Source organism: Rutidosis leptorrhynchoides, chromosome 3, assembly GCF_046630445.1.
Source record: "Rutidosis leptorrhynchoides isolate AG116_Rl617_1_P2 chromosome 3, CSIRO_AGI_Rlap_v1, whole genome shotgun sequence".
In the NCBI taxonomy this organism is placed as follows: domain Eukaryota; kingdom Viridiplantae; phylum Streptophyta; class Magnoliopsida; order Asterales; family Asteraceae; genus Rutidosis; species Rutidosis leptorrhynchoides.
The window spans coordinates 179,159,018-179,231,106 of NC_092335.1; the positions used below are offsets into that span (position 1 = coordinate 179,159,018).

The 72,089-nt window shown below is 33.9% G+C and overlaps 1 protein-coding gene across 1 annotated transcript; it reads right to left on the minus strand.

Moving 5' to 3' along the window:
* Positions 1-38,360: 38,360 nt before the first annotated feature.
* LOC139900662 (trans-resveratrol di-O-methyltransferase-like) lies at positions 38,361-39,542 on the minus strand. Its single transcript, XM_071883424.1, has 2 exons — positions 38,793-39,542; positions 38,361-38,666 (listed from the first exon to the last, which is right to left on the minus strand). The coding sequence occupies exons 1-2, from the start codon at positions 39,540-39,542 to the stop codon at positions 38,361-38,363; spliced, it is 1,056 nt and encodes a 351-aa protein (XP_071739525.1).
* Positions 39,543-72,089: the final 32,547 nt, after the last annotated feature.

The following is a 72,089-nucleotide window of genomic DNA, read 5'->3' on the forward strand; positions in this document are numbered from 1 at the left end:
GATTTGTGTGCTTCATCAAGTATCAGGTTTCGTAGATCTCCATAATAAGGTACCCAAATTCTCCCGGCATAACATCGGAGTCCAGACTCCCTAACCTCGAATCGAGAGACAAGTATGTTCAAATATTCGTGAGATGTATTCTCCTCATTGAGAGCCTCATCTTGGGCTACTCTGATCTGGCTGTTGAGGTTCGAATGGATGGTGATGTTCAGAGCCCTAAAACGAAGAGGTGCCGTCCTCTCCTTTCGGCTTAAAGCGTCAGCTACAACATTGGCCTTGCCAGGGTGATAACGGAGTTCACAATCGTAGTCATTGAGCGTCTCGATCCATCAACGCTGTCTCATATTCAGTTGCTTTTGATCAAAGATGTGCTGGAGACTCTTGTGATCGGTGAAAATAGTGCTCTTAGTTTCATACAAATAATGTCTCCACAATTTAAGCGCAAAGACAACGGCTCCAAGATCAAGATCATGTGTAGTGTAGTTCCGCTCGTGAATCTTCAATTGGCGGGAGGTATAGGCAATAACCTTTGATCGTTGCATCAGTACACAGCCAAAACCACTCTTCGATGCATCACAATAAACAACAAAGTCGTCACTGCCTTCTGGAAGTGATAAGATAGGTGCGGTGGTTAACTTCTTCTTCAAAGTTTGAAATGCTGATTCGTGTGCGGGTTCCCAAATGAACTTCTTGCCCTTGTGAGTCAGTGCGGTCAAAGGACGCGCAATCAGAGAAAATCCTTCGATGAATCTTCGGTAATAACCGGCGAGACCTAGGAATTAGCGAATATGCGTTGGAGTAGTGGGGGTCTCCCACTTGCTGATGGCTTCAATCTTGGCGGGATCAACTTTGATACCCTGGTCGCTCACAACATGACCCAGAAACTGTACTTCCTTCAACCAAAATTCGCACTTGGAGAATTTGGCGTAAAGTTGCTCTTGTCTTAAGAGTTCAAGCACTAATCGGAGGTGTTGCTCATGTTCTTCTTCGCTCTTAGAGTAGATGAGGATATCATCTATGAAGACGATAACAAACTTATCCAAGTAAGGCTTGCAGACACAATTCATGAGGTCCATGAACACGGCAGGTACATTTGTCAAAACGAATGGCATCACGAGAAACTCATAATGACCATAACGGGTCCTAAATGCAGTTTTCATCACGTCACTTTCCTTCACCCTTAACTGGTGATAACCGGATCACAAATCGATCTTTGAGTAGACACTCGATCCTTGTAGTTGATCAAAGAGATCGTCAATTCTGGGAAGAGGATATCGATTCTTGATAGTCAATTTGTTGAGCTCACGGTAGTCGATACACATACGAAAGGATCCATCCTTCTTCTTCACAAACAGAACAGGTGCTCCCCAAGGCGAGAAACTTGGTTGGATAAATCAACGATCAAGCAGTTCTTGTAGTTGACTCTGTAATTCTTGCATCTCGGAAGGTGCGAGTCTATAAGGTGCACGAGCTACAGGTGCAGCTCCTGGCACTAAATCAATCTGAAACTCTACGGCTCTCTGCAGCGGCAATCCAGGAAATTCCTCTGGGAAGACATCGGGAAATTCGTTCACAATTCGAACGTCGTTCATGCTTTTCACCTCAGTTTCTGCCGCTTTCACATGTGCTAGGACAGCAAAACGTCCCTTCTTCATAATCTTTTGCGCTTTTACGCAACTAATGAGGTTCAACTTCGAGGTGCATCTCTCTCCATAGATAACCAGTGGTTCACCATCTCCTTGTGGTATGCGAAGTGCTTTATCTCCACAGATAATATCGGCCTTTATCTTGCTCAACCAATCTATACCGACGATCACGTCAAAACTTCCCAGTTTGATAGGTATCAAATCAATTTCGAAATCTGCATCAGCTATGTTGATAATAGCTCCACGACTAATATGATCAACCTTTTCAAGTTTTCCATTGGCGACCTCGACAAGCATACTTTCTTTTAACGGGACTAATGACCAATTAATCTTATCGCAGAAATGTCTACATACATAACTTCTATCCGCACCAGTATCAAACAAGACAGAAGCTAAAAGATTGTTGATTTTGAATATACCTGTCACCAAGTCGGGGTTATCGCGTGCATCCCTTGCATTAACATTAAAAGCTCGTCCACGGGGTGGTCCGCCATCTTTTCGCTTGTTGGGGCATGCGTTTCTGAAATGGCCCGTCTGCCCACATTCGTAGCACTTCTTCGGCCCATTGGTGTTTGGCTTCCCATTCAAAGTAGTGACCTTGCAGTCCTTCCCGATGTGCCCAGCCCGTTGGCACTTCTCACAGACAACATTGCAATACCCAGTGTGGTGTTTGTAACATCGCTTGCATTGAGGTAAGTGAAAGGACCCGTCTTAATCCATCCGGACAAAGTCCATATCGATTACAAACGATTCACAATAGTGGGTTACATCGCGAGGTACTTGACCTCTATATGATACATTTTACAAACATTGCATTCGTTTTGAAAAGACAAACTTCCTTACATCGAAAATTGACGATATACATACCATTTCATAATATATCTAACTATAATTATCTTAATAATAATCTTGATGAACTCGACGACTTGAATGCAACGTCTTTTGAAATATGTCATGAATGACTCCAAGTAATATCTTTAAAGTGAGCAAATGCACAGCGGAAGATTTCTTTCATACCTGAGAATAAACATGCTTTAAAGTGTCAACCAAAAGGTTGGTGAGTTCATTAGTTTAACATAAATAATCATTTCATAATTTTTAATAGACCCCAAGATTTCATATTTCCATTTCTCATAAACATACGTCCCATGCATAGAGACAAAAATATCATTCATATGGATTGAACACCTGGTAACCGACATTCACAATATACATATAAGAATATCCCCATCATTCTGGGATCCTCCATCGGACATGATATAAATTTCGAAGTACTAAAGCATCCGGTACTTTGGATGGGGCTTGTTGGGCTCGATAGATCTATCTTTAGAGTTCGCGTCAATTAGGGTGTCTGTTCCCTAATTCTTAGATTACCAGACTTAATAAAAAGGGGCATATTTGATTTAATAATTCAACCATAGAATGTAGTTTCCATTACTTGTGTCTATTTCGTAAAACAGTTATAAAAACAGCGCATGTATTCTCAGTCCCAAAAATATATATTGCAAAAAGCATTTAAAAAGGGAGCAAATGAAACTCACGCATATAAATATTGTAAAACAGTTAATAAAGCATTTGCATGTATTCTCAGCCCAAAAACGTAAAGAGGAAAAGGGAATCAAATGAAACTCATCCAATGTATTTTATAGTAAAAATACATATGACTATATCGAACAATGCAGGATTGGCCTCGGATTCACGAACCTATATCATTCATATATTTATTAATATTCATAGTTGTAATTGAATACAAATATATATAAATGTATTAGTTATATTATTTTTATGTTAATAATATATATATATATATATATATATATATATATATATATATATATATATATATATATATATATATATATATATAAAGATATTAAATTTTTTTTGTTATGTTATATGTGTTAAATATGTATATTTATGTATGTAATTAGTTTGTTTATCAAACAGTAATTTTATTATACTAAGCTAATATTAGTAAAGATAAATGATGATAATATCATTAATAATATATATATGTTAATAATAACCCTATTAGTGATAAGACAATTATATTAATAATAGTACTTGTAACAATATTAATTTTACTGTTTATGGTGATTATAATATTAATGATTTACTAATAATAATGATAACAACTTTGTTAAAAATGCTAATATTAATAAAGATATTGTTAAAAATGATACATTTGTTTGATAATAATAGTAATAGTAATAATAATACTAAGAGTTACCAAAAGTGATACTAGTACTAATATTAATGAGAAAAATGATAACTTGTATTATATTCCATAATAATAATAACCTTAATCATAATAATATTAACACATATACTAGTAACAATATCTATATCTCGTAAATGATACAATTTAACAATAATCAACCTATTAATAATACTTTTAGCAATCATAATAATAATACTAATAATAATAACAATGATAATAATAATAATAAGAATAATAATAATACTAATACTAATACTTATTACATTCATAATAGCTAAGTTAATAATAATGATAATAATATTACTAATAACTATAAAGATGGCACTAATACTAGTATTTAAGGAAAATAATAATACATTTTATTATTTTCAAACTACCCACAATAATAACAATAACATTCCTAATTATGTTAATAATAATAATAGTTATATTTTGTAACAACCATAATGATATTACTTTTAATTATCTTAAAAAAAAACATATTACTAGTATTAATAATAATAACAACTAATAATAACAATAATTGGTAATAATAATAATAATACAAATAACAATAATAGTAAATATAAAGGGTAACAACCTTTGATGGGAAGTCTAAAAAAATTTCGCAGCTGCTGGGACTCGAACCTCGGACCTCTCGATAACCCGAACACACAATAAACCACTCCTCTGTTTTAACTGTTTTGGAATTAGACCCAACTTATAACATATAATTCGTATTCGTTTCAGTCTCTTTCTCTTCTTCTGCTTCATCATCTATATCGACCAGAGGTGTTGTATAATCAAAACAACAACTTAAATTAAGACTCGTATTTGAAACAGAAAACAAACGGCTGAGTGATCTTGATCAACAGACAAGAAGAAGAAAAAAAATATATAAAAAAAAACGCTGCAGCAGTTTCTGGTCACGGGTTTAAAAAAAAATGATTATGATATTTAGAACGTTTTGAAAAAAAAATTATAACACAAAGTAAGTTTCAAATCACTCATAAAACCTATTGGAATTATAAATTTAACTAAAATCATAACAGAGAACACGAATTTGATCAAGGAAAATTTGTTTGACTTTTTGAAAATAAACTTTGACTCATTAATTCGGGCTCGATAGAACGAATTGGAACCCGAGATTTTGGAGATAGTTTGAATGGAACATTCCTAAGGTAACTGAATTATTAGTTTTTAAGAATTGATTTGAATTTGGTTAATGGGTGAAAAGTTCTCACGGCAGAGAAAAGAAAAAAATAAAAAATATATTGTGTTCTTGTTCTTCTGTTGTGCTTCGATTTGTAGCCAAATACAGCAATATATAAATGATAACTAAGACTGTAATCGAATTATTGGAGCAGTGAATTTCCTTGTTGTTTGTTGATGGTGGTCGACACCATATACTAAACCAAGAAGAAGAAGACAGAATAAAAAAATAAAAAAATATAAACCTGATAGGGATAGGTACGAATTTGATTCTACATATATTAATTAATCCAGCAGAAAAATTAGATGGATTTAGATAATGATGCTAGGAATTCTGTATTAATAGATATATGTGTGTATTAATACTAATATTACTTATATTAGCTATACATATAATGATAATTAATAATAAGGATAATAATATCACTATTTAATAATTACATATCTTAATAATGATGCTCATAATATTAAAAAATAAATTTTATTAATAATAATAACAAATAATAATAATAATAATAATAATAATAATAATAATAATAATAATAATAATAATAATAATAATAATAATAATAATAATAATAATAATAATAATAATAATATATATCAAAGATCATGATTCTTTTTAATAATAATACTAGTAATATCAAGTTACATATTTCAGTTATATATATATTAACAATACAAATAATATTTATAACAATAATGAGAGTAGTACTAACTATATTAATATAATCAATCAATTATGTCAAATTTCCTATCTACATATATATATTAACATGAAATAATAATGAGAGTAAAAATAATGGTATTGATATAATACTATATCCAAACTTATATTATTAGTTGTGGAAAAATTTAATATTCATATCATATATTTTATCATGACTTTTGTAGGATAGTTATTATTTATAAATTTCATATATTATAATATACATAATAATAATAATAATAATGATACATGTACATTATATTATATATAGATTCATTTTTAATTACATCTAATTATTTTATATCTTATTTTATATTTTATATTTTATCATTTCAAGTTAATATACATATACTTACATTTATATATACATATTTATTTATAAACAATTGTTTGTGAATCATCGGAATTAGTCGAGGGTTAAATGATTACATGAACGCAGTTCAAAGTTTTTGAGACTCAATATTACAGGCTTTGCTTATCGTATCGAAATCAAATAAGATTCAGGTTTAAATTTGGTCGGAAATTCCCGGGTCATCACAGTACCTACCTGTTAAAGAAATTTCGTCCCGAAATTTGAGTGAGGTGGTCATGGCTAACAATAAAAATGTTTTCATGACGAAATATGAGTTGGTAAATAGAGTTTATTACTATTGAGTAATATGGATAAGATAATTCAATTACCCGAAGAGTACGAGTGAAGTTATCACAAAAGAGCGAAATAAAGAAGTAAAGATTCGTCATAGCTTTTGACGTAGTCAGGGTTGAACTCCGAAATTCAAGGAATTTAAAGAAAATCTTCAAAATCTGAGAGATTTGATTCTTTAGCGAGTAAGGAAATTAAGATCTCTATAATTAAATACGATGATCAGCCTCGATTACTGAAATGTCCCGTTCTTATTGATTAAAAACGTTCCATATTAATTGATTTCGTTGCGAGGTTTTGACCTCTATATGAGACGTTTTTCAAAGACTGCATTCATTTTTAAACAAACCATAACCTTTATTTCATCAATAAAGGTTTAAAAAGCTTTACGTAGATCATCAAATAATGATAATCTAAAATATCCTGTTTACACACGACCATTACATAATGGTTTACAATACAAATATGTTACAACAAAATAAGTTTCTTGAATGCAGTTTTTACACAATATCATACAAGCATGGACTCCAAATCTTGTCCTTATTTAAGTATGCGACAGCGGAAGCTCTTAATAATCACCTGAGAATAAACATGCTTAAACGTCAACAAAAATGTTGGTGAGTTATAGGTTTAACCTATATATATCAAATCGTAACAATAGACCACAAGATTTCATATTTCAATACACATCCCATACATAGAGATAAAAATCATTCATATGGTGAACACCTGGTAACCGACAATAACAAGATGCATATATAAGAATATCCCCATCATTCCGGGACACCCTTCGGATATGATATAAATTTCGAAGTACTAAAGCATCCGGTACTTTGGATGGGGTTTGTTAGGCCCAATAGATCTATCTTTAGGATTCGCGTCAATTAGGGTGTCTGTTCCCTAATTCTTAGATTACCAGACTTAATAAAAAAAGGGCATATTCGATTTCGATAATTCAACCATAGAATGTAGTTTCACGTACTTGTGTCTATTTTGTAAATCATTTATAAAACCTGCATGTATTCTCATCCCAAAAATATTAGATTTTAAAAGTGGGACTATAACTCACTTTCACAGATTTTTACTTCGTCGGGAAGTAAGACTTGACCACTGGTTGATTCACGAACCTATAACAATATATACATATATATCAAAGTATGTTCAAAATATATTTACAACACTTTTAATATATTTTGATGTTTAAAGTTTATTAAGTCAGCTGTCCTCGTTAGTAACCTACAACTAGTTGTCCACAGTTAGATGTACAGAAATAAATCGATAAATATTATCTTGAATCAATCCACGACCCAGTGTATACGTATCTCAGTATTGATCACAACTCAAACTATATATATTTTGGAATCAACCTCAACCCTGTATAGCTAACTCCAACATTCACATATAGAGTGTCTATGGTTGTTCCGAAATATATATAGATGTGTCGACATGATAGGTCGAAACATTGTATACGTGTCTATGGTATCTCAAGATTACATAATATATAATACAAGTTGATTAAGTTATGGTTGGAATAGATTTGTTACCAATTTTCACGTAGCTAAAATGAGAAAAATTATCCAATCTTGTTTTACCCATAACTTCTTCATTTTAAATCCGTTTTGAGTGAATCAAATTGCTATGGTTTCATATTGAACTCTATTTTATGAATCTAAACAAAAAAAGTATAGGTTTCTAGTCGGAAAAATAAGTTACAAGTCGTTTTTGTAAAGGTAGTCATTTCAGTCGAAAGAACGACGTCTAGATGACCATTTTAGAAAACATACTTCCACTTTGAGTTTAACCATAATTTTTGGATATAGTTTCATGTTCATAATAAAAATCATTTTCTCAGAATAAAAACTTTTAAATCAAAGTTTATCATAGTTTTTAATTAACTAACCCAAAACAGCCCGCGGTGTTACTACGACGGCGTAAATCCGGTTTTACGGTGTTTTTCGTGTTTCCAGGTTTTAAATCATTAAGTTAGCATATCATATAGATATAGAACATGTGTTTAGTTGATTTTAAAAGTCAAGTTAGAAGGATTAACTTTTGTTTGCGAACAAGTTTAGAATTAACTAAACTATGTTCTAGTGATTACAAGTTTAAACCTTCGAATAAGATAGCTTTATATGTATGAATCGAATGATGTTATGAACATCATTACTACCTTAAGTTCCTTGGATGAACCTACTGGAAAAGAGAGAAATGGATCTAGCTTCAATGGATCCTTGGATGGCTCAAAGTTCTTGAAGCAAAATCATGACACGAAAACAAGTTCAAGTAAGATCATCACTTGAAATAAGATTGTTATAGTTATAGAAATTGAACCAAAGTTTGAATATGATTATTACCTTGTATTAGAATGATAACCTACTGTAAGAAACAAAGATTTCTTGAGGTTGGATGATCACCTTACAAGATTGGAAGTGAGCTAGCAAACTTGAAAGTATTCTTGATTTTATGAAACTAGAACTTTTGGAATTTATGAAGAACACTTAGAACTTGAAGATAGAACTTGAGAGAGTTCAATTAGATGAAGAAAATTGAAGAATGAAAGTGTTTGTAGGTGTTTTTGGTCGTTGGTGTATGGATTAGATATAAAGGATATGTAATTTTGTTTTCATGTAAATAAGTCATGAATGATTACTCATATTTTTTGTAATCTTATGAGATATTTCATGCTAGTTGCCAAATGATGGTTCCCACATGTGTTAGGTGACTCACATGGGCTGCTAAGAGCTGATCATTGGAGTGTATATACCAATAGTACATACATCTAAAAGCTGTGTATTGTACGAGTACGAATACGGGTGCATACGAGTAGAATTGTTGATGAAACTGAACGAGAATGTAATTGTAAGCATTTTTGTTAAGTAGAAGTATTTTGATAAGTGTATTGAAGTCTTTTAAAAGTGTATAAATACATATTAAAACACTACATGTATATACATTTTAACTGAGTCGTTAAGTCATCGTTAGTCGTTACATGTAAGTGTTGTTTTGAAACCTTTAGGTTAACGATCTTGTTAAATGTTGTTAACCCAATGTTTATAATAACAAAAGAGATTTTAAATTATTATATTATCATGATATTATGATGTACGAATATCTCTTAATATGATATATATACATTAAATGTCGTTACAACGATAAACGTTACATATATGTCTCGTTTCAAAATCATTAAGTTAGTAGTCTTGTTTTTACATATGTAGTTCATTGTTAATATAATTAATGATATGTTTACTTATCATAATATCATGTTAACTATATATATAACCATATATATGTCATCATATAGTTTTTTTTTACAAGTTTTAACGTTCATGAATCACCGGTCAACTTGGGTGGTCAATTGTCTATATGAAACCTATTTCAATTAATCAAGTCTTAACAAGTTTGATTGCTTAACATGTTGGAAACATTTAATCATGTAAACATCAATCTCAATTAATATATATAAACATGGAAAAGTTCGGGTCACTACAGTACCTACCCGTTAAATAAATTTCGTCCCGAAATTTTAAGCTGTTGAAGGTGTTGACGAATCTTCTGGAAATAGATGCGGGTATTTCTTCTTCATCTGATCTTCACGCTCCCAGGTGAACTCGGGTCCTCTGCGAGCATTCCATCGAACCTTAACAATTGGTATCTTGTTTTGCTTAAGTCTTTTAACCTCACGATCCATTATTTCGACGGGTTCTTCGATGAATTGGAGTTTTTCGTTGATTTGGATTTCATCTAACGGAATAGTGAGATCTTCTTTAGCAAAACATTTCTTCAAATTCGAGACGTGGAAAGTGTTATGTACAGCCGCGAGTTGTTGAGGTAACTCAAGTCGGTAAGCTACTGGTCCGACACGATCAATAATCTTGAATGGTCCAATATACCTTGGATTTAATTTCCCTCGTTTACCAAATCGAACAACGCCTTTCCAAGGTGAAACTTTAAGCATGACCATCTCTCCAATTTCAAATTCTATATCTTTTCTTTTAATGTCAGCGTAGCTCTTTTGTCGACTTTGGGCGGTTTTCAACCGTTGTTGAATTTGGATGATCTTCTCGGTAGTTTCTTGTATAATCTCCGGACCCGTAATCTGTCTATCCCCCACCTCACTCCAACAAATCGGAGACCTGCACTTTCTACCATAAAGTGCTTCAAACGGCGCCATCTCAATACTTGAATGGTAGCTGTTGTTGTAGGAAAATTCTGCTAACGGTAGATGTCGATCCCAACTGTTTCCGAAATCAATAACACATGCTCGTAGCATGTCTTCAAGCGTTTGTATCGTCCTTTCGCTCTGCCCATCAGTTTGTGGATGATAGGCAGTACTCATGTCTAGACGAGTTCCTAATGCTTGCTGTAATGTCTGCCAGAATCTTGAAATAAATCTGCCATCCCTATCAGAGATAATAGAGATTGGTATTCCATGTCTGGAGATGACTTCCTTCAAATACAGTCGTGCTAACTTCTCCATCTTGTCATCTTCTCTTATTGGCAAGAAGTGTGCTGATTTGGTGAGACGATCAACTATTACCCAAATAGTATCAAAACCACTTGCAGTCCTTGGCAATTTAGTGATGAAATCCATGGTAATGTTTTCCCATTTCCATTCCGGGATTTCGGGTTGTTGAAGTAGACCTGATGGTTTCTGATGCTCAGCTTTGACCTTAGAACACGTCAAACATTCTCCTACGTATTTAGCAACATCGGCTTTCATACCCGGCCACCAAAAATGTTTCTTGAGATCCTTGTACATCTTCCCCGTTCCAGGATGTATTGAGTATCTGGTTTTATGAGCTTCTCTAAGTACCATTTCTCTCATATCTCCAAATTTTGGTACCCAAATCCTTTCAGCCCTATACCGGGTTCCGTCTTCCCGAATATTAAGATGCTTCTCCGATCCTTTGGGTATTTCATCCTTTAAATTTCCCTCTTTTAAAACTCCTTGTTGCGCCTCCTTTATTTGAGTAGTAATGTTATTATGAATCATTATATTCATAGATTTTACTCGAATGGGTTCTCTATCCTTCCTGCTCAAGGCATCGGCTACCACATTTGCCTTCCCCGGGTGGTAACGAATCTCAAAATCGTAATCATTCAATAATTCAATCCACCTACGCTGCCTCATATTCAGTTGTTTCTGATTAAATATGTGTTGAAGACTTTTGTGGTCGGTATATATAATACTTTTGACCCCATATAAGTAGTGCCTCCAAGTCTTTAATGCAAAAACAACCGCGCCTAATTCCAAATCATGCGTCGTATAATTTTGTTCGTGAATCTTCAATTGTCTAGACGCATAAGCAATCACCTTCGTTCGTTGCATTAATACACAACCGAGACCTTGCTTTGATGCGTCACAATAAATCACAAAATCATCATTCCCTTCAGGTAATGACAATATAGGTGCCGTAGTTAGCTTTTTCTTCAATAACTGAAACGCTTTCTCTTGTTCATCATTCCATTCAAATTTCTTCCCTTTATGCGTTAATGCAGTCAAGGGTTTTGCTATTCTGGAAAAGTCTTGGATGAACCTTCTGTAGTAACCAGCTAGTCCTAAAAACTGGCGTATGTGTTTCGGAGTTTTCGGGGTTTCCCACTTTTCAACAGTTTCTATCTTTGCCGGATCCACCTTAATACCTTCTTTGTTCACTATGTGACCGAGGAATTGAACTTCTTCCAACCAAAATGCACACTTTGAAAACTTAGCGTACAATTCTTCCTTCCTCAATACTTCTAACACCTTTCTCAAATGTTCACCGTGTTCTTGGTCATTCTTTGAGTAAATAAGTATGTCATCAATGAAAACAATGACAAACTTGTCAAGGTATGGTCCACACACTCGGTTCATAAGGTCCATGAACACAGCTGGTGCATTAGTTAAACCAAACGGCATGACCATAAACTCGTAATGACCGTAACGTGTTCTGAAAGCAGTCTTTGGAATATCATCTTCTTTCACCCGCATTTGATGATACCCGGAACGTAAGTCAATCTTTGAATAAACAGACGAGCCTTGTAGTTGATCAAATAAGTCGTCGATTCTCGGTAGTGGGTAGCGGTTCTTGATGGTAAGTTTGTTCAACTCTCGGTAGTCGATACACAACCTGAATGTACCATCTTTCTTCTTGACAAACAAAACAGGAGCTCCCCACGGTGATGTGCTTGGTCGAATGAAACCACGCTCTAAAAGTTCTTGTAATTGGCTTTGCAGTTCTTTCATCTCACTGGGTGCGAGTCTGTAAGGAGCACGAGCTATTGGTGCAGCTCCTGGTACAAGATCTATTTGAAATTCAACGGATCGATGTGGGGGTAATCCCGGTAATTCTTTCGGAAATACATCGGGAAATTCTTTTGCAATGGGAACATCATTGATGCTCTTTTCTTCAGTTTGTACTTTCTCGACGTGTGCTAGAACAGCATAGCAACCTTTTCTTATTAGTTTTTGTGCCTTCAAATTACTAATAAGATGTAGCTTCGTGTTGCCCTTTTCTCCGTACACCATTAAGGGTTTTCCTTTTTCTCGTATAATGCGAATTGCATTTTTGTAACAAACGATCTCCGCTTTCACTTCTTTCAACCAGTCCATACCGATTATCACATCAAAACTCCCTAACTCTACTGGTATCAAATCAATCTTAAATGTTTCGCTAACCAGTTTAATTTCTCGATTCCGACATATATTATCTGCTGAAATTAATTTACCATTTGCTAATTCGAGTAAAAATTTACTATCCAAAGGCGTCAATGGACAACTTAATTTAGCACAAAAATCTCTACTCATATAGCTTCTATCCGCACCCGAATCAAATAAAACGTAAGCAGATTTATTGTCAATAAGAAACGTACCCGTAACAAGCTCCGGGTCTTCCTGTGCCTCTACCGCATTAATATTGAAAACTCTTCCACGGCCTTGTCCATTTGTGTTTTCCTGGTTCGGGCAATTTCTAATAATGTGGCCTGGTTTTCCACATTTATAACAAACTACATTGGCATAACTTGCTCCGACACTACTTGCTCCGCCATTACTCGTTCCGACACCATTTGTTCCTTTCGTTCTATTAACCCCTGGTCCGTAGACCTCACACTTCGCCGCGCTATGACCATTTCTTTTACACTTGTTGCAAAATTTGGTGCAGAACCCCGAGTGATTCTTTTCACACCTTTGGCATAGTTGCTTCTGATTGTTGTTGTTGTTGCGGTTATTATTGTTGTTGGGATGATTGTTGTAGTTGCTGTTGTTGTTGTTGTTGTTGTTGTTGTTGGGCCGTTTGTTGTAGTTGCGATTGATGTTGCGATTGTTGGGATAATTGTTGCGATTATTGTTGTAATTGCTGTTGTTGTTGTATTGGTGATTCTTATCACCGTTTTCCTCCCACTTTCTTTTGACTTGCTTCACATTGGCCTCTTCAGCAGTCTGTTCTTTAATTCTTTCTTCAATCTGGTTCACTAGTTTGTGAGCCATTCTACATGCCTGTTGTATGGAGGCGGGCTCGTGTGAACTTATATCTTCTTGGATTCTTTCCGGTAATCCTTTCACAAACGCGTCGATCTTCTCTTCCTCATCTTCGAATGCTCCCGGACACAATAGGCACAATTCTGTGAATCGTCTTTCGTACGTGGTAATATCAAATCCTTGGGTTCGTAACCCTCTAAGTTCTGTCTTGAGCTTATTGACCTCGGTTCTGGGACGGTACTTCTCGTTCATCAAGTGCTTGAATGCTGACCACGGTAGTGCGTACGCATCATCTTGTCCCACTTGCTCTAGATAGGTATTCCACCATGTTAACGCAGAACCTGTGAAGGTATGCGTAGCGTACTTCACTTTGTCCTCTTCAGTACACTTACTTATGGCAAACACCGATTCAACCTTCTCGGTCCACCGTTTCAATCCGATCGGTCCTTCGGTTCCATCAAATTCCAAAGGTTTGCAGGCAGTGAATTCTTTGTAGGTGCATCCTACACGATTTCCTGTACTGCTAGATCCAAGGTTATTGTTGGTATGTAGCGCAGCCTGTACTGCGGCTATGTTTGAAGCTAGAAAAGTACGGAATTCCTCTTCATTCATATTCACGGTGTGTCGAGTAGTCGGTGCCATTTCCTTCAAAATAGTTAAATGGAACAAGTTAATCATACAGAATATTAAGAGTAGTTAATAGTATTTCGTAGCATAATATGAACTCATTTATAAAAGCTTTTTCTTCATATTAGCGTTTTATAAGTTTAAATTCGGGTAGTACCTACCCGTTAAGTTCATACTTAGTAGCTAATATACAATTCAACTACTACAATTCTATATGAAAAACTGATTATAATAATATTTCGCGTTCAAACTTTTATACAATATTTTACAAACTTACAATACCGCTTATTTTACATAAAGCATGAAATATAGCACACAATAACTTTGATACAAGATAGTTGTGAAGACAATTCTAGCTAGTACACAAGTCGTTCAGCAAAGGCAATAAAGACACGTAATTCATACGTCCAGAAACAAGTCATGCATTCTGGTTTTACTAGGACTACTTCCCATCCTTGGTCTTGTGCAACATAACCGTTATGGCCGTTGATAAGACAGCGTGTTGTAACGTCATCAAAGGGATGAGGGTTACGTAATGTCCAACAGTCCCGTAATAATCTAAAAACCTCATTTCTTACCCCAATTACCGACTCCGTCACTTGTGGAAACGTTTTGTTTAATAGTTGTAGCCCGATGTTCTTGTTCTCACTTTGGTGAGAAGCGAACATTACTAATCCGTAAGCATAACATGCTTCTTTATGTTGCATGTTAGCCGCTTTTTCTAAATCACGAAGTCCAATATTCGGATATATTGAGTCAAAATAATTTCTTAACCCGTTGCGTAAAATAGCATTTGGGTTCCCCGCAATATATGCGTCAAAGTAAACACATCGTAACTTATGGGTTTCCCAATGTGATATCCCCCATCTTTCAAACGAAAGTCTCTTATAAACCAAGACATTCTTGGAACGTTCTTCAAATGTCTTACAAACTGATCTCGCCTTAAATAGTTGTGCCGAAGAATTCTGGCCGACTCTAGACAAGATTTCATCAATCATGTCTCCGGGTAGGTCTCTTAAAATATTGGGTTGTCTATCCATTTTGTGTTTTTAAACTGTAAAATAGACAAGAGTTAGATTCATAAAAAAAATACTTATTAATACAAGCAATTTTTACATATATCATAAAGCATAAGAACACTATATTCCATATATTACACCACACGAATACAACTATCTTATTCCGACTCGCTCGTTTCTTCTTCTTCGGTTTTGGTTCGTTTTGCCAAGTTTCTAGGGATATATGATGTTCCCCTAATACGAGCCGTCGTTGTCCACATTGGTTTAGAAAAACCTGGTGGTTTAGAGGTTCCCGGGTCATTGTTACAACTTAAGGACTTCGGGGGTTGACGATACATATAAAGTTCATCGGGGTTGGAATTAGATTTCTCTATTTTTATGCCCTTTCCCTTATTATTTTCTTTTGCCTTTTTAAATTCAGTTGGGGTAATTTCTATAACATCATCGGAATTCTCGTCGGAATCCGATTCATCGGAGAATTGGTAATCCTCCCAATATTTTGCTTCCTTGGCGGAAACACCATTGACCATAATTAACTTTGGTCGGTTGGTTGAGGTTTTTCTTTTACTTAACCGTTTTATTATTTCCCCCACCGGTTCTATTTCTTCATCCGGTTCCGATTCTTCTTCCGGTTCCGATTCTTCTTCCGGTTCCGACTCTTCTTCCGGTTCCTCTTCGGGAACTTGTGAATCAGTCCACAAATCATTCCAATTTACATTTGACTCTTCATTATTATTAGGTGAGTCAATGGGACTTGTTCTAGAGGTAGACATCTATCACATAATATCAAACACGTTAAGAGATTAATATATCACATAATATTCATATGTTAAAAATATATAGTTTCCAACAAAAATGTTAAGCAATCATTTTTAAAGAAAACACGGTCGAAGTCCAGACTCACTAATGCATCCTAACAAACTCGATAAGACACACTAATGCAAATTTTCTGGTTCTCTAAGACCAACGCTCGGATACCAACTGAAATGTCCCGTTCTTATTGATTAAAAACGTTCTATATTAATTGATTTCGTTGCGAGGTTTTGACCTCTATATGAGACGTTTTTCAAAGACTGCATTCATTTTTAAACAAACCATAACCTTTATTTCATCAATAAAGGTTTAAAAAGCTTTACGTAGATCATCAAATAATGATAATCTAAAATATCCTGTTTACACACGACCATTACATAATGGTTTACAATACAAATATGTTACAACAAAATAAGTTTCTTGAATGCAGTTTTTACACAATATCATACAAGCATGGACTCCAAATCTTGTCCTTATTTAAGTATGCGACAGCGGAAGCTCTTAATAATCACCTGAGAATAAACATGCTTAAACGTCAACAAAAATGTTGGTGAGTTATAGGTTTAACCTATATATATCAAATCGTAACAATAGACCACAAGATTTCATATTTCAATACACATCCCATACATAGAGATAAAAATCATTCATATGGTGAACACCTGGTAACCGACAATAACAAGATGCATATATAAGAATATCCCCATCATTCCGGGACACCCTTCGGATATGATATAAATTTCGAAGTACTAAAGCATCCGGTACTTTGGATGGGGTTTGTTAGGCCCAATAGATCTATCTTTAGGATTCGCGTCAATTAGGGTGTCTGTTCCCTAATTCTTAGATTACCAGACTTAATAAAAAAAGGGCATATTCGATTTCGATAATTCAACCATAGAATGTAGTTTCACGTACTTGTGTCTATTTTGTAAATCATTTATAAAACCTGCATGTATTCTCATCCCAAAAATATTAGATTTTAAAAGTGGGACTATAACTCACTTTCACAGATTTTTACTTCGTCGGGAAGTAAGACTTGACCACTGGTTGATTCACGAACCTATAACAATATATACATATATATCAAAGTATGTTCAAAATATATTTACAACACTTTTAATATATTTTGATGTTTAAAGTTTATTAAGTCAGCTGTCCTCGTTAGTAACCTACAACTAGTTGTCCACAGTTAGATGTACAGAAATAAATCGATAAATATTATCTTGAATCAATCCACGACCCAGTGTATACGTATCTCAGTATTGATCACAACTCAAACTATATATATTTTGGAATCAACCTCAACCCTGTATAGCTAACTCCAACATTCACATATAGAGTGTCTATGGTTGTTCCGAAATATATATAGATGTGTCGACATGATAGGTCGAAACATTGTATACGTGTCTATGGTATCTCAAGATTACATAATATATAATACAAGTTGATTAAGTTATGGTTGGAATAGATTTGTTACCAATTTTCACGTAGCTAAAATGAGAAAAATTATCCAATCTTGTTTTACCCATAACTTCTTCATTTTAAATCCGTTTTGAGTGAATCAAATTGCTATGGTTTCATATTGAACTCTATTTTATGAATCTAAACAAAAAAAGTATAGGTTTCTAGTCGGAAAAATAAGTTACAAGTCGTTTTTGTAAAGGTAGTCATTTCAGTCGAAAGAACGACGTCTAGATGACCATTTTAGAAAACATACTTCCACTTTGAGTTTAACCATAATTTTTGGATATAGTTTCATGTTCATAATAAAAATCATTTTCTCAGAATAAAAACTTTTAAATCAAAGTTTATCATAGTTTTTAATTAACTAACCCAAAACAGCCCGCGGTGTTACTACGACGGCGTAAATCCGGTTTTACGGTGTTTTTCGTGTTTCCAGGTTTTAAATCATTAAGTTAGCATATCATATAGATATAGAACATGTGTTTAGTTGATTTTAAAAGTCAAGTTAGAAGGATTAACTTTTGTTTGCGAACAAGTTTAGAATTAACTAAACTATGTTCTAGTGATTACAAGTTTAAACCTTCGAATAAGATAGCTTTATATGTATGAATCGAATGATGTTATGAACATCATTACTACCTTAAGTTCCTTGGATGAACCTACTGGAAAAGAGAGAAATGGATCTAGCTTCAATGGATCCTTGGATGGCTCAAAGTTCTTGAAGCAAAATCATGACACGAAAACAAGTTCAAGTAAGATCATCACTTGAAATAAGATTGTTATAGTTATAGAAATTGAACCAAAGTTTGAATATGATTATTACCTTGTATTAGAATGATAACCTACTGTAAGAAACAAAGATTTCTTGAGGTTGGATGATCACCTTACAAGATTGGAAGTGAGCTAGCAAACTTGAAAGTATTCTTGATTTTATGAAACTAGAACTTTTGGAATTTATGAAGAACACTTAGAACTTGAAGATAGAACTTGAGAGAGTTCAATTAGATGAAGAAAATTGAAGAATGAAAGTGTTTGTAGGTGTTTTTGGTCGTTGGTGTATGGATTAGATATAAAGGATATGTAATTTTGTTTTCATGTAAATAAGTCATGAATGATTACTCATATTTTTTGTAATCTTATGAGATATTTCATGCTAGTTGCCAAATGATGGTTCCCACATGTGTTAGGTGACTCACATGGGCTGCTAAGAGCTGATCATTGGAGTGTATATACCAATAGTACATACATCTAAAAGCTGTGTATTGTACGAGTACGAATACGGGTGCATACGAGTAGAATTGTTGATGAAACTGAACGAGAATGTAATTGTAAGCATTTTTGTTAAGTAGAAGTATTTTGATAAGTGTATTGAAGTCTTTTAAAAGTGTATAAATACATATTAAAACACTACATGTATATACATTTTAACTGAGTCGTTAAGTCATCGTTAGTCGTTACATGTAAGTGTTGTTTTGAAACCTTTAGGTTAACGATCTTGTTAAATGTTGTTAACCCAATGTTTATAATAACAAAAGAGATTTTAAATTATTATATTATCATGATATTATGATGTACGAATATCTCTTAATATGATATATATACATTAAATGTCGTTACAACGATAAACGTTACATATATGTCTCGTTTCAAAATCATTAAGTTAGTAGTCTTGTTTTTACATATGTAGTTCATTGTTAATATAATTAATGATATGTTTACTTATCATAATATCATGTTAACTATATATATAACCATATATATGTCATCATATAGTTTTTTTTTACAAGTTTTAACGTTCATGAATCACCGGTCAACTTGGGTGGTCAATTGTCTATATGAAACCTATTTCAATTAATCAAGTCTTAACAAGTTTGATTGCTTAACATGTTGGAAACATTTAATCATGTAAACATCAATCTCAATTAATATATATAAACATGGAAAAGTTCGGGTCACTACAATTACTCTGTCTGATATTTCCATTATAAATTAAACTCTTCCGTTCCATTATTCTCACCATTCCTATACTTTATTTCTTAGTTCATACATCCAAAAGATTATAAAAATGCTTAATCCAGTTCTGATCCTTGTCATTATCCTTACTTTTGCAACAATCATTCTCCTTTTCCAACTTCCACCAGAGGAATATGCTTTCTTCTACTTCGCACTTGGGGTTATAGTGTTTTTAATTCTCCCGTGTCTTTATGTTGCGATAAACATTGATATACACGGTTTGTAGTTTCTACGTTGTTGTTGAATTTTATAATTTCCCTTATTTTTTAATGTCCCTGCTTCTGTCTCCTATAATTATTGTCATCCACAGTTAATGCACTCTCTTATTTGCTGCGATTCATACCCCCTTTCTATTTCGAAGCTTCATGCTTTTATTTACTTTTCGCAAGTAATGGTCCAGAATTCATAGGTATGGATTTTCGAATTATCATATTATATAAGGTAGAAAGGAAAGGTAGTAGCACGATTTGTTTTGTCAAATTACCTGAATCACTGAGAATAGAACTATCAAGAATATATTTTCTTGATATGTTCAGAGGTGAAGTAGAATGAACGTGTCGTGTAACATGGCACATGATGATGTTATGATCTGTGAATCATCTCGTTCCATTAGAAACTCAGCATGACTTACTGTAATATAATCACGTTGATCAAGTGTCATTATATTATACTAACTCATGCATCATTTCCCAACACTACTTCAGAACATTCGTATTTTAAACTCGAAAGTTTACAGAATGTAGAAACTAACAGTTTCTATATGATGTAACACTGATAGTATGAAGAGATTAATGATTTCAGATAAGAATAGTTATAAAATATCTCCAGAAATATGGAGGATATTTATAATGAAAGATACGATAATATCTCGGAATATCTAAGATCAGAGGATGATAGAAACTATTGTCTGCAAGGGTTTAGAGTAAGGAGCAAGATATTCACTAAAGACTTTAGCAGACATTGAATCATTTGGATTTTTTTTTTTGAAGTCAAACTTATTCTTTGTGATTTGTCCACGGCTTTCTTCATAGTTTCGCATAATCTACTTTTCGGTACTAAATTTTCTATTGAATGTTTCCAATATAATGATACACAGGAAGCACGAAGAGATATATAGTTTCGGACGAGAATATTTATGAAAATATCCTCAGAAATATCGAAGATATTGATGATGATATTTTGGAATTTCTAAGTTCAATGGTTGATGAGGAAGATTTTCCCGCAAGATTTTAACATGAGTACGGAGCAAAATATTCGTTGAAGGTTTCATCGGATCCAGAATTATCTGGATTCTTTGAATATATGGTATGGTCCTTGTATTTGTCCTTGGTCTCCTTTGTGGTTAGCTCAATCCGTTTTCTAGCTCCAACCTTTCTGAGCTTTTCCAACATACTATTCTTTATCATCAAACTTCCGATGATTAAGGGCGTTTATAGTTGTCTATGGTTTCTGCTGCTTCATTCAGTTTTTTCAACATTCAGAGTGTTGATTTGTGACAGAGTGCTTTTCAGAATTTCAGAATGAGAGATCATAATTCTAAGCGATAAATGTCATACATATAACTGTTGATGTAGATATGTTGTGAGTTTTCAAAGTACTGATTGCTGATTCCCGGTAATTGGTATGGCAATTCTCGTTACAAGATGTGGATGAGTATATGATAGGGTTTCAATGAATAAATATAATGATTTATCAGAGAGATTTAAGTCAAGAAGCAAAGAGGTTACTGGTACGTCTGCTGGTAATATGGTAGAACATAAAAGAATTCTCCGGTATCAAAAGGGTAATCGTATATATCAGGATTATAGTATGGCTACTTCGAATGACAAGTAAAAGTTGACTTGCTGGAGCTGTGACAAAATTGGCTACTTTGAAAAGGAATCGCAAAGTTATTTTTGCTAATAAATTCCAAAGGATCTGATGTGGCTACGTGTTAAACTTTTACTCAATTATCGAGAGTTTCTCAGGTGCATAACTATATGCATAAATTTTTCCTTCCGTAGATGAAGTGCGGTTGATTCATCCTATCGATTGAAGTGTTTTCAAGAATTATGAAATGTTTGAACGCAGATTGAAATCGTCAAGATACAAATGAGGTTTAAGATGAAATCAAGTGGCAAACTTGAAGAATTGTTTTAGTTTTATATATTATAATCAATATTTTCATTCATTTTAATTGTCCAATGTTATTAGTCTACAGTCAATAGTCCACAGTTGACAGTCCAATAATTCATATATAATTTAATATATAATATTCGAATTAATTAATACGTATCGTGACCCGTATACGTCTCAGACTCGATCACAACTCAAAGTACATATATTATTATAGAATCAACCTCAACCCTGTATAGAGAACTCGATCATTACTGCATATAGAGTGTCTATGGTGATTCTAAATAATATATATAGATGCGTCGATATGATATGTCAAAACTTTGTATACTTGTCCTGATATTTAAAGTGCGTAAAATAAATAACAGAAATTAAATGACAATAAATAAAATTACGAGAATATAAATTGCGATAAAATAAATTGCGATAATTAAATTGCGATAAATAAATTGTAATACAGAATTAACAGTTAGCTAGGAACAGTTAGCTAGGATTTTGTTAGCGTGGATTCTTAACAAAATTTCATATTGTAAATTAGTCTGTTTCTAATCAATTTTTATTGTGTCCATTTTTCTTCATTATGCCACTTGTTGGATTCTGATATGTCAAAATTCTAATAGGAAATTGAATTTGAATAAAAATAGTTATTCTTTGGTGAACGGATACGTATATCGGTGGATGTAAGTAGGATAGTATATGACTGTTGAAACAGATTCGAAGAACGTACAATGTAACTTATTAATGTGAAATTTAAATATTCCTCGGGTATTACCTACCCGTTAAAATATTTTCACCATTAACAGTTTGTACAAGAGAATTTTTAATTACAATCTTTATGAAAACATATATACATATATATTTTCTTTAGATGTAATCATGGATTCATTGAGTTAATATGTTATTAAACTCATTTGGTTTACCGTTAAAACTAGAATACATAATCTCTAAAACATTTAGAGATTACTTAATCGCCATAAAGAACGAAGATAATTGATGTAGAACAATACGTAGAATGATGATTATATTCGAGGTACAGAATGAGATGTTGAGGCATGGATTGTTGATGGTACTAGTATTGATATTGATTATACTGTTGATGCCGGTGATGTTGCTGAAGCTGGTACGTTTTGCACCATATTTTCTTTCAAGGCTACAACTCGGGTGCGAAGCTAGTTGACTTATTACTCCGGGATGATTGTCGGTAGGAACGAGCGAGATGTATAAGGTTTTGAATTTGAGATAGTATATAATCATAGCGAGATATTCAGAAAATGAGGGTGAAAATGGTGTTTCAGACTGGTTCGCCTGTAAGTGCTTCAGGTTCTTCACCAAGAGATGAATTCGGTTGGTGAAAAGGATCACCTTCTTCACGTCTCCATTGATTAAGTCATTTACGAACCCATCAGATGAATTGGGGATGGTTGATTTGTTGGTACATTCTGATGACACTGCTTTCGGAGCTTAGGTGAATACCCATGTCGTAATAGCTGTCGGAATAACTATCGGAATAGCTATCGAAATCTGAGGGACTTGAACTGGTGGAGGGATTCATCTCGTACGATCAGATGAAGGATTTTCGATAAGAAAAAGATTATAGGATATAGATTAGTACCCTGCAATACATAGTGTACATATGCATATATAATACTAAAATCCCATAAGTTACGGAGGAATCTATGGAAGCTGTCAGGCAAAGGTAACAATAACATATACGTTAAGATATGAATTTATCTATACACTGTCTATGCAATAGAGGCAGTAAGACGTGTCTAGACTTTAAGGATGATAAGCAATTAATTTTCGACACTAAATGATAAGCAAAACTTTTGACATGCAGACACGGTCGAAGTCCAGACTCACTAATGCATTCTAACGACTATCAGTTAGACTCACTAATGCAAGACCTGGTTCGCTAAGACCACCGCTCTGATACCAACTGAAAGGACCCGTCTTAATCCATTCGGACAAAGTCCATATCGATTACAAACGATTTACAATAGTGGGTTACATCGCGAGGTACTTGACCTCTATATGATACATTTTACAAACATTGCATTCGTTTTGAAAAGACAAACTTCCTTACATCGAAAATTGACGATATGCATACCATTTCATAATATATCTAACTATAATTATCTTAATAATAATCTTGATGAACTCGACGACTCGAATGCAACGTCTTTTGAAATATGTCATGAATGACTCCAAGTAATATCTTTAAAGTGAGCAAATGCACAGCGGAAGATTTCTTTCATACCTGAGAATAAACATGCTTTAAAGTGTCAACCAAAAGGTTGGTTAGTTCATTAGTTTAACATAAATAATCATTTCATAATTTTTAATAGACCACAAGATTTCATATTTCCATTTCTCATAAACATACGTCCCATGCATAGAGACAAAAATATCATTCATATGGATTGAACACCTGGTAACTGACATTCACAATATACATATAAGAATATCCCCATCATTCCGGGATCCTCCATCGGACATGATATAAATTTCGAAGTACTAAAGCATCCGGTACTTTGGATGGGGCTTGTTGGGCCCGATAGATCTATCTTTAGAGTTCGCGTCAATTAGGGTGTCTGTTCCCTAATTCTTAGATTACCAAACTTAATAAAAAGGGGCATATTCGATTTAATAATTCAACCATAGAATGTAGTTTCCATTACTTGTGTCTATTTCGTAAAACAGTTATAAAAACAGCGCATGTATTCTCAGTCCCAAAAATATATATTGCAAAAAGCATTTAAAAAGGGAGCAAATGAAACTCACGCATATAAATATTGTAAAACAGTTAATAAATCATTTGCATGTATTCTCAGCCCAAAAACGTAAAGAGGAAAAGGGAATCAAATGAAACTCACCCAATGTATTTTATAGTAAAAATACATATGACTATATCGAACAATGCAGGGTTGGCCTCGGATTCACGAACCTATATCATTCATATATTTATTAATATTCATAGTTGTAATTGAATACAAATATATATAAATGTATTAGTTATATTATTTTTATGTTAATAATATATATATATATATATATATATATATATATATATATATATATATAAAGATGTTAAATTTATTTTGTTATGTTATATGTGTTAAATATGTATATTTATGTATGTAATTAGTTTGTTTATCAAACAGTAATTTTATTATACTAAGCTAATATTAGTAAAGATAAATGATGATAATATCATTAATAATATATATATGTTAATAATAACCCTATTAGTGATAAGACAATTATATTAATAATAGTACTTGTAACAATATTAATTTTACTGTTTATGGTGATTATAATATTAATGATTTACTAATAATAATGATAACAACTTTGTTAAAAATGCTAATATTAATAAAGATATTGTTAAAAATGATACATTTGTTTGATAATAATAGTAATAGTAATAATAATACTAAGAGTTACCAAAAGTGATACTAGTACTAATATTAATGAGAAAAATGATAACTTGTATTATATTCCATAATAATAATAACCTTAATCATAATAATATTAACACATATACTAGTAACAATATCTATATCTCGTAAATGATACAATTTAACAATAATCAACCTATTAATAATACTTATAGCAATCATAATAATAATACTAATAATAATAACAATGATAATAATAATAATAAGAATAATAATAATACTAATACTAATACTTATTACATTCATAATAGCTAAGTTAATAATAATGATAATAATATTACTAATAACTATAAAGATGGCACTAATACTAGTATTTAAGGAAAATAATAATACATTTTATTATTTTCAAACTACCCATAATAATAACAATAACATTCCTAATTATGTTAATAATAATAATAGTTATATTTTGTAACAACCATAATGATATTACTTTTAATTATCTTAAAAAAAACATATTACTAGTATTAATAATAATAACAACTAATAATAACAATAATTGGTAATAATAATAATAATAATAATAATAATAATAATACAAATAACAATAATAGTAAATATAAAGGGTAACAACCTTTGATGGGAAGTCTAAAAAAATTTCGCAGCTGCTGGGACTCGAACCTCGGACCTCTCGATAACCCGAACACACAATAAACCACTCCTCTGTTTTAACTTTTCTGGAATTAGACCCAACTTATAACATATAATTCGTATTCATTTCAGTCTCTTTCTCTTCTTATGCTTCATCATCTATATCGACCAGAGGTGTTGTATAATCAAAACAACAACTTAAATTAAGACTCGTATTTGAAACAGAAAACAAACGGCTGAGTGATCTTGATCAACAGACAAGAAGAAGAAAAAATATATATAAAAAAAAACGCTGCAGCAGTTTCTAATCACGGGTTTAAAAAAAAAATGATTATGATATTTAGAACGTTTTGAAAAAAAAAATTATAACACAAAGTAAGTTTCAAATCACTCATAAAACCTATTGGAATTGTCAATTTAACTAAAATCATAACAGAGAACACGAATTTGATCAAGGAAAATTTGTTTGACTTTTTGAAAATAAACTTTGACTCATTAATTCGGGCTCGATAGAACGAATTGGAACCCGAGATTTTGGAGATAGTTTGAATGGAACATTCCTAAGGTAACTGCATTATTAGTTTTTAAGAATTGATTTGAATTTGGTTTATGGGTGAAAAGTTCTCACGGCAGAGAAAAGAAAAAAATAAAAAATATATTGTGTTCTTGTTCTTCTGTTGTGCTTCGATTTGTAGCCAAATACAGCAATATATAAATGATAACTAAGACTGTAATCGAATTATTGGAGCAGTGAATTTCCTTGTTGGTTGTTGATGGTTTTCGACACCATATGCTAAACCAAGAAGAAGAAGACAGAATAATAAAATAAAAAAATATAAACCTGATAGGGATAGGTACGAATTTGATTCTACATATATTAATTAATCCAGCAGAAAAATTAGATGGATTTAGATAATGATGCTAGGAATTCTGTATTAATAGATATATGTGTGTATTAATACTAATATTAGTTATATTAGCTATACATATAATGATAATTAATAATAAGGATAATAATATCACTATTTAATAATTACATATCTTAATAATGATGCTCATAATATTAAAAAATAAATTTTATTAATAATAATAACAAATAATAATAATAATAATAATAATAATAATAATAATAATAATAATAATAATAATAATAATAATAATAATAATAATATATATCAAAGATCATGATTCTTTTTAATAATAATACTAGTAATATCAAGTTACATATTTCAGTTATATATATATTAACAATACAAATAATATTTATAACAATAATGAGAGTAGTACTAACTATATTAATATAATCAATCAATTATGTCAAATTTCCTATCTACATATATATATTAACATGAAATAATAATGAGAGTAAAAATAATGGTATTGATATAATACTATATCCAAACTTATATTATTAGTTGTGGAAAAATTTAATATTCATATCATATATTTTATCATGACTTTTATAGGATAGTTATTATTTATAAATTTCATATATTATAATATACATAATAATAATAATGATACATGTACATTATATTATATATAGATTCATTTTTAATTACATCTAATTATTTTATATCTTATTTTATATTTTATATTTTATCATTTCAAGTTAATATACATATACTTACATTTATATATACATATTTATTTATAAACAATTGTTCGTGAATCGTCGGAATTAGTCGAGGGTTAAATGATTACATGAACGCAGTTCAAAGTTTTTGAGACTCAATATTACAGGCTTTGCTTATCGTATCGAAATCAAATAAGATTCAGGTTTAAATTTGGTCGGAAATTCCCGGGTCATCACAGTAAGGTTCCTTTGTAGTTCGGGTTGGTGTTGGTGTTGTTGTTGGGATTAGGGTTTCCACCGTTGTTGTGCCTCTTGGCGGGGTTTGATCGTAGTTTCTCCCCCTGTTGTTGTTGTTGTTGTTGTTATTGTTGTTATTGTGGTTGTTATGGTTGTTGTCCCATTTCCTCTTTTCACTACTACCGGCTTCAAACTTAGCCTTCTCTGGCTCATCAATAAGAATCTGATTCATGAGAGTATGCGCCATGCGCATTGCTTCGGGAACATTCGGTGGTTTGGATGAGGTGACATTACCCTTGATGGACTTAGGAAGTCCCGAGAAGTATTTCTCCATGCGCTTGAATTCGGGGGTGACCATGGTCGGACACATTAATGCTAACTCCAAAAACCTACGATTGTAACTGTTAAGATCGTTTCCCACGGCTTTCAACTGCATAAATTTGATCTCCATCTTTTGTATTTCGGTCCTTGGACAGTATTCCTCAATCATAGCACACTTAAACTCTTCCCAAGGCGTAGTATACGCCTCATCAATCCCTTTTGCTTGAGCTAACGTGTTCCACCACGTTAGCGCGCCGTCAGATAGCGTGCAAGATGCAAACTTGGTCTTATTGTCCTCCGAACAGTTGCTAACTCAGAATACTGATTCAATTTTCTCGAACCATCTGGTGAGACCAACTGGTCCCTCGGTGCCGCAGAAGTTATGCAGTTTGCAGCTCTGGAATTCCTTGTATGTACACCCATTTCGAACGGGTGGAATAATCGGTGGTGGTGGCGGTGGAGCTTCGAGATTTCTTTTTGCTAGGGCTGCAGCGACCCGTTCGTTGATCATGTCCTCAATCTGGGCGGCGGTAGGTGTGGATCTTCCGTTAGCCATGGTATTCTAAACAAAAATTTTGACCCAAGTCAAAATCCAGTATGCAAGTAGTAGTAATACAGTATATAGTGACCAACATGGAATCAAAACATCACATGTTATAAAATAATGCATCTAGGTACAAATACCACAGAATCATCGTACAACAATGTAAATAGAACATCGTGCAAGAATTAAATAACGCAAAGTTCCATTCATTAATAATAATAAGTTTCATACATCTGAATAAGTTCGTACAATACATATGAAATACATGAAACTATAACTAGATTACATCATGAAATCTAAATACAAAGTCCTACGGTGAAGGCGGGTGAACTGCTCCTCGAGCCAACTGCTCCTCGAGCTCAGTGACTCGAGCTCGGAGAGTCTCAATCTCCCTCATCAGTTCCTCGTTAGAGGGAGCTGGTGGGGCAGGCGGTGCAGGTGGGGCGGGTGGTGCGGGTGGTGCTGGTGGTGCTGATGTAGATGGTCCGGCTCCGGATGTAGACGGTACGTCCCTAGATGTAAGTGGTTCTGTAACGACCCGGAATTTTCTGATCGTTTTATACTTATGAGATTAATATTTACACAAATTAAACCTTACCAACATGATAAGCAATTCAAACTGTTGAGACTTATATTTTTGAAAAGAGTTTTACACAACGTTTGACCGTCCAATTTGACCGATGATATCACGAACTATATAACACACGATAATTATACGATTATGTATATGTACATATCTATACATATTTAACATGATTTAAGGATGGTTTAACATTTCATTGTGAACTAACAACAATGAGTTATAAGTATACTTTGAGACCACTAACTTAAGTTTTCAAAACGATAACTATATGTAACGTTCTTTGACATATATACTTACAATCTATAATGTGTTGTGATTTATGTCACCAATATGATTTAAGTGTAATGGGATTAATTTGTAACCAAAATAATCTTGATAAATATCGAACAAGTTTGGGGAAGTGTGGAGTGCACACTTGTTTGAACTTATCTTGATTATGACGGGGGTTCGGGGGCAGCGCCCCCGATAAGCGGGGTCCAAGGGGTGGCAACCCCTGGCGGGGTCCAAGGGGCAGAGCCCCTGGCTGGGGTCGAGCTGCCAGGTCAGTTTAGAAAAAATTTTTTGGGCTAACATTGCTTTATTAAAAAATGTCTTAAAATTTTATTTTTGGCCCGGTTGGACCCAAAATAAAAGCCCGATTTTGAGCTTCTTTTACCGTATCATACCCATCATCCATACGTATTTACTATTGGTAAATACACATCAAATCAATATCCTTATCAGCTTTAGATCTGCCCTAGATAAGAGGGAATCTTATTTGTAAGCTAGCATATATTATTACTCAAAAATTCAACACAATAATTTGTCCTTGTTCCCTCAACAACCAGACTGTCCTATAAGTATCACCATCACCTTGGTTTTTCATTTCATTCTTACAACCATCTTTCTCTAACAAAAAAAAACACACTCTTAGGAACTCTAAGTGTTCTTCACAATCTCAGCAAATACTCATGAAGAACTAGCTTCATGAACAACCTATAATCATCATAAGAAAGTTTGATCAAGATTATTTTCTATCTTTTCCAGTAGCTTTATCCAAGTAACTTGAGGTAGTAACCTTATTCATAATCTTATTCAATTCATATTTATATAGCTATCTTATTTTGTGTTATAAAATTTTTAACAACAAGAACATAGTTTGAATGATTTCAAACCTGTTCGCAAACTAAATAGATCATTCTAATTTGATTTTTAAAACACTTCAAAACCTGTAATATATCATATTATGACAAAATCGGATTAATCATATCTTGGCTAATTAACATAATATTTAATATATATTTACTTATGATTTGATTTTATATATTCCAGGACCACCCGTAAACAACACGAGAAGATTAATCATAAGACCTCATGATTGTACGCACCACGTCATCTGACAACACGGTACTTTATGTACGCAACACGTCATTTGACAACATGGTACCATGGGTCGAGATTAATTCTGATCAATACGAATACGATGGGGTCTTTATTTATTTTATTGAGCAACTAATTGTGGACCATTAACAACAGACTGCTAACTACGGACTAAGAAAATATTAAAAGTATTATAAGTATATATATATATATATATATATATATATATATATATATATATATATATATATATATATATATATATATATATATATATATATATATATATATATATATATAACGATTACTTGAAAAGAAAATATGTTGATATATTATATATATATGGTTAGGTTCGTGATATCTATCGGAGACCAAGTCGAGTTAAATACCTTCAAGGAAAAGGTGAGTATATAGTCCCACTTTTAAACTCTAAATATTTCGGGATGAGAATACATGCATTTTATGATTTACGTTATGGACACAAGTGATTAAAAATATATATTCTACGTTGAGTTGTACCACTGGCATACTTCCCTGTAACTTGGTAACTACTATTTACATGAGGTATTGTAAACGCGAATCCTGTTGATAGATCTATCGGGCCTGACAACCCCAACCGGACTGGACGACCAGTATTCAACGGTTGCACAGTACTTCGTTTCGGTGACTACACTTGGTACGGTGTAGTAAGATTTCATAATAAAGGGAATATGCGACGTTGATTAAATGTTAAGTATGGTTATCAAGTGCTCAACAACTTAGAATATTTTTATTAAAACGTTTATATATGAAATCTTGTGGTCTATATTTATAACGCTGCCGGCATTAAACCTATATCTCACCAACTTTATGTTGAAGTTTTAAGCATGTTTATTCTCAGGTGATAACTAAAAGCTTCCGCTGCCACATGTTGAATTTAAGCAAGATCTTGAGTATGCATATTTGTGTCAAAAATAAAACTGCATATCGGAGGATTTGTAATGTAAAATATGTTGGAGGTCGTATTGTTATTATCACATGTAAAGTTTGTAAGTCTAAGATTATCGCTAAACGATAATCATTATTAAGTTGTTTAAACCTTGTATTTGTAATAAAAGCTATGGTTTGTATTGTAAAAACGAATGCAGTTTTTGAAAAATGTCGCATATAGAGGTCAATACCTCGCGATGAAATCATATGTTATTGTATTCGTCCTTATGGTTAAGGTCGGGTTATGACAGGTTCGTATCTAAATCTAGGTGGTACGGTTCCAGGAATAGTCAATACGTAACGGGGAACCTTACGTATCTGTGGGTCGGCAGGGTATGGCACAACTCGTTTACGAGCAGTAACCCTACGACGATGGCCAAATGCGTCAGTAAAAGCACGACCTCCATTCACCCCTGGAATGACGGTGCCGTCGAAACGGTACCGCTTCTTCGGCGGGGTGGAGGGTGCCTGAATATTTCTATCAGCAGGATCCTCATCATCGCTGGAGTCGTCTGATGATGAAGAATCGGCGGATGATGAGTCATCCGAATCGTGTGGTGGTGACACTGGTGGCTGAGCTGGTAATCCGAAGCGTCCGAAGGCGGCCAACATCTGTCTGTGTCTGCCTGACGGAATCACGACTAAACGTCTGTTGGGAGTGCGTCGGCAAGTCGTGCGCATGTAGTTACGAAACGGCCCTTCCCCGAACTCCGCGGGGATCTCAATACCACCAATGCGGGGCTGTGACCTTGAGGGTCCGGGAGCAGACACTGGGGCAGGTGCACTAGTACCAGCTCCGGAAGTAGAAACGCCGGGATCACTAGTGGGTGTCGGGGCCGGTGTATCGGCAGTAGCAGCAGCAGGTGTAGCAGTAGGTAGGGCGACGGGGTCTGAGTCTGTACTGCCCGAAATGCCAGCAGGTGGAACATCCGACATCTGAACAAGGAAAAATAAATTTTCCATGTCAGTATGTCATAAAGCAAGCAAATAATAGGCCAACAGTTTAAATCATGTATAACGGTAACTAACATGGCAATAACAGTAATTCGTATGAAAGTAGCATGCAATCGAAAGCAAGTAGCATCATGCAGTAGTGAAATCATGTAGTAGCATACGGCATATAGCAGAAAAAGTAAGCAGTAGCATGCAGTAAATTCAGCGGAAACAAGTAAACTAGCAAGTTGTAGATTAGTCCTATTAGTGAATCCTACTCGGGTCGGTCTTAGACTCACTAATGCAACCTAATTCCCTACAACCAATGCTCTGATACCAAATGTGATGCCCCATACAAAATCATCGTGTACGAATCATCAACAACAGGATCATTACAAGGTTAAGTACTATATACGTTTTCAAAAAGAGTTTGCATTCAATAATAAAGTGATGTCTAAACCAACATAGAATGTTTTACAATCCAAAAGCATGCTTCACTAAGTAGAAGCAAATAATAAGTGTATGTGACCACAATGGTCGTTACAAGTCATAGTTCAAAAGTACAAATGTTTGAATGCAAAGTAAAGTAGTTCATGCGATGACAACTCTAAGCAGCGGGTGTCTACAGCACGACTAGTACACAGCGGAAGCTAACCTCAAGCACCTGAGAAAAACATGCTTAAAAACGTCAACACAAAGGTTGGTGAGCTATAGTTTAAGTATAACAGTATGTAAGGTAGGCCACGAGATTTCAGTGCTACAAAGAGCGTTTCAAAACAGTATGATGAAGTATATGTTAACCGTGGGCACTTGGTAACTAACTTAACGTTTATACCCTCTGAAAGTACACTTGGCAAGTGCGTATGTTTACGAAGTATTAAACACTCGTTAAATGCTAGCGCTACTAGCCCGAGTGGGGATGTCAAACCCTATGTATCCATATCTAAGATTCGCGTTCACGGTTCAAAAACCAATGATTAAACGTTACCGAGCTAAAGGGAATGTTTATGCCGTTGTATAACCCACACATATATAAGTTTAAGTACTCGTGCCTAGTATGTAAAACATAAAATCCGCATGTATTCTCAGTTCCCAAAATAGGTTTAAAGTAAAAAGGGAATGCTATAACTCACAATGATATGTAGCGGTAAAGTAGTAGTCGGGAAAGGTGTGTAAGTAAACGGTCCGAAGTCCTCAACCTAAGTCAAATAGTACTAAGTCAGTAAATCGTCTTAATAGGTTTAAAAGTATGTAATTAAGGTCTTAAGGGTCATCATCATTCATCATTAAACAAAAGGCGTAAAGTAGGTTTCGTTTATGAAAGTAGTTTAAAACAAAGTCTGACTTCAGTCAGTCACCACGGATTCTACCCTTACTAAATTAAGGTGAGACCAGTGGCCATGGCTCCGTCTATGAGTCCCTTAAGTGTGGTAAAATTTACAGAAGCAAACTCGTCTTGGTTTGACCGTGGCGACGGTCTAAGTGCGAGTAGGTCAGAAATTTCTGCACAACGTTAAAGGACATAGTGACGATCGGAGGGCCATAAATCCTAAACCGTAACTCGGATTAAGACGAGTCCATATGAAAAGTTATCTACTAGAAAAGTTCTATCTAAAAATCATGGTTAGAATAGCCCAGGTCTTCTGTTCTGTTACAGAAATAGCAGGTCGGTAGGTTTTGGACAGAAACAGTAAGTTTAAAAGGGTTCCGGTGGTCTTGGTGCTTGATGTTCATCATGGTTTTCGTCCTTGATGTATATAGCTTCAAGTGTACAACTCATTGATGTATCTACATCATCTTAACCAAGTCTTGACCATCATAACCCTAGTGCAAGTCTAAGACATGAAGCACAACTCACTTAAGAGTTGTATGAAGTTTGATGAACCAAAGTTATATCAAAGTCTTAGATCTAACACCTACATGAACTTTAAAGCTAATAACAAGTTACAACTTGAAAGTAAACTAACTAATCAAGATCATAAGTAGTAGAACATAGTTCTTAGTTTGATCTTGAAGATCCAAGACTCAAAAGTCCAGATCCAAAGTTATATTTAAAGAAAACTTATTTGTGTGTTCTTGAACTTTCAAGGTTAACTTAATTTGTTCAAGAGATATGAGATCAAGACTAACTTGTAGTACTTGACCATATAAACTAACTACATGAAATTAAAGTGCATAAAATGAAGAAGTAACTAAGTAAACATGTAATTTGTTCATGGTTGTTCATACTTTAAAGATTCAAACCAAAGTTTGATCTTTAGAAAGTAAACTTTAAAGTTTACTTCATGAACTTCAAGTATGAATTTAATCAACACATGAACTTGCAATCTTTTAAGAAAGTATATTTAGAATCATAACTAGTAAGTTATGTTCTTGAGTGTTCTTGATAAATACAAGAAATAAGAAGAATCAAACTAGAAAGTTTATTCTTGGAAACTAGTAAAGAATAACTAACAATTACATGTAACAAACTAACAACAAGTAATCAAACTACAAATTACAAAAGATGATGATGATTTGTGAATATGAAATTCGGTTTTAGCCAAAAGAAAAGGGGAGAAAAAGATGTCCTTGGTACTTACAAGTAAAGGAAAGATGAGAGAAAAATATGAGAGGAAAGTAAGATGTAAGTTTGAAATGAAGTATGTGTGTGAGATTACAAGTAAGTGATGTAGTAAAAAAAAAATAAAACTCTCCTCTACACCCCCATATGGCTGACGGCCTGCTGCAGAATAAAGGGGGAGAGATGAGTTGCCTACAAGTTCCTTGAGTGCAAAGTCTTAAAAGTTGGATAAAGAGGTTGCATGCATGGGGATTATGTGTAAACTAGATTCCAAATGAACAAAACTAGCTAGTTACCATTACAAGTAATACTTACAAGGAAGAGTGGGCTAACTAAGTCCACTAATAATGTTGGGTGGGCTTATAAGCCCAAGGTCATAAGTCCATAACACTAATAAAGCCCAAGTTCACTTAATTAACAAATAAACCAAATTAAAGCCCAAGTAACTAACTAATCACCATAGTTAATTAAAATGATTAATAAAATTAATCATGAATGTAAATAATACTTGAAAATATTATTCGTGCAAGTTTCGTGTGTCACAAAGACGTTTCGGGCACTTAAAAGTCAAGTTCGGGCAATCATGGCAACATGTAAATGTAATAACATACATTCGTTTAATCACACGTATTAATAATAATAATTATTAATAAATAAACGTTGGAAATTCCAGGGTCGTTACATTTGGGGTCTATGAATTCCTAACGTAATTTGCTACAGAATGAATTAATGAGATTTATGGAAGCAATGGCTGCTGAAGATAATGCATTTTCAATGATGATTCACTGTTGATGGATGCTTGTTATAATGGCGGTGGTAGTAAGCAGTCACATTTCGACCATTTTCTAGTTACTTTGATGCATATTTTGTGTGGTCGTAGCCTGACGAATAATTTAGGAGTGTTTATCTTTTATGTTGTACGCATATATTGATGTAAACGCGTGAAACTTGTCATTCACATGAACTTATGTGGATGAGGTATTCATTCTCAGTTTCTCAGGAACGGAAGTCTCATTCATGCTGATGAAGGCCATGTCGGTTAGAATGTCTATCCATACGAGTGATTGTTCTTATTCGTACGAATCAAGGCCCGTTCGTAAGAACATGCCTAAAGGTCTATATATCAGTTTCATGTGCTCATTAGAGTTGAGAGTAATACCCTCACCTGGTGAGCCATTTTTGGTGATTTAGAAGTAGAAGAGATCATGCTCGATCTCCCCGTGGCCAAACAGTGTTTATCAGTTTAAAAGATTTGTAGTTTCAACATTTATTAATATATTATTCGTTTATCTCTGATTCATTGTTTTTCTCTTCTGTCTTGACTTTATGCTCGATGTGTAATACGATTCGTGTTACTGGAACAACAAATTGGTACGATACAATCAAGCTTTTGTTTATTGGATTAATTTATGATTAAAGACGTTAATTTGGGTTTTTATGTTCATCATTTTGTTTAGGTTCAAATCTTCAATTTTGATGTTGTTTATTGAAGATTGAAGTTAGGGATATGTTTATAGGCTACCTTAGAGTGTTTTTGTGTGAATTATTGGTAAACAAAAACTCACGAAAAACATCAAAACCACCATCTAGGTTGGCTGGTGCGGCTGCTGCGATGCTGCTGTCATGAGCTTCGTACATACGAACGAAGCCTTCATTTGTGCGAACGAATCAAATGTTCATCCGAATGAATCGAATGTTCATCTGTGCGAACAAAGTTGTTCATCCTTGCGAACAAAGCAGTCAAAGAAAATTCGTCTGGAGGAAATGGCTATGCAAATCTAATGGATGACCTCCTTCGTTTATTGAATTTGCAGAAATGGTGAATGTATGAAGAGCACGAGAGTAAAGTTATTGTGGGATAATCAAGAGTATCTTATTATTATGGGCCAACAACATTAATTTTTTTTTTTATCTTTTGCACTTTGTTGATTCCGCTTTGTGAAGGAAATCTAAATTTTTTTGGAATATTGATATGCATGATGCCTGCTATGTTTAACATGTTCAAGAAAAGTTGAAGAAACTACATAATGTCAATAGTGATTCGACTTCAATGAGTGTAGACTTGATGTTCGAAATTTGAGTATTCAACGTATTCTGGAAGACTTTTGACGGAGCTTGTAATTCAGAAGATTATAGTACTACTGCGGAGATTGGTTGGAGATTGCAAGAGGTGTTTATAGCAATTTGCCAGCAACGTCCAAGGAGAAATTTGTTGATGCATATTTTGTGTGGCCGTAGCCTGGCGAATAGTTTAGGACTGTTTATCTTTTATGTTGTACACCTGATTGATGTAAACGTGTAAAACTTGTTATTCTCAGGAGCTTATGCGGATGGAGTGTTCATTTGCACGAATGAGAGTGTTATTCGTGCAGATGAAGGCCTTGTCGGTTATAATGTCTATCCGTACGAATGAGTGTTGTCATTCATACGAATCAAGGCTCGTTTGTGCGAAATATATATATATATCGGTTTCTATGTGTTCATTAGGATTAAGAGTGATACCATAACCCGGTGAGCCGTTTTTGGCGATCCAGAGGCAAGGCAGGGGAGATCATGCTTGATCTCCTCATGGCTAACCAATGTTTAATTTCGACATTTAGTAATATATTATTTGTTTATCATGGATTCATTATTTATCTCTTCCGCTTGATCTTATGCTCGATGTGTAATACGATTCGCGTTACTGGAACAAGTTATGAACCTGTCTCCATGTGGATCGAATATGGGTCGGGTTTTACAGAGTATTTCTGCTTTTGGCATTACTCCTCGATCTGCTTTTAGACCTCTCATGTTGAGCACCATTGAAACATGCATCCATGGTAACTTCTCAGCAAAGCGTGATGCCACCACACTCGCTAAAAACATGAGAGATCATATTCTCCCAAAACAATAATAAAAGGTCTCAGTTAAAAGTTACACATAGTTTTAATTTCGCAATGTAACACTAAGTCCTCTCATATATCATGTATCATGTGTATAACATGAACAAAATTAAGAATCAAATCATTGGCCTAGAGATATCTAGGTAAGCTATCAACCTTGACGTTGCATTATTTAAAGATATTTATGAATATTCGGGATACAAGTGTGTTTACCTTTAAAACAATAACACAAACAAAACAAAAGTTGCTTCAAAACAGAGCATATAATCAAATTGTAATACTCAATCATATATCAATGAATGACAATCAGATAACAAAAACGACAAAAATAAACTATAAGTGAAAACATAAAAAGAAGTTACAATTTTAGTAGCTTCTTCAGCTTTTATTTGAGTGGAAGAAACATTTGTGGTTTAAGTACCTAGTGGTAAACTTCAATGAGAGACCTAACTCCTAAAATGGGAGTAACTTTATAGTCACTAAGACCAGCATCATCAAGTAAAAGTTTTGCCCACTCTTTTTCAGTCCTCTCCCTTCCTGTTAGGAATGTCATCATAAGCATATCATAGTAGAGTTGAGTCTTATATGATTCATCATCCCGATTGTTGTTCTTCAACACCATGTCTATGATGATTAGTTTCCCTCCATTTTCCTTGTTCGGAATAGCCTCCTTGCATTGCTTCAGTATCTTTATGCATTCTTCATCATTCCAATTATGAAGTATCCACTAAAAAACCCATCAAATTTGGACAACATAATAGTTCATTGTTACTTCTAATGTAATTTTACAAAAATGTGTTGACATACAATTTAAATAATATAGAGAATAGGATAGCAAAAAGTGAAAGAATACCTTAAGCAAAATGGCGTCCGCTTTGGGAATGACTTTGAACATATTTCCACCAACATAGCTCAAATTCTTACTTCCGACCAAACCATCAACAACATGAGGAAGATCAAAGCACAAGCAACTAAGATCTGGAAACACTTGGGCTATGGATTTAGCAACCGTCCCAATACCACCTCCAACATCAACAATTGATCTTAACCCTTTAAATGCCTGCCCATATTCCTTAAGAACAATGCTTGTAACAAGCCTTGCATCACAAGCCATAGCTTCATTGAAGAGATGATTGAGCTTCGGCTCTTGGCTAGCGTAATCCCAAAACGTCCTTCCATGAGTTGTTTCAAAAGGAGTGACATCATCATTTTTGAACCATTCACTCAATTGTTGCCATGGATCCATTAGTATTGGATCCAACACGGCCAACAACAAAGGTCTAATGCTTAGTGGTTCATCCCTAAGAAGTAAGCGAGAAGCATGAGCTACTAAATAACCTTCTTCTTCCTCCACCAAGAAACCGGAGTGAACTAGGATGCGCATAAGTCGATAGACAAAATGTGATCGCTCTTTGTTGATAGAGAGGGCTCCGACTAACTCAGAGAGCGGCATTGGTGAACCATGACGATTTATGACATCAGGTATTTGCAGCTCAATGGCACATTTGAGTGACATCGAGTTTATAAAGCTAAAAATGTGGTTCCATATATGAGCTTGAGAAAGAAGTAAGTCTTTAGACATCTCACCGTTTTTCATTGGCATTTGTATAAGTGATAGTATTTTTGGCATGATTTAACCTTAAAAGACCTGTTCTGTATATAGGAAGAAAAGTAATACATGTGAGAAATAAAATAAATAAATAAAAAAGGACCGTTTCAATTACTTGTGTATAAGCTTTACTTATCTGCTAGCGTTAAAATGTGATAAATTACCACCGAGGCATTTGCCTGAGTGTGGTATCGCGGTGGTGTTTAACACCCTCGCCGGGTAAGAGGTCCAGGGTTCGAACCTGGCTTCTGAATGACCAAATTAAACATGGACTGAAATAGGTTCCATTGAGGTCAGCCCAAAGGGAAGGTTTTACCGACCCGATCCGGTACTAAGGTCCGGCCCGTCTGCCCCTCGGGATGGTTTAAGGGTTCGGATCTCTGTGATCGTGGTTCGGGTTCCCTGCCCGAACGTGTGTGTGTGCAAATGATGACTAGGCTTCGGTCCGAACTGATGCAATCTTGCCGTTCCAAAAAAAAAAAATTGGATAAATTAACAGATGTTGACCCTCAAATTGAAATCAGAAAAAAGGTGAGAACGACACGTTCAACTTGAGGACAACTTTGTGTGTGTATAATACTTAAAGTTGAACTTATCCATTAACTTTTCCAAATTAATGCCAAACATGTTTCTTACACTTTTTGTAAAATGATTTAGCTTTTTTTTTTTTTTTAAATGCATACGGTGGTTTTCAAAAGTGCTCACATTCGAATATTGATGCAGTTCTTGCAATTTTGTTTGTTATATTTTAGATTAGAATCAATTTTTACAAGAAGTGTAAATATATATTGAGTAGGTAGGAAAGAGACAAGAGGCGATTATCCCGTTCAATCATCATTTATCACGACTCTTCGGTGTAAGTTCCTTGGCTCATCGACTACAAAGTACATCTTTGCCTCCTACTACTGATTAAGTGGGATATCATTCTAAGTATGGATGACAGTGGATCAGATATGGATCGGGTGCGCCTATATCCATATCCATATCTATTTAATTTTTAAAATTCATATCCATATCCATATCCATTTAAATATAATCCATCCATCCATATCCATATCCATATCCATATCCGTTGGATTAATCGGGTTATCGGGAACGGATGTTAAGTTTTCTAAAAATATTCCTTTAATGAAATAAAATCATCAAGGCGTTTATAACAAAGATGTAGGATATATGAATTTAATGCTATTCACATTGTTATATTTTAACAACCTATATCTTTGATAATATTTTAATAATTTATAGTTAGTGGATATATCTATAGATGATAAATTGTCATCCATACCCGATCCACTAATTTTTCACATCATCTATATCCATAATCATATTCATTTATCATCCGTTTAGATCATACATATCCATATAAATGGATCGATCAGATGGATATATGGTGGATCACATCCATTGCGCGCCTTCCATAATTGTGAGTGTATTAAAATTATTGTGGGCCACTATTTCTCAATACATTGTGGGCCACTATTTCTATATATATTGTGGGCCACTATTTCTCAACATCTCAAAGATCTAAATGGGTCAATTGGACGACGGACCCACAACAAATCTTTAGAGTATCTTAACAAAATCTATCTGATGTCTATGTTGAATATAATATAGATAGATACTCATAGTTATTAATCTTTGCCTCCCAAAAGTTTAAAAAGACAACGGGCAATGTCATTTATATCCATTTAATTTTTTATATTTATTTTTGGATTCAATTAATTTAGTTTATCCATTTATACCCATATGTAGGTTTGATATTTATATGTCAGTTTATGCTAATTTGTACAATCAATAAATGACATATTACTTAAAGTAATAATTTTTAATAAGTTTATACAATCAAAAATCAACATTACTACTTTATATAATAAAAAGTTAATGAATAACTTATTAAATTTCAAAAGCATCGATCAAATATTCATTGCTCACTTTAGTTGTAACATGGAGTCACATTTAAATCTCAAGAATTGCAATTCATATGCACTAACCGTAGAACAATAAATGAATGTATGTTAATTTCTTCCCCTTAATAACTAGGTTAACCTTATAAAACATTTTAAGGGAATCACTTGCGTTTACAGAAGAGCGGTGGTACATCGGGGTATTTGGGTTCATGGGAAGAGAACATCGTGGGTTTGAATTCAGGAGTCAATTTCAAATTGTGCTTTATGAGCAGTTAATTTATAGTTTCTCCTAGGAATTTTCTCTAAATTATGCCTTCTGGCAGTTATTTGGGTTTCTTCCTGACACGTGGTCCGGGTATAATTAAGTGGGTGACTTCTGGCCCTGTAAGTGACTCGGAACATGTCGTTCCAAAAAAAATGGGGATATGATTAATATTATTATTTTTGAACCATATGTGCTCATGTATTGCCATGATCCATTACTATTTAGTCGGCTTGTTGTGGCTTGCGACGATAGAGTGGTCTTTGTTCTTGATTGACAACGGTACGACTACTTTAGGTGTTCTACCGAGGCTCGGAGCTTAGCCTGAAATGGTTTAGCTTTAGTTTAGTTTGTTAGGCTAGCAGGTGGCGTTCTCCTATCCGTCACCACCATTTAGTTCATTTTATCTTGCTTAGTGATGTTGATTGTTTATTATTCTTATGTTTATGTTAGTTCTAGTTTGTTTCTTAGTTAATGAATTTTCCCTTTTTGATGGGACCGTTTGTTAAGTTACGGCTAGGTTGGATTGCTTAATGTATCAATTGTACTTGTTTGATGTTGATCGGTTAATGTTATTACATTTTTTTGTAAAAAAAAAAAATGAAATGCTTAATGTTTGATGGCTCTTCCTTTAACAGAAATTGGGATGAGAAAGATGATCTAGCAAATAGCCTTCTTTTATCTATTCATCATTAGTTGTTGGTCCCTTGTTCACCAATACGGATCTTTTGATCATATACAAGCATCGATTAACGTTTAAGAACAAGATAAAAGATGAACATTATGAACATCAAGAGATAAAATCAATATAATAGATAAATGTCGAGATTACAATATTGATTTAAACAGAGAAACATGGGTGGCCAGGGGAGATCGAGCATGATCTCCCCTATGCACTGGATCGCCAAAACGGCTCTCCCAATTAGGGTTACTCTCTTCTCTCTTAACCCTAGTGAACACATGAACTGGTATTAATAGGCAAACTAGCATTAACCCTAATGGGCCTCATTCACACGAATGGGCCGCTAGACATTATGGCCCAACCGTTACATATGCTCCTGTAACTGATCAGTTTCACGCGTCGTAAACTAGGTGTACAATGTAATAATAAACGTTATTCGCCCAGCGAAGGCCATACAAATATGCATCAACAAATTCCCCCTTGGACGTTGCTGGCGAATTATTGTAAACACCTCTTGCACTCTTCAGTCAATCAAAAGTCATCCAGAATACATGAAAACCCAAACTTCGAACATCAATGTTTCCGCTCATTGAAGTCGAAATGCTAATAGTTATCATGTAGTTTCTTCAAACTTTACTCGTACGTGTCAACCATAGTACTAATACAACATGATTCCCCCTATGACTGAACTCGATCAAATTCTTGATGTTCTAGTCTTCATACAAACCAATAAGCTTAATATCGTCAACTGTAGAACTTCCCCCTCTCTAATAGCTGCATCCTAATAAGCTTTATAAAGCGCATATCGTCTTGATGACTCAAACATTATAGGCATATAATAAAGGCTTCCATCCCACAAGTAACGATTCCAAACATATCAATAAGTACTCCAATTAGTCAAAAGAATGACAAATGTATGATCCTGTGATTGCGTAACAATAACCCAAAACAAATTCCCTTTGTAAAGCGGAATCAACAAAATGCGGAAGATAAAATATAACGTCACTGACCCATAAATAGTCGTATGCTCCCGACTACCCCACAATAGCATCTCAAAACAAGTGTTTCCGTATCCACTTACTAATTAAGTCTAACGGACAAGGAGGTTGTCCACTAAACTTTATACATCAATACTTCAGTGAATAAAATACTAGAAAGGTTTCGGATGGAAATAATGAATAATAAATGTTAAGGACCTTGGGTGAATATAATTACGAAAGTTGAGGACCAAAGATGTGAAACTTTGAAACTTAAGGGACCAAACTTGTAAATTTTTCAAAGTTGAGGGGCCAAAAATTTAATATTTCAGAAAGTTCAGTGCATAGGGGAGATCATGCTCGATCTCCCCTGGCCACCCATGTTTCTCTGTTTATGGCCCAACCGTTACATATGCTCCTGTAACTGATCAGTTTCACGCGTCGTAAACTAGGTGTACAATGTAATAATAAACGTTATTCGCCCAGCGACGGCCATACAAATATGCATCAACATTAGTGAATACACTTTTTGTAATAAAGAAACCTGAATGAATAAGTATGTTGCCGTCTTGTTTACTGGGAAAGATCATAGTTTAGGTTGAAAGAATGACTATATTGCAGCTATGATGAACGATATGATGTCTAAGGAGGCTTTGTGTTCGGATCCTAACAATGTATATGTGTTTTCTAATAAAGCAGCCAAATCGATCCGTTTTGAGCACACGTGGAAGGTAAACTTTGTAAACTTAAGTCGACGAGCAATAAGGGGTCACAGGTTGGCGGAGAAATTTAGTATCATTTGAGGTCCTATTGTGTTGTTGTTTTTTCCCTTAGGTTGTTCAATTTTGGTCTAGGTATTGTTTTTGTTGGTTTGTAAATCAATGCTAATATTAGAATGTTAATCTATGTTTTGATGATGACATTCCCTTGAGTGATTGACAAGAGTGTTAAAGTAAAATCGCAAGTTCATAAATCTATATGTTCTCTAGCAGACGACTACAACATCTAACGTATAAATCTAAAATGTCATTTTTATAAAAGAAGCATGCGTACGGTTGAAACCACGGATGTACAATCGAGCGTTCATGTTTAGTCTATGTGTTTCTAAAAACAAAATAAATTCTAAAACATACTCGGTCAATGTCACGGCTATTCCACAAATAGACCGTGGTGATACCTGATCAAAACACGCTTTTAAAATTTAATAATCACCTATTAATGGTTAAAACTTCATCTAATATGTATTATATGAGTTTCTAAATAATAATTAACAAGGTTCAATAATTAACAAATTTGAACTTAATTATTACCATCTGATTGAAACCGGCACATATAAAACTTAATGATTTCAACTTGTAAAATTTATACGTTTATGAACGAATTAAGTCTCGCAATTAGAGATGCTATCCTACCATACATATGGTGGGAAAAGTTCACACTTACACTACACTTAGTGTATCTAGTGTATCTTGTGACTAATCTTGATGCCGTTAAGAAATCGAAAGAAAACATTTAAACTAAAGTAGCTTGGATGTTTATGGTTGATAAATCTTGTAAATTTGAAAAATCTGCACAAACATTCAAATGTGATATCTTGGATGTTTATGGTGGACCAATAAGTGAAAGTCTTTCATCTCTAATAGCGACTTATGCATAGTTACTTTTAATAATGACTTTGGAAGGTTGCTATTTGTCTAGGTAAAAAAAACTGAGATTACCCTTATGGAATGAATGACAAAAAGGTAAAAGATGATGGCCAACGGCTTTCTAGCAACATGACATCTTTTTGCAGTTATCTAATAAAGGGAAAAGGTCAAGGAAGATAAGCAGGTCTTAATAGTTATCAACGGATAGAAAATTAGTAACAACATACTTGCGGTATGAATGACCATTGTTTCGTCTGTCTCTTGTTTCTCTTACCTATAAGTACAAATTTTTTAAGACATTGAAGACTCACCTCTTGCACTCTAACTTTCATATATCTACTGATGTCATTCACGCTTCAAAATTAAAGATCATTTTGAGCGAATTTAGCAAATAAGATTCTACACAGTAGGATTAAATTGTAAACTTATAAAAGCATATTCTTTGTCAGTTTACGTGTTAGATACGTCCTAGAAGCGACTTAAGAAGTATAAAGGTTCCACTATTGTGAACATTAAGTTCTTGTGATAAGAGTACATTGTGATCGTGGTGGTTGTAAATCTCTCAATGGGACGAAGAGATTCTTGAAGTGCGGCTTATTGAGGAACTTGTATTGTTATCGGCTATCCACCTGGTTTGGGAATCATAGTAGAACTAACTCTAAAATTAGTGAAATTGAGTAGTGGATCAGGGATGATTACTTAAAATCCTCCTCAACCACTATAAATCCATGTGTTTGTTCTCTTTACTCTACACTTTGCTTTAATTGCTTGTATTAGTATAACTAGTGAATAAACTCATTAAATCTCACTATATCAAGTTCAAGTCTTTCAAAAACAAATCGAATGTTTTTTTGAATAATCAAGCAAGTAACTATTCACCTCCATATAGTTACTTACAATTGGTATCAGAGCGGTTGCTCTAAGCTTTGCTGTTTTTGTAAGTAAATCTAACACTTTGTAATAAATTGAGTTAGCGATCATGGAACAAAAATTTGAAAACTTGAACTATAGTGAAGTTTGTTCCATGCAAAGACCTCCACTTCTTGAAAGTGAAGAATTTTTCTACTGGAAGCAAAACTTTGAGACATATGTACGAGCTAAGGATATTGATATATGGAACATCATTGAAAATAATGATCATATTCCTACCGAGTTAGGAGACGAAAGAAAGACCAAAATAGTCAACCCACGAGAAATTTGGACTAAGAAACATAAAGCCGATGTTGCAAAAAACTATCATCCTAAACGTGTTTTTATAATGCGTTACATAGAAAACATTGAAGACTCTTTATGTTTAAAAGTGCTAAAGAAATTTGGGATAGTTTGATTATAACTCATCAAGGAAATACACAAGTTCTTGAAAACAAAGTAGATCGAACTCCTTGTTGAACAATATGAACAATATGTTATTTTAGATGATGAAAGACTGACTTAGCATATTCTAGATTTAACAATATTTGTTCGAGTTTAAAAGCTTTAGGTATAACTTATACAGACAAGCAATATGTTCGGAAGTTCTTACGAGCAATTACCATCGAGATGGAGACCAAAGGTAACCGCTATTGACGAATCAAAGGACTTAGACAAAGTGTCTTTGGATGAGCTCATTGGAAATCTAAAAGTTCATGAAGTCATCTTGGACAAAGATTATGAAGATGTCATACCCCCAAATAGGTCCGGGGGTAAATATGACTTCTCCAATATCATCACACAGTTATATAAACGAGAACGACTCTAAATGAGACGTTTAATAAAATCAGTAATTCAATTGCAGTGGAAAACGAATTGTTTTACATGGTAAACCCAAATATAATAAATGTTTAACAAATGTTAAAATATAGATAATGTGGACTCCAATGCAACAGCAAGCAAGCAACATAGGGCAGCACATAAGCTATTCTTCACCTGAGACAAACATGCTTAAAATGTCAACACAATGGTTGAGTGAACATCATAGGTTTAATAATTAATAAGTTTAGACGACAAGATTTATTTCAAAACATCAAAATATTCAATATGCCATGAGTTATAATATCGAGCTAAACATTAACCCCTGACACTGTACGGGTGTCGGTAATCATTATTATGTACCCCCTTGACGATCGGTCAATGGGTAGAGACGTCGCTCTCAACAGGCCTACTCACAATAATTAAGCTTGCAACATTTTAATTCCAACAATTAACGATATTATGGCGGGGATTTGCATGTAAGAATACAAGTTAACAAAAGTCTCATGAAGTTGCATATCAAAAAGTTTAGGCACTTGTGTCTAAATTGTAAATCATTTAAAAGTAAGCATGTGTCTCACCCCAAGGTTTATAAAATACGATAAAATGTGTAAAAAGCGGGGCTATGAGTTCACCTTAGTAGCACAGAAGAGTTATTCCACAAGAGAAAAGAATTGAACGGAAGAACGTGATCGAGATCTCAACCTAGAGATAGAATGTATGATCAAATATTGCCTAAAAGACATAAGTATAATAACTATACTAATGATGATGGTTTTTCTAAAATAATTTCAATTTTCGGAAATTTACTATTTATGGAAAGTTTCCACTTATAGTAATTTTCTAATTATAGAAAGTTCGGGTTATAATCTATAACAAGACATTGTACACATTTACCCAAATCTCGTTGCTATCATACAAGTCACTCTGATGGTCAGTTGTTACCGGGCGCTCAGGATTCTTGACCAGAATCTATGTCTTAACATTCAAAATCCACAAGCGGTTCCCATAAGGCAACAAGAACCACCCTAGGCCATATGTAGCGGTGAGGTTCGTATATAGTGCACGTTATCTTGATTATAATCTTCACATATTATAGGTGTATAGACTTTTATTATATAAGTAAGTTAATTATATATATAGTTACTATTTGTATTATATAACTATTAATAGTTTTATAATTAAATATGTATTATTATTCAGACTATAATTACTAACTTATGACATGAATTAATTAATATTTATAATACTAATCACTATCTCATACAATATATATAACATTATTTGTTACATTATTTGTTATTTAGTTTACAAGATACTTGTTAATAATTATAGCATTTATTAACCCAATATAATCCATAAATACCTAAATAATTGTTTAAATACCTAAGAATCATATTCATAATTTTTATAGTCTTAGTTAATTATAAAAATCAGTAGAAAAATTTAAGAAAGTATTTTTTATCACAATTTTGTATTTATTTTTATTTTTATTCTTAATTTAATCACAAAACAAGTTTAATTATACATAAAATACTAAATAAACATAAATAATTATTTTTAAAATTTTTATAAGTTTTTTACAATTTAATAACCTTTATAAAAATATTTATAAAAAGGTTTCTTTATTTTTACATTTATTTCCTTATTTACCTTCTATTTACATAATAATAGTGTTTAATTATATAATAATTACTAATTCGACCCATAAATTAATTTTTATAATTTTCTAAGATCTACACAAAGTTTATGAACCCATAAAAATTATTTATTTATTTTTATTCACTGTATATATTTTTATTATGAATTTTACCTTTTTTATCATTAAATAACATATAACTTGAATTTAATTTTTATAAAATATCCACTGACCTAATTAATTAATTTAAATATCACACTTTACTGTAAAAATATTTATATAGCTTAAATAGCCTTTTCCTATTATTTATAAATAAATACATATGCCATATATATATATATATATATATATATATATATATATATATATATATATATATATATATTAAATAAACTATTTTAATTATTTAAAATATAAAAACGTATTAAAAATTAGAAAAATTATTTTTCCTAGATATCATATTACTTATTAATAATTAAAATGTATAATATATAATTTAATAAACTCAATTCCTAATTATTATATATTTATTTATGGTTAACCGAAAAAATACAAACAAAATTTTAAAAATACAAAAATGAATTATTTTTTCTGAAAATTCAATTTTTATAAAACTCATTCATCATGTTAATAATTATCATGTAAAAAGTTGGATTTAATTATGCTTGTAACAATTAAAAAAAATTATTGTTGTTGTTGTTTGGTTTCGGTCGAAAAAAAGAAAGAAAGAAATCGAAAAAGAAAAAAAAAGAAAGAAAAATTCACAAAGATTTTTGGGAGAAAAAGGAGAGCTCCAAAAACTTGAATGAAAAAATTATGAGGGTTAAGCCTCTTTTTATAGATGAGAAAACTTGGTGACCAAGCATTATAATTTCCTTTTATAAAAATTGATTTTTTTTTTTGAAATTTCAGCCGAAGCCTTTTAGGCAAAAGGCATATATTTTCACTTTTTTATTTTTAAAAACCAATTTAGAACATTCTAGAATTGTTTTGCATTATCTTTTATTTATTTATTTTTATTTTATTTAACCGATTCATATATATATATATATATTTATATATTTCGGCATATATATACACCTTAATATTTATTTTACAAATTTTATAGTTATTACCCATAACCTAATTAGTTTACACATAATTATATATTCAATAACATTTTATATGTATCACGTACAAATTAATACATAATATATACGTTTAATAATAATAATAATAATAATAATAATAATAATAATAATAATAATAATAATAATAATAATAATAATAATAATAATAATAATAATAATTATAATAGTAATTATAATAGTAATAATAATAATAATAATATTAGGGTTAGGGTTAGAGTAATAATTACAATCATTTAATTAATTATAGTTCATTTAATACGAGTATCAGGGTTAGGGTTTGGTTTACGAATATTAAATACTTCATTTATTATGTCAGGATAACAACCCTAATATAATGTACGAATCAACAATGAAACCCTAGGGGCATTATAGTCATTACAAAGTGGGAAAATGTGGGTCGTTATAGTACCTCTCCGTTAATTTAAACTCCGTCCCGAAGTTTCAGGAAGACTTCTCTGATGTATCAGCAATTGGAAAAAGATGAGGATATTTTCGCTTCATCTGGTCTTCACGTTCCCAGGTATACTAGGGGCGTCTTCATGAATTTCAATGGATCTTAACAGTAGGAATAGAGCTTTGTTTCAAGCCTTTAACCTCACGATCCATAACCTCTATCGGTTCTTCAACAAAATGCATTTCTATCATCAATACGGATATCATCCAATTGAATAATGAGTTTGTCATCAGCAAGACACTTTTTAAGATTCGAGACATGAAATACATCATGCACATTACTAAGCTCAGTGGGAATTCTAATCGATATGCCACAGGACCAACTCTTTCCATAATCTTGAAAGGTCCAACATAACGTGGACTTAATTTGCTTCTCTTTCCAAAACGAACGACGCCATTCCAAGGGGATACTTTCAACATGACTTTATCACCCACTTGGAATTCTAAATCTTTCCGACGTTTATCAGCATAGCTCTTTTGTCGGCTACGGGCAGTCTCTAATCGTTTCTTAATCTGAACGATCTTTTCGGTAGTTTCATGAATGATTTCAAGACCAGTTAACTGTCTGTCCTCTAAATCATCCCAACACAATGGGGATCTTTTCGTCCATATAAGGCTTCAAAAGGTGCAGCCTTAATACTTGAGTGATAGCTGTTGTTATATGAAAATTCAGCTAAAGGCAAGTGTCTATCCCAACCTTTGCCAAAATCGATAGCACAAGCACGTAGCATATCTTCCAACGTTTGAATAGTTCGCTCACTTTGACCATCAGTTTTTGGATGATAAGCTGTACTCTTGTCGAGTTGAGTTCCAAGAGCATATTGTAAAGTTTTCCAGAATCTAGAAACAAATCGACTGTCGCGATCAGAAATGACTGAGATAGGAACTCCATGACGTGAGACAATATCTTTGATATAGAGTTGTGATAATTTCTCTTTCTTGTCAGTTTCCTTGATTGGTAAGAAATGTGCAGATTTAGTAAGACGATCAACTATGACCCAAATAGTATCGTCGCCGTTTGAAATCTTGGGCAACTTAGTGACGATATCCATAGTGATACATTCCCACTTCCACTGCGGAATATCCGGCTGTTAAAGTAAACTAGATGGCTTTCGATGCTCGGCCTTAACCTTCAGACAAGTAAGGCACTTGCTCACATAATCAGCAATTTCAGACTTTAGATTAGGCCACCAATAGAATTCTTTCACATCGTGATACATTTTACTGCAGCCTGGGTGAATAGAATATCTAGTCTTATGCGCTTCATCCAATACTAGTTCTCGCAGATTTCCGAAAATTGGGACCCAGATTTGGTTATTAAAACACCTTGTTCTATTTCCCTTGAGTTCAAGTTTCTTTTCGAGACCTTTCAGTCCCTCAAGTTGGATATTCTCTTCCTTCAATGCCTCAAGTTGTGCTTCACGAATTTGAGATGTAAGATTCGTACGAATACGTATATTTAAAGCTCGAACTCGAATCGGTTTGACACGATCCTTTCTACTAAGGGCATCGGCTACTACATTCGCCTTGCCAGGATGATATCGAAGTTCACAATCGTAATCATTTAATAACTCAATCCAACACCTTTGCCTCATGATTAATTGCTTCTGGTCAAAGATATGTTAAAGACTTTTATGATCGGTATACACCGTGATTCTAACCCCATAGAGGTAATGTCTCCACATCTTTAGTGCAAATACCACAGCTCCTAATTCCAGGTCATGTGTGGTATAGTTCTTCTCATGTTTCTTCAACTGTCTAGATGCATAGGCAATAACCTTTTCAGGTTGCATCAAAACACATCCGAAACCTTGATTCAAGGCATCACAATAGACTACAAAATTGTCGGTACCTTCAGGTAATGACAGAATTGGGGCTGTGGTCAATTTATCCTTCAGAATCTTAAAAGCAGATTCCTGTTCTTCGGACCACTCAAACTTCTTCCCCTTATGAGTTAGCTTGGTAAAAGGTTTGGCTAGAATATAAAAATCCTTGACGAACCTTCGGTAATAACCAGCAAGTTCCAAAAATTGGCGAATATGCTTCCCACTCTTAGGCACTTCCCAGTTTGGAATAGCGGTGATCTTTGCCGGATCGACATGTATTCCTTCACAGTCAACTACATGTTCGAGGAATTATACTGTTCGCAGCCAAAATTCACACTTGGAGATCTTAGCATAGAGTTGTTCCTTCTTTAAGAGCTCTAGAATCAATCGCAAATGTTGCTCATGCTCTTTCTCGCTCTTAGAGTAGATTAGAATGTCATCGATAAAGACGATGACGAACTTCTCAAGATAAGGCTTGCATACACGGTTCATAAGGTCCATGAATACGGCAGGAGCATTGGTTAATCCAAAAGGCATGACAAGAAACTCATAATGTCCGTATCGAGTTCGGAAAGCAATCTTAGAAACATCGGTTTCCTTGACTCTCAGCTGATGGTAACCGGACCTAAGATCAATCTTCGAATAGACGCTAGACCTTGCAATTGGTCAAACAGGTCATCAATACGCGGGAGTGGGTAACGATTCTTGATGGTTAGCTTGTTAAGTTCACTGTAATCAATACACATCCCCAACGTACCATCTTTCTTCTTGACAAATAGAACGTTTGTCTCACAGTAATCATCATCCCCAAATAGGGCCAGGGGTAAATATGACTTTTCCAATATCATCACACAGTTATATAAACGAGAAGGACTCTAAATGAGACGTTTAATAAAATCAGTAATTCAATTGCAGCGGAAAACGAATTGTTTTACATGGTAAACCCAAATATAATAAATGTTTAACAAATGTTAAAATATAGATAATGTGGACTCCAATGCAATAGCAAGCAAGCAACATTGGGAATCACATAAGCTATTCTTCACCTGAAATAAACATGCTTAAAATGTCAACACAATGGTTGAGTGAACATCATGGGTTTAATAATTAATAAGTTTAGACAACAAGATTTATTTCAAAACATCAAAATATTCAATATGTGTAGCAACCCGACAAAATCATCATTGACGGCGCCGTCTACTTAGGTCCCATCACGTGGTCATAAGTCTTTAAAACGACGTTTGACGAAAATATGTCGCATTCATTTCAATTATAAAGATGTTCCAAAGATTACAAAGTAGTTAAATGGTTAAACATGTTACAACATTTTAAGTACAATTGAAACCCATGCGACACAATTTAAAATAATTCAAAAGACGCTCCATGTATGCATATATACTCGACATCCAAGCAAGTATCAAAATAGTGAGCGGAAGCATGTAACACATATCGTTCAAGGACCTGAGAAAAACATAGAAAATATGTCAACGAAAACGTTGGTGAAATCATAGGTTTAGTAAGTGAGTACGTAAGTAAGTAAGTTGAACCACAAGATTTATAGCATTGAAATGATAATAGTAAACCATTATAAAATTGATATCACGAGCACCCAATTATCAAGGCTTAACTAACGTTACCCCATCACAAATAGTGTTAGAACCTACACTGTTCCTCGAAAATATATTTCATCCACATAATGGTAGTGAACCGTCCAAATGAGGGTTTGTCAAAACCATATGGCCATACAACATAAGTTCTTGCTTACACCCGGCAAGTGTAACTAATGATAATCGAATTGAGGCATTTTTGTTCTAACTCGTACGTAGAATGTTTGTTTTCGTACTTGTGTTCACTTTGTTAATCGAAACGTTTATGTTTTTTTCATTCCAAATGTAAGTTTAAAAGAGTAAAAATGGGACTATGATCTCACCGTAGTAGCACGCCAAAGTATTTGAAATTAACGTTGTGTAAATGAAAGTTGTTTATTCTTGACCTAAACAAATAAGTTGTATCAATTAACGGTTACGACACAAGGTTGGGCTAAATGTGTTCAATTAGTCCTATGGCTCATTACGACTCGATTAATATAGCATGTGAATCACGTTGTCAAGTTTCATGCGAGATACAAGTGTGAAAGCATGTGAGAACGATTGCACAAATATTTGGTTAAGTTTGACTAAAAGTCGAACTTGGTCAAAGTCAAAGTCAACGGGGTCGGGTCGGGTATCCGACAATTTTTCTAAGTTACATAATCATATATGAGCACGTTGGCCAAGTTTCATGTTAATCGGAGTTGCGTAGCATAGTTAGAATTAAATGGTAAACGACCAAACGAAACAGAATTCTGTAGTTTATCTGGACGGTGTCCAAAAGGGCTGGACGGCATCCAGTAGTGAAGGACTGGATGGTGTCCAAGATATGGGACAGCATCCCAATGAACTACAGGTTGCTGAAGCTGAAATTTCACAAGTCTCGAACCAAAACTCAAACAAACACAATTCGTGAACCGAAAATACCTAGAACATGTATCTTACACCGTTGGAAAGGTATTTTGATGAGGAACACAACTAAACACATTTCATCAAACAAAAACATCATTTACAATAACCGAATCCTGTCGAATGATTATTAAAAGTTCATTATCAAAGTTTCAAGTTCGTAAAACGCATTTCATGATTCGGGAATCCAATTTACACATACGATATGCCGTTTCGAAGGTAATTAAACATACATTGCAATTAAACACTTACTAACAATATCTCATATCATTCAAGCATCAAAAGTTCATTTTAAGTGATACCAAACCCTAACCAAGAATCAAGAATTTAACAATCATGTTAATGCAAGGTTTTCATGTCATCCAACATACCAAAACGAAGCATATGAAGCTAGTAACACAATTAATACATGAACTTTAACATTTACACAACATTTAATCAACTAAAATCAAGGATTAAGCTAACCCATTTTAAGTGTTCATGCTATTTACTCATAACAACAAATCGAGCAAAACAAATCACATACACGACATCAAAATGAGCTATAGACACTAACTAACGCCATTTCAAGTGTATAAAATAGATTTGAGAAATCTAGAGTTTTTAGAAAGTTACCCAAACAAGATGAAGTTAGTATCAAAACGTAGAGGATGAAGAGAGGATTCCAAAAGTACAATCGGATTTGTTGTGAGCTTCTTAGATCGAATTTGGATGATGAATCTTTGTAGTTGGGGTTTGAGAGAAAAAGTGGAAGTATGAAAATGAAGGTGGGTGGTGAATGAATGGTGGGACGTGGGTTTGACTAGTTCACTAGTCACCACTTTGCCCACTTGACAACATTAATCCCTCGAGTTTAAAAGCGGGTGCGTGAATTAACCGAACGAATATTTTAAAATACACGAGAGTAAATGGAAGATGTTATAATCCAATAACAGGAATGTTAAGAATGTCAACTAATGGAGGATACGAACTAGATACGAAGGATATTATTAAAATAAAAAGACGAGCGTTAAAATAATTTAACGGAAAAATGCGGGATGTTACAATATGCAATGAGTTATAATATCGAGCTAAACATTAACACTGTACGGGTGTCAGTAATCATTATTATGTACCCCCTTGACGATCGGTCAATGGGTAGAGACGTCGCTCTCAATAGGTCTACTCACAATAATTAAGTTTGCAACATTTTAATTCCAGCAATTAACGATATTATGGCGGGGATTTGCATGTAAGAATACAAGTTAACAAAAGTCTCATGAAGTTGCATATCAAAAAGTTTAGGCACTTGTGTCTAAATTGTAAATCATTTAAAAGTAAGCACGTGTCTCACCCCAAGGTTTATAAAATACAATAAAATGTGTAAAAAGCGGGGCTATGAGTTCATCTTAGTAGCACAGAAGATTTATTCCACAAGAGAAAAGAATTGAACGGAAGAACGTGATCGAGATCTCAATCTAGAGATAGAATGTATGATCAAATATTGGCTAAAAGACATAAGTATAATAACTATACTAATGATGATGGTTTTTCTAAAATAATTTCCATTTTCGGAAAGTTACTATTTATGGAAAGTTTCCACTTATAGTAACTTTTTAATTATAGAAAGTTCGGGTTATAATCTATAACAAGATGTTGTACACCTTTACCCAAATCTCGTTGCTATCATACAAGTCACTCTGATGGTCAGTTGTTACCGGGCTCCCAGGATTCTTGACCAGAATCTATGTCTTGGCATTCAAAATCCACAAGCGGTTCCCATAAGGCAACAAGGACCACCCTAGGCCATATGTAGCGATGAGGTTCGTATATAGTTCCCGTTATCTTGATTATAACCTTCACATATTATAGGTGTATAGACTTTTATTATAATGCTAAGTTAATTATATATATAGTTACTATTTGTATTATATAACTATTAATAGTTTTATAATGATATATGTATTATTATTCAAACTATAATTACTAACTTATGACATGAATTAATTAATATTTATAATACTAATCACTATCTCATACAATATATATATATATATATATATATATATATATATATATATATATATATATATATATATATATATATAAATATATATATATATATATATATATATATATATATATATATATATATATATATATATATATATATATATAACATAATTTGTTACATTATTTGTTATTTAGTTTACAAGATACTTGTTAGTAATTATAGCATTTATTAACCCAATATAATCCATAAATACCTAAATAATTAATTAAATACCTAAGAATCATATACATAATTTTTATAGTCTGAGTTAATTATAAAAATCAGTAGAAAAGTTTAAGAAAGTATTTTTATTACAATTTTGTATTTATATTTGTTTTTATTCTTAATTTAATCATAAAAGAAGTTTAATACTACATAAAATACTAAATAAACATAAATAATTATTTTTAAAATTTTTATAAGTTTCTTACAGTTTAATAACCTGTAGAAAAATATTTATTAAAATATTTCTTTATTTTTACATTTATTTCCTTATTTACCTTCTATTTACATAATAATAGTGTTTAATTATATAATAATTATTAATTCAACCTATAAATTAATTTTTATAATTTTCTCAGATCTAGAAAAAGTTTATGAACCTAGAAAATTTTTTTATTTATTTTTATTTAATGTATATATTTTTATTACGAATTTCACCTTGTTTTTATCATTATATAATACATAATCCGAATTTAATTTTTATAAAATATCCACTGACCTAATTAATTAAGTTAAATATCGCACTTTACTGGAAAAATATTTGTATAGCTTAAATAGCCTTTTTCATATTATTTATAAATAAATACATATGCCGTATATATATATATATATATATATATATATATTAAATAAATTATTTTAATTATTTAAAAATATAAAAATGTATTAAAAATTAGAAAAATTATTTTTCTTAGATCTCATATTACTTATTAATAATTAACATGTATAATATATAATTTAATAAACTTAATACCTAATTATTATATATTTATTTATGGTTCGACCGAAAAATACAAAAAAATTTTTAAAAATACAAAAACGAATTAGTTTTTCTGAAAATTCAATTTTTATAAAACCCATTCATCATGTTAATAATTATCATGTAAAAATTTGGATTAATTAAGCTTGTAACAATTAAAAACAATTATTGCTGTTGTTATTTGGTTTCGACCGGAAAAAAAAAGAAAGAAAGAAATCGAAAAAGAAAAAAAAAAGAAAGAAAAACTCACAAAGATTTTTGGGAGAAAAAGGAGAGCTCCAAAAACTTGAATGAAAAAAATTATGAGGGATGAGCCTCTTTTATAGATGAGAAAACTTTGTGACCAAGCATTATAATTTTGTTTTATAAAAATTGATTTTTTTTTTAAATTTCGGCCGAAGCCTTTTAGGCATATATTTTCATTTTTTTTTTTTTTTAAAAACCAGTTTAGAACATTCTAGAATTGTTTTGCATTATCTTTTATTTATTTTATTTAACCGATTCATATATATATATATATATATATATATATATATATGTATATATATATATATATATATATATATATATATATTTCGGCATATATATACACATAAATATTTATTTTACAAATTTTATAGTTATTACCCATAACCTAATTAGTTTACACATAATTATATATTCATTTACATTTTATATGTATCACGTACAAATTAATACACAATATATACGTTTAATAATAATAATAATAGTAGTAGTAGTAGTAGTAGTAGTAGTAGTAGTAGTAATAATAATAATAATAATAATAATAATAATAATAATAATAATAATAATAATAATAATAATAATAATAATAATAATAATAATAATAATATTAGGGTTAGGGTTAGAGTAATAAAAAAATACAATCATTTAATTAATTATAGTTCATTTAATACGAGTATTAGGGTTAGGGTTTGGTTTAGGAATATTAAATACTTCATTTATTATGTACGGATAACAACCCTAATATAATGTACGAATCAACAATGAAACCCTAGGGGCATTATAGTCATTACAGAGTGGAAAAATGAGGGTTGTTATAGAAGATGCTAAAGTAAAACAAGAATACATAAAATCCATCGCCTTGAAAGTAAAGGGAAACAATGAAGAAAATCATGAGGAGGAAGAAGATTCTCTTAAATAATGATGAACAACTTGCATTCATTGTTCGCTCATTTGAGAAATTCTATAGAATATCCGAAAACTTTGTTTGACAACCTCAAGACTCAAGGAAAACGTCCTTTGAGTCCAAAAAGAAGTTTGTAAGAAGATGTTTTGCATGTGGGGATGCAAATTATCTGATAATCGAATGTCCAAAAAGAAAGAATGAAAAGACATTTCTTGGAGGAGCTTGGGATGATTAATAAAATAACACGCAAGAAGAAGGCAAAGAAGCGTATCTAATGGCAATCGAAGAAATTTCAAAATCGAATGATCCAAGTGACGATGAACAAGAAACGGGTGATGGAACATGCTTGGTTGATCAAACCGAGAACGAAGTACTCTTAAAATCATCTATTTTTAACCTTAAAATTTTTATTAGACTTTGTGACTTAAGCTCTAAAGTGGGTGAAAGCAACACAAGCCTAAAAAGGGAGTGAGTTGCTCAAGGTAGAAATTGATAATCTAAGAAGAAAACTATCAAAACCACAAGAATCTTTAACTTTTGATGATTTTAAACATGAAAACCTTGCTCTAAACAATATAATCAAACATCTTCTTAAAGAAGATATTGTTTTTTCTAAGTATGAAAAAGTTGTAGCATGTCAAATGAAACGACTCGAAACCATTTCCGAAAATTTGACCCTTTTTCTACAGAAAGTTGCGTGCCGCACATTGTTTTACGCGTCGCGATTTATTGCATGTTTTCAAAACAGTAGTTACACTAGACCTGATGACTGAATCTTGGCCATCCGCGCGTCGCGCATTCTTGTTGCGTGTCGCGCTTTATACCTGTTTCTGAAGTCAGTCACCATAAGGCCACTAAATCAAATCCAAAATTTTCTAAGTGTTGAAATGACCCATTACGTGTCAATGTGGACCCAACCTGTTTAAACACTAACACTTCAAAACGGGTTCAAATTTGAAATTCAAACATAGTAATTCATAAAGTGGGTTCAACGACCCGTTAAAAACATAATGACCATTTTGACTCATTTACATTTAAAACAAAAGATGGACCCGAGCATGGATCTTAGATTTACACCACCCAAGAATCTAAGAAAAGATAACGTTCAAAGCATATCCACCCGCAAGTAAGCAAACTACACACTCTCTTACCCTTATCCTTAATTGCGCTCAAATCTATAAAATGATAAACAATAAGAGGGTATGCAAAACTTAGCAAATGCATTAATCATACATATATGCATACAACTTACCTACTTGCACCACATCACAATTCGCATACCAAGAATACAACTTCACGTTAGCATATAATTACTAACATAATAATATGCTACGCAAAACAACACATAGCAATATGGATCCATATTCGCACAACACGGGAATGGCACTCGCATTTTCCACCGGTACTCCGCATTTCCCGATAATGTTATACCGCGCAAATATAATGCTACTCTCAAGGTGAAGTTAGTGGACCGATTCAACAACCACAACCCACCCGTCGCACATGTCATGATGTTGTCGACGAAGTAGTAAAACTACCAACACCATGACACAAATGTGGCCCCCATCGTACAAAGGGTAGTAAAATCCTCACGCACGGATAAAACTATAGTGTAACCTCACACACTGATACACTAATCACCCCACACACAAGAAAATAAATTATACATATACATATACATATATTCCACACAAGCAAATAAATCATAAACAACAAACGTGCCCATGTAGAAGGATTCGTGGCAATGGGTGTTATCTTCCAATGGATTATTCACAACCAAGAAACTTTCAAAGCTCATTGATGATCATACGATAATGGATAATAGGGTAAGGGAGGTGACAATCAAAAGTTACCTTGTTCCCTTAAAGGTTGAAATCTTCATATGGAGGGTCTTAAATAAACGGATCCCGTTACGTACCGAACTCGATCAGAGAGGTATTGACCTTGACTCCATTAGGTGCCCTTTATGTGAAGATTATATCGAATCGGTTTATCACTCAATGATTTTTTGTCGTTCGTCATGCATGTGTGGGAATGGATTTATAAGTGGTGGAAACTTGGACCGGTCAAAAACTTAAGTGTCAACGAGGCCTTTCGTGGTAAGTGTAATCGATCGCTTACACTGGTAGGTTCTCTTATTTGGAAAGCGTTGAAGTGGACTTGTGCGTATTTATTATGGGGGAATTGCAATAATAAAGTATTCTCTAATTAATGTTAGAGTGTAGCATCGACACTAATGGAAATACAACTAAAATAGTTCGAGTGGATTGCTTCGAGACATAAAGATAAGAATATAGAGTGGTTAGGGTGGCTTTCTAATCCCATTATGTATTGTATGTAATGTAATTTCTTTGTTCTGCATGTTCTGTTGCACTCTCGGCAACACTTATTGCTTCGAGTCCTTATCGATATTCTAGTTTCGAGTTATACAACATTCCTTTGTAACTGGGCTGTATTCGTGTTGTATTGGGCTTACCTTTTCGGACCTTTTTGAGTTTTAATAAAAATTCTTGCTTTAAAAAAAAAGTTTTCACTACTGAACAGAATATCACAATTTTTGCACACATCAACCCCTAGTACAGTTTTGCCATCCACTATTTCGACTTCTACCAGATTCCTCAACTTAACTAGTGATCTATCAAGTTTATTCACAAACTTTGGAGAAACAAAAGAGAAATTAGCACCACAATTAAAAAGCACTTTCGCAGGTTTAGAGTTAACCACAAAAGTACCTGAAACAACTTCATTGGAGTTCCTTGCTTCTTCATTGGTCATCAAATAATTAGTAATACTTTTCGCGGCACCCGTCGCCATCTCCAACCTTTTAGGTTGTTCACGCTTTCTCTCATCCACAGTCAATTCAGGGCATTCAGAATTTCGGTGTCCCTCTTTTTTGCAATTGAACATGTAGTCTTGGTAGTTATAGGATTAATACAATTTCGAGACAAATGTCCCGGTTGCCCACAATTATAACATGTGTGAGGATAACCTCCGGAAACACCCTTCTTAACACTACTGACGCTTTCAGTTGTGTTCTTTGATTTCTTGCTCGGAGCACTACTAGACTCAAACTTCCTCTTGTTGAAATATGATCACCCACCTTCGGAGCATGTGTCTCAAAACCTTTGGCAACCTCAAATAATTTGGCGAAGGAGTCCACATGTCCAAAAATAATCTTTTTGCGCAAGTTATCATTCAAAGTGTCATAGAAACTTTCCATTAGTACCAGATCATTACCAGAGAACTCGGGGCAAAATTGAGCCTTTGCCAAGAAACACGTCTTAAGAGTATTAAGGTCCATGAAACCTTGTCGCATATTACGCAACTCATTCCTTAACCTCGTGAGATCGGTCTGAGTTTGGAATTCCTTGAAAAACAAGGTATTTAATTCCTGGCAAGGCAAATCAACTTGCTCTTCCCCATAAACTTTAATTCGCTCACCCCACCAAGTCTTTGCGGCTCCCTTTAACATACTCGTACCAAATCTCGTTCTTTTCTTGAGCAGGCATTAACTAGTTCGGAATGACCCCTCGATTTCCGATACCCACTGTGCACTTTTGAGAGGGTCAAGCTCTCCATCGTAATTTGGAGGTTTATTAATCATGAAGCTCTTATAACTGAACTCGTTTCGTTGAGTATGAACTTGAGCATTAGGATTAACATTATCCTCTTGACGTTCCAGGCCATCTTCACCTTGAGGTTTGGGAAACCTCGTTTCAAATTCGTCCTGAACGGCTTTGGATATTTGGTCGTTGATTATTTTCTTGATTTCGTCATGGATTGCTTCACTAAAAGCATCTTTCACTTTCTTGGTGAATATTTTCGAGTAATCCTCGAATGCGTTCTCAATTAACTTAGTCAAATTATCCTAGTCGATTGGATTCCCTTGACTCGCACCACTTCCAACCTTCATTCTAAGAATTTTACTAGGTTAGATACACTATAATATCAAGTAATACGCACCCCACGACCCCATATTTCTCAATACTCGTTGTACTTCATTCATTTGATGCGGTGTGCAGCCGTAATAGTGGCGGCAAGTCACCATTACCGTTGCACACTGTATCAAATTCATTGGTACAACAAGTGTCTCGCTCGATGTCATACATACAAAAGTTCTCGTATCCTAGGTAGTCCTCCTATACACTAAGGCACTAACTAACCCGTTTTATCCCGCATTCACACAAGTCCCGCAACATCACACATAAAATCTAGTCTAAGTCTAGGCACCTATCTCAACTAGATCCCTTAGACCATACTCTGATACCACTTGAAATGACTTGAAACTATTTCTGAAAATTTGACCCATTTTTTTACAGGAAGTTGCGCGCCACGCATTTTTGTTGTGCGTCACAATTTATTGCATGTTTACAAAAAAAAAGTAGTTACATTAGACTTGATGACCAACTCCTGCCCATCTGCGCGTCGCGCATTCTTGTTGCGCCCCACACTCTATACCTGTTTATAAAGTTAGTCACCATAAGGCCACTAAATCAAATCCATAAGTTTCTAAGTTTTGAAAAATGACCTATTATGTGTCAATGTTGACCCAACCTGTTTAAACACATTTAACACTTCAAAATGGGTTCAAATTCAAATTTCAAACATAGTAACTCATATAGTGGGTTCAACGACCCATTACAAGCATAATGACAATTTAGACCTCTTTACTTTTAATACAAAAGATGGACCCGAGCATGGATCTTAGGTTTACACTACCCAAGAATCTAACAAAAGACAACGTCCAAAGCATATCCACCTGCAAGTAAGCAAACTACGCCACACTCTTACCCTTTTCTTTGATTGCGCTCAAATCTATAATATGATAAACAACAAGAGGGTAAGTAAAGCTTAGTGAAGGCAATAATCATAAATATTTGCATACAACTTACCTACCTGCACCACATCACAATTCGCATACCAAGCATACAATGTAACGTTAGTATATAATTACTTAGTTAATAATATGCTACGCAAAACAACACATAGCAATATGGATCCATATTCACACAACACGGGAATGGTACTCACATTTCCCACCGGTACTCGCATTTCCCGATAACGTTATACCTTAAAAATATAACTCTACTCCCAATGTGAAGTTAGTGGACCGATTCAACGACCACAACCCATTGTTGCACATGTCATGATGTTGTCGACGAAGTAGTAAAACTACCAACACCATGACACAAATATGGCTGACATCGTACAAATGGTAGTGAAATCTTCATGCATGGATAACACTATAGTCTAACCTCACGCACGGATACACTAACAACCCCACAGACAAGAAATTAAATCATACATATACATATACAATTATTCCACTCACCTTGATTATCGGATGAATGAAAATTATGCTTGCACTTCCAAAATCATCAATGTAATTCACCTATTACATTTCATTCATACAATCAAGCTAAATTCACCTAATAGCTTTTCAACCCAAAACACACAAGTACAAATTTCAACTCAAATTGCACTTGAACACTAAGACTAGGCCAAGACCATGACCTTAACACACATAATCACTAATAACTAGTGATTAGGTTCCAATCTCACCAATTAACATAATCCTAGTACTTCAAGTATTCTAAATCTAAAACTCACAAAATCCATTTGACCCATTTAAGCCAAAACAAAACTTCTAGCTTACAACAACATGACACAACACAAAAATCATTATTTCACAAGTTCTAGTGATTACACTAGCACTTACAAGTTTTCAATCTTACAAATTCGTCATCCAAAACCCTATATTACAATATAGGGTTTACACACCCAAATCACACACCAAGAACCCTAATTTCTTAAGAAATTGGATCTTAGACTCAACACCAACCCAAACCGTAACCCAAACTCGAAATCAAAGGATAAAATTCGGATTTAGGTTTTACCTTAGCAACCAAAATGAGCTAGGGTTGCAATATTAGGATTGAGCTCCAAATCAAGTGATAGTAGCCTCATTCTTCACAAGATTAAGCGCTCTCTCTCTCTCTCTCTAAAATTTGCTTTCTCACTCTAAGTGGGTGTTTGTTTAGACGAAATGAACAAAATGACAGACTTAGATCTGTCTTCAAGTCTCCAAAATCATCCATGCAATATTGCAAAAAGGTCCTCCTCTTTATTTAATTTATTTACAAAACAGCCCTTCAGGTATGGCCAATTTGCGCGACACGCAGAAACATCGCGCGACGCGCAATATAACTGGAAATCAGGTCAGGCTGTTACGTTAAACGACATTTTAAAAGTCCAAAAATCACTGAGTGACAAACATGGGTTGGAATTTGAAACTAGTATGAGTCAAACAAACGTATGTATAACGAAACCTATAGTGTTTGTCAAAACACAAGAAGAAACAAACATAATAGAACAAGTGCGGTTGATTAACAGTGGATCCACAACATCAACTGCAGAAAACTCTGTTAACACAAAACTTCAAAACATGTCCAAACCTGTTAAGTCCGGTCTGAGACATACCAAGAACACTTATTTTCATAACACAAGAAGGGCTGAAACAGTAGCTCCTGAATCCACATCAGGATTAGGATTTTCAAAGAGTCAACATAAAAAAGGAAGAAATGTTGTTAATCAGATCGAGTCAAAATATAAATACAACTCTCTAAAGATTGTGAAAGGATGGATTAGAGTTGGAATAGTTGACACTAATAACCCAGGATCCAACAAACATTGGGTACCAAAAGTTTTGAATGAATCCATTGTAGGCATGTTTGAGTGGAGTTGTACAATATGACGATTGGAAAATTGATACCGGATGTACAACCCACATGACTGGTGACAGAAGGTTCTTCACAAAGTATAAAGAGCATAGTGGTGGTGATGTCATCTTTAGAGGTGATGTAAGAGGAAAAATCATTGGTAGAGGTGACATTACTAACCAAAATATTACACTGGAGGATGTCTTGCAAGTTAAGAACTTAAGCTTTACTTGGTTATATGTAGAAAAATTTGTGATAAAAATTATAACATGTTGTTACAAAATTTAGTTCTCATATCATAGCATTAGAGATAATACAAACATTATAAATGGAACTAGAAAGAAAAAACTGTATACATGCAAACTAAATGATCACAAGCAAGTAGATATGTGTCTTGCATCCATTCGTGACAATATCACCTTATGGCATATGAGGCATGGGCAATTAATTCACAATATATCCTCTAAGGATATAGTTAGAGACTTGCTCAATTGAAATATGAGAACCATTTATGTGATTCCTGTAAGATAGGAAAACAAGTTCATGCAAGTCATAAACCCAAGAACATAATTTCAACAAAACAATACTTAGAACTTTTGCATATAGATTTATCTAGACTTACGTCCATACAAAGTTATAGGAAATTTAATACCTTTGTAATAGTCGATGACTTTTCTAGGTACTCATGGACAGTATATTTTAAACACAAAAATAAGGCTTTTGAAAAGTTTGAAATTTTAGTACGAAAATTCAAAACTTACTTTGTTGTACTACTGTTATAGTACGTGCGGACCATGATGGAGAATTTGATAATGAAGCTCAATTTGGAGCATTTTGTTATATATATAGTATTTCTCATAATTTCTCGGCTCCTCGCACACCTCAATCAAATGGGGTTGTTGAAAGAAAAAACCATGCCCTTCAAAAAATGAGTAGGAATATGTTAAATGATCAATCTATACCCTAAACGTTTTGGTGTAAAGCCGTAGCAACCTCAACCTATATTTTAAATAGGGTGTTCGAACGCCGATATTTCATTCTTAATAAAAAGAAATATCTCACAAAATTCGATCCCAAAGCTTATGAAGGAGTATTCCTAGGTTACTCACTAGAAAGTAAGGCATATATAGTCTTAAACAAGTACACCAAGGTTATAGAAGAATCGTTAGACGTCACATTTGATGAGTCACCTCCTCTACCCAAGACCAAAACCTTAGTGGACGATGAGGTTGTTGAACTAGAAGCTAGATTAGAACCACCCTCGCCACCCAATGAGTCAAATGCATCTAAAGAAAACAAATGAAATTGAAGTCTCTATTGACAACACCTCTAATGAAGACAACTTAGGTTCCATGACAAATGTCAAGCATGTGAAAGATCATCCAATTGAACATGTCATTAATGTAGCGACCCCGACAAATCGTCAAGTGACGGCGTCGACTACGTAGGTCTCATTACATGGTCATAAGTCTTTAAGACACGTTTGACCAAAATATGTCGCATTCATTTCATTGTAAAAGGGTGTTTCAAATTTACAAAAGAAGTTCGACGGCTAGTTATATTACAATGTTAAACGTACAATTGAAACCTATGCGACACAATTTAAAAGTAGCCAAAAAGATGCTCCAAATATGCATGTATACTCGACATCCAAGCAAGTATCAAAAGAGTGCGGAAGCATGTATCACTTAAGCATTCAAAACCTGAGAAAAACATAGAAGAATCTGTCAACGAAAATGTTAGTGAAATCATAGGTTTAGTAAGTAAAATGTATTGAACCACAAGGTTCTTTATGAATTGCTTAACCAAAATCGTTCACATTCCAAAATAGTATTTGTATCACGAGCACCCAATTATCAAGGCTTAACTGAATCTTCCCTCTGAATTTTTGAATTTAGTGTTAGAACTTACACTATACATTGTTGAAATTATATTTCATTCACTAACGGTAGCGAACCATCTGAATGAGGGTTTGTTAAACCCGTATGGCCACACAACATAATTACACGCTTACACTTACACCCTGCAAGTGGAACTAATGATAATTGGATTGAGGACTTTTGTTCAAACTCGTATGCATCTTTGTATTCGTATTTGTTCACAATGTAAAAGCATGAAAAGTATATAAGTTTGAAATGTATGTGTTTCTCAGCCCACGATGTAAAGAATAAAAGTGATTGAAAAAGTGGGACTATGATCTCACCTTTGATTGCAAGAGTAAATAAGTACTTCAACAAGTAATGTGCGCAAAGGACAATGCTAGCCTCGACCTAAACAAATAGGTTGTATCAATAACGATAGTCACGAAGGGTCAAAGTTGCTCAATTAGTCCTATGGCTCAACACGACTCGATTATGAAGCATGTGAAGCAAATAGTCAAGTTTCATGCAAGATACATGTATAGAAACAAGTTAGAAAAATTGCATAATCAATTGGTTAAGTTTGACAAAAAGTCAAACTTTGGTCGGTCAAAGTCAACGAAAAAGTCAACATGTTCGGGTCGGGTCCCGAACAAATTTTCTATGCTAATTATTCATATATAAGTATATTAAAACAAGTTTCATGTGAATCGAAGGTTGGTAGCTAGTCAAACATTTCACGTGAAATGGGACACGGAGGTCAGAATCTGTCCAGGTTGTTCTGCGCGCCGCGCGGGTTGAGGTGCGCGCCGCGCCACCTGCTGTTCAGCTATTTTCCTGTTTTTCAAAGATATGCACGAACCAAAACCAATTCTAACACAACACTTGACCCGAAAATACATATAACGCTTATCATACATCGTTGGAAAGGTGTTTTGACGAGGAATGCAACTAAACACATATCATCAATCAAACTTCCACTTATAACAACCAAAAACCGCAATTAATGTTCCTCATTCAATGCATACAAGTCATAAATGCCATTTAATGATTCGGTAACCAAATTACATGAACAATATGCCGTTTCGAAGGTAATTAAGCATACTTCACAACCTAACACTTACAATTAGCATTTCGTGTCATTTAAAGCATCAAAAGTCCATTTCTAGTTCATGAAACCCTAACTCAAATTCACCAAATTTCATAATCAAGTTTAGAAGGTTTCTTTAACCAAACCATACATCATAACGAAGCTAGTAACACTAGGAATAAGATTAAAACATGAACTCTTAGCATCAAACAACATATGAACACTCAAAACTCAAGATTAAGCATGTGAACTTTCAATATGAACTAGTTACATCAAAATAGCAAGAACAAACATACAAATCACATAACCATACTAGACTTGAGCCATAGACACTAATTAACAACCTTTTAACTCAAAAATCTCAAGAGCACATAAAATTAGTGATTTTAGAAAGTTACCCAAATGCAATGAGATTGGTATGGAATCGAAGAGGAGATCACGAGGAGTTCAAATATGTAATTTGTTTGGCCCGAAGCTTGATCGATTGAATATGGATGAAGATTTGCTTTTTGATGAATTTAAAGAAAATATGAAAGTAGAGAATAAAAAGAGAAAAGAAAATGAAAAATGGAGGTGGAAGATGGTTGGCTAGTCAAGTGCTATTCACCATTTTGGGGTTTCGGCAAAACAAGTCCCTCAAGTCGTAGTCGGGTGCGTTAAATTACCTAAACGAGATAATTTGAAACGCGTATTAACGGGAGATGTTATAAACATATAACGGAGTTTAAAATAGTTAAACGGAAAAGTAAACGGAAAAAGGCGGGATGTTACATTATCCACACCTCAAAAGAAATTTCGTCCCGAAATTTAGTTGGAAGTAATAATCGAAGTCTCTTACTCGAGACCTAGTGTTGTAACTCTACGAAGGAGTGAAGGCACTTTCTTGGACATTCCACGAATCCGGATAGTCGGGGTGTTACGTAGTGTTGAGGTTTGGGTTCACAATCCATGATTTCAACCAGTTTTCCCATGAAGGAGAGTTCGTCATCAATGTTTGGTGCATCTAGAAGGATTGCACATTCCTGTTCCTCAGGACACGTTTCTAAGTTGTTACACGAAATGTAAGGTAAACGGAAACTTAATTGAGTCGGCAGCTCTAAACGGTAAGGAGCGGTTCCAATGCGCCCCAAGGTTTCAAAAGGATCAATATTGCGGATATAACCTTCCTCGATTTCCCAAATGGATTACACCTTTCCAAGGTGTAGTTTCTCAATATTACGCGGTCACACACTGGGACTTTGTGAGGTTTTCATCTAAGTTTGGTATAACTCTTATGGCAACTACGGGTCATCTCGAGCCCTTCTCGGACTTGAATGATCTCAATTGTTGTTTCTTGATGAAGTTCAGATTTCGGTGTTTGCTTGCCACATGCGTTGGTCCAACGAATAGGGGTATGACATTTGCGGTCCTATAGGGTTTCCGAAGTGCGGCGTTAGTACACGAATGGTAACCGTAGTGGGAGAAATCAACTAAAAGCGACCATACAAGTTTGAAACATGTCCTTCCATGATGTAATTCGTTCGTTTGTTCAGTTCGTCGGTTTGTGGAAGATACGCGGTACATATGTCTAAGCGGGTTCCCAAGGTCTCTTGCGAAACTAGAAGCGATACGAGTATTTTGATCCGAGGTAATTGGCAATGGTACACCGTATTGGAAAAGAATTCCGTAAGATATGCTTGAACAAGTTAGTTAGGGTTCGAAAATGTTCGTTAGGACTATTCACCCTCGTGGCGAATACTAATGTAATATGAAGAGTTTCTCTATCCATTGAGAAATGTTACAAGGAGTTTCCTCATACGGGGGTGCGAGCAATGAAGATAGAAGTGAAATGAGAACTTAGAGTAGAGTGAGTTTACATCTCGAGGTTGCCATATCGTGCATCTAGTTGTCAAAAGTTGAGGTTTGAAAAAGAAACAAGATAGTACACGTAGTTTTATAGTTCGGGGTTGAATAGTAGTTGACCGATTATCCGAAACACAAGGACGTTAAGTCAAAGAAGAGTGAAGTATCCTTGGATCATGGGTTGTCTTAAGTTCCAGTAATATCAGACGGTAACGGTGAAATAATAGAGGTATGTAATGTGGTACGTGATGACGAGAAAATTGATCGGATCCAATATTAAGTATTCAAATTTTTCGTGCTAAATAATGATTTTCAGTTTTCCTTTATTTCGAGTCGAGAAAGTATGCCTTTCAGGCGTTCAAGTAGAATTATTTCCATATTTGAGTTCCATCTGGTGCTATACGAATTAAGCTAGCAAGGTTGGTGTGAATAATCACGTTCAAGATTCGGGCACGTAGAGGTTTAGATTTCTACCTTAATGAGTTATCGAGGGTAAAGAACAAGCATCACGAGGAAAAGTCGAAATTGAATCTTTGGTAACAACCGGTGAGATCTAAGATTTTACGAGTATAAGTCTGAGTTGGGAGAGTTCCCTGATTACGTGTGGCTTGATTTCGAGATTGGTTGTAATGCCTCGACCATTAGCATCATGGTCTAGAAAATTGGACTTTGTTCAACAAAAATTCCCACTCGGAGAATTTGGTATAGAGTTTCTCTTTTCTCAACAGTTCGAGCGTAAGACGGTAAAGTTGTTCGTTTTCCTTCTTCACTTGAATAGGTTAAGATATCATCAATAAATACGATAACGGATTTGTCTAGATAAGTTTGCATATGCGGTTTAGGAGGTTCATGAATACGGACGGAGTCCTAGAATGGTACTAAGATATATTTACAACTAACGTTGCGAGTTCGAAAATGGCTTAGGAGACATCGTCACCGAAACGGATGTCGTTTTAGGACGCACCCGGGATTCATGCAAAAATCATGAGGTCATGGATACAAGGAAGAGGGTATCGGTTTCCAACCGAAAATTACTTAGTTAGCAATCATCTAAACACAATTGTAGGGAAAATAGTTTCTCCTTAACGAATAGGTTTTGAGCTCCTTAGTTCTATAGGTGTCAAGTCGAAATTCTTAACGTATCCCCTCCGATAAAATTTATAGGCACACAATATTTCTATCGGTCACTTAAATTGCCTAAGTAGGGTCTAGGGGAAAAGGTGGAGTGCAAAGGGTACGAGTCAAAGTCTTGGTTATAAAACTTCTAGCTGTAACCGAATTGAATAAGTATGAAATATACGGTTGGTTGTGAAGAAACGTACCCGTAACTAGTCCATCGTCGTCTCGGGCATCCTAGGTGTCGATGTTGGAAGTTCAACGACGGGTGTTGGGGTTGATTTTCTTATTTGGGCACGCACTCCTAAAATGACCCGGTTGGCCACATTCAAAACAAACACCCGTCTTGGGTGCATTGGGCTCCTTTTGAGCGACGGGAGCGGTATTCCTACAATCGTGGGCTACATGGCCACTTCTTTGACACTTCAAGCAAAATGGTTTGCCACATTCGCCTAAATGATGTTTGTAGCACTCGTTACAATATGGTAGGTGTCCAGTATAACCTTTCTTGCCGTTGGGGATGAAGGGATTCTTGGCGAGGTTGTTGTAATTGCTTGATTGGGGGGCTTCCCATTTTCTTTTGTTGTCACCCGACTTATCCTCGGCTTTAGGTGCCGGCACTTCAATCTCGTCCACTGTTTCAATCAATTGACGGGCCATATTCAAAGCCTCTTGGTGCTTAGCGGGTTTGGATGACATTACTCCTTGTTTGATGTTCTTGGGGAGACCATCCATGTAAAGTTCAACCCTTAAAGATTCGGGGTTCACAAGATTTGGGCACATCAAAGCAAGTTCGGAGAATCGTTGATTATAGGCCTTAAGGTCGTTCCCGACCGCTTTCAGAGCTCTTAGCTCTTGTTCGAGCCTTCGGGTTTCTTCGCGAGGAAAATATTCGGTGATCATCTTTCCTCTTAAGTCGGCCCAAGAGAGAGCGTGGGCTTCGTGGATACCCACCGATTGTACATACGAATTCCACCATGTGAGAGCGATACCGGCGAAGGTG

Coding starts and splice junctions, on each gene's coding strand:
- LOC139900662 (XM_071883424.1), bottom strand. CDS start 39,542: ATGCCAATGAAAAACGGTGAGATGTCTAAAGACTTACTTCTTTCTCAA. Junction 38,667..38,792: donor CGGACGCCATTTTGCTTAAG/GTATTCTTTCAC, acceptor TGGGTTTTTTAG/TGGATACTTCATAATTGGAA.